We start from the raw sequence: 60,948 nt of genomic DNA, 5'->3' as shown, positions 1-60,948 counted from the left end.
ACATGGAGGCATCATCACTCTGGAATTGCCAAGTTAATTTGATTGCTAGGTCTCATTTTAATGTTTTTTTGTTACAGTTTATGAGTACTACCCCTTTAAGAAGGGGGCACATATACTATAAATAATATAAACAATATTTGATTTGAAACCTGTCATCATTGAAGGGATGGAGGAGGTGGACAGCTGTTGCCATGGTGACCGGCAGCTTCCCCCCCCGGGGCGCAGGCGCGGCATGAGTCGGAGTCACGTGGGTGAGAGTCGGTCACATGTTGTGAGCGGGACCTCGCCCGCGGGGGCCTCTTCGCTGATTGGACGATGGACGGGCCGGAGCGGCGCCTCGGACCGGGATTGGGTGTCCACCCGGGCGCGGGGCCGACGGGCGCGGAGCTGCTGCAGGGACAGGCCCGAGCGCTTAGGGCCGAGCTCCGCAAGCTGAGGTACCGGGGGCGAGGCAAGGCAGGGGAGCGGAGCGGAGCCTCGAGGCAGCGGCCGTCGCACAGGCCATCATCACCCGCCCTCAATCTGAGCGCCAACCACAAGGGCTGCTGCTCATTCCCAGCCGAGCGGAAAGACTTGCCTCTCTATAGCGCCTTTCACAACTCCGTGCCGCCACCGAAGCGCATCGCAGACAATGTCGCACCTCTTTCTGAAGTGTACTCACTGCAGGGAAAACACAGAAGCCGATTTGCGCACAGCAAGATCCCACAATCAGCAAGGCAGTCATGATGGTCAGCTCACCTGTTATAGTGGGCACCATGATGGAGGGATGAAAATTGGTCCCAGGACACAGACACACACACCCGGGAGAGAAGCACTCCTGCTCTTCTTCAAAATCCTCCTTAGGCAGTCCCTCAGGATGGAGGATGACTTGCTTCCACTCAGGCCCAGTGGTCTCTGAGATGGCTGATAAGTCCAATTCAGGATGTGCAGACTCTGCCCCATGTGGGGCAGGTGCTGCTCGAACCGTGGGGTAGACGGGTTATTGGAGGTTTGTGTGATCCCTCTGACACCTCAACTTAACCTCTGCACATTCACGATGAAGAGTCTCGATGCCTTCCTGAATTAACCTCCGTTTTGGTCAGTCACAAGCCATGAGACCCTGATTCTCATGAGTCAGTGGGGATGTTTGACCTCTTCAGGGATGCTTTGAGGACATCCCTAAAGTGATTTCGCTTTCCACCTGGGAGTCTCCTGCTGTCTCTTCAAAATAGTGGCCATGGGATCTTTGACATGTACACGAGAAGGCAGACTGCCTTACATCTCATCTGAAAGATGTTATCTTCCTCAGTATTGCTCCTCTGACATTGTGTTTGAATCTCTATAGACTAGGACTAGAACTCTACCTCTGACATAGAGGCAAGAGAGTGCTATCCACTGAACCACTGTGGAATGAAAATTGTAGGTTTGAATATGTACATGAGTGCACAGTTTACAAGATAGGGTCTATTAATCACCTGACTGAGAAATCCACGTAATTTTTCTTAGATTTGCGTATTGGTACAGCACAGACTAATCAGCCTGTCAAATCTGTGCTGAGCTCTGAAGAAGAGTCATATGGACTCAAAACGTTAATTCTGTTTCTCTCTTCACGGATGCTGCCAGACCTGCTGAATTTTTACAGCATTTTCTGTTTTTAAATCTGTGCTGGTGTTTGTTTCCATGTTAGTTAATCTAACGGTTCTAACCCCACTCTGCTCCCCATACTTTCAATAGTCAACTAACATCTTTCAGATGTCACTAAGGTGAGGCCCCATTTGCTGCCTTGGTTGGATTTAAAGGCTGTCATGAAGCTATTTTGAGGAAGAACAGGGGAGTTCTGCCTGGCGTCCTGGCCAATATTTATCCCTCAACCAATAGATTATCTGGTCTTTATCACATTGATGTTTTTGGGAACTCTGTACAAATTGCTGCTGTGTTTCCAACATTTAAAAGTGATCACACATCAAATCTACTTACATTGCTGCATAGTGCTAAGTTAGTGAAAGGTGTTATGTAAATGCAAGATTTTCTTCTTTAAGTCACGCTCAGCCCCCTATGCTTTCTTTTGAAAACATCATCATCTTAAAATGAATGGGTAATACACTGTAACCTCTCCAGAAATCTATTGCCCAGAAACACAAATTATCTGGAAGTTTTTGATCAGACCCAAGCAACTCATGGCATCATTTTGGTACAGTACTTTTGGGAGTGGAAAATGGAAGATACAGTATTTGAATAAGAAACATTTTTATAAGTGCTTTATAATGTTTGATCACTGTTCTATGCTTCAGGTAAATATTTATAGCCACAGTGACTTCTGGTGCACACACTTATGGTTAAGCATTCTAATGTCATTTTATAATCCAGAAAATTCTGAAATCCAGAAATGACTTAGTCCCAAGCATTCTTGACTAGAGAGATTACAGTGTATTTACTATTTTGTCTAGTGAAATGTAAGGGCCTCAAACCAAATCTTTGCTTAGGATCCAAACTGCTCCTGCACGAAGATACCGTTTGTGGAACTTGCTGTTTGCAAATTATCTGCCATGTTTCCTACATAACAAAAGTAATTCAGTGTCTGTAAGATGCCGTGTGATGGCCTGAAGTTTTCAAAGGTGCTTTAGAAATGCAAGTGCTTACTTCATTCCCTTTTAAAAGTACTTGCAGGTGGTGCTCTGGTGGTTCTGTGCAAATTTATTTGTTCTAACCTCTGTGAATTACATTAGCTTTTAGCCCCTCAGGGACCTATCAATTGAAAACTTTCACCATTGTGTTTAAATCCCCTTGTTGCCTTTCCTCTACCTGTCTCTGTAACAAACTCCAGTCTTCCAATCCTCCAAGAGCTGTGTTCCTCCATCTCTAGGGTCTGGTCTGTCATCCACTGTCTTAACCATTGGTGGCATGCCTTCAGCTGCTTAGGCCCTATGCTCTGGCATTACCTCCCTGAAACCTTTCAACCTCTCTCTCCTATCTTTTGAACCCACCTCTTTAATCAAGATTTTGATTACCCTTTTTAATATTTTTTTATAGGCTCAGTTTCTGCTTTTGTCTGATGACTCCATTTTTTTTCCATGTTAAAGGTGCAATACAAATACAAGATTTTATAAAACATTTGGTAGTATTCTAGCAGTATGTCAGATAACCAAGATGAGCATTTGAATATGTAGAAGGGTTAGTACATAGGCACATCCTGAGAAATTTTTAAAGCTATGTAGGTACATTTATTGATGGGGCAAGTATTATTTAGCATAGTCCTCCAAAGTGCATTGAAAAATACATTGTCACAAGAATACCATTTTACTATTGCTCTGCTTGGCTCTAGAGAGTACCCAGATAGTCTTTCTCTGGGAGGATGGGTACTTCCCAATTGATTCAAAGTAGTGGGCCACAGGAACTCTGAAATGTTTGTATCTCTGTCTTTTTTTTTAAAAGAGGGAGGATGAGTAAAGCATTGCTGATCTGTAACTTTGAATGTACAATATTAGGCAGCAAGTCAACAAAGCTGTCCATGTACATAAGAAATCTATTGAGGACCTGCACACCCTTCTGAATGGTTTGAAAAAGGAGCCCTCCCAGGATTACAAACCTATCAGAAATCGAGATGATCAAGTATCCCAATCTTTGGGGAAAGGTATGAAATTCTAGTTGTTCAATTTATTGCAGGTTCTACCTTGGGCCTGCGATGAACTGCTTTTACAAGATATTTCCTTGTGCTTTTTGAACCCTGTGGTCCAGAAACTGACTAAATAGAAATTGTCATTCATGTAGATCGAGTCATTTTGATTGCTAAAGTAATGACTCCATATTATGATGTTTAGAGCTGTGAGTTCCATGTTGGGTATCAGCACAAATTGCTGGGCTGAGTAGGGAAACTGTGGTGTTATGAATTGGCATGGAGCCTCTTGATCTCAGAACCAAGATCTGAAGCCAGTTTGCCTGATCTGCCTCTATTCCATGTATAGATCTGAGAGGGTAGAGTTAGGAAATAAAAATTGGGAGAGGACGTTAATCTAGGTTCTCCTGAGTGTGTGTCCAAAGGACAAATTCGACACTGAGTGATAGTTAATTTAAAATTTATTTTAGAAAGACCACAAGAATAGTTGGTATAGAAAGCAGAACACACCAAAAATATGAAGTATTCTTTTGAGACTGTGGTGAAAGCACTTTGTTAGTGCTGTGTAGGGACAGTTTTACTGAGCATATTATTGGACCAGAGCTGTCCTAGAAGCAGTGAAGCAGAAAAATGGAAATGTTCCATTTAGAGAAACTTCACTTGCCAATTGCATGTACAGTGTGCCTTAGCAATTCATCAACAGTAATTATACTTGTTAAAAGCGTACTGACAGTGATAAATTATAGGTATCTGATAATACAGTCAAATTTCCTGTGTTTACTGATTGTAACAGTATATGGTTTATTATATACAAGTCTGCTTAATAATATAACTTAATATTTCAAGCCTATTTCTGTATTTAACATCTTTCACATCCTGCCCTTGGCCTGCTGATTGTACGTAATATAGTTTGACTGTGATTTCTTATTTGTATTGAATGAAATGAAATTTAAGAATTACATGTGTATGTTTTAAAAGGAAACATTCAAACCGTACCCATCGGATACATCGAATCCTGCTTCACTGCCAAAAATGGCACACCCCGGCAACCAACTATTTGTAGCTTATCCCGTGCACGACTTAAAATTAGCAAGGTCATTTTTAACAACGCGGAACATTCGCTCATAGGCTTGGATCAGTTTTCACATGTCTGGTAGGTTGATTTCAATTCTGGAAGGTAAATGTTTCTGACCCCTATTATTTAACTTTTGTGACTAATATAGTTTGAGGTTCAGTGCTGCATAATTTATTTCTTTCTATAATTCAATTCTAAAGTAGTTCTAACTTGAATTAAAATTAAATTTACAATTTCTGTTCAAAAACATCTGTCGTCATTTCTAAACCATAAAGCACCAGATTTACTGAATTCATCTTGAGAACTTATGGTGGGATTTGAACACTCAGATGAATTAGGAGCAGGAGTAGGCCATTCAGCCCCTCGAGCCTTCTTCGCCATTTTATAAGATACGGTTGACCTGATTGTGGCCTCAGTTCCACTTTCCTGACTACCTCCTATACCTTTGAGCCCCTTGTTAGTCAAGAACCTACCCAATTCTACCCAAACTGATTCCACATCTTGAACTTGAGAACTGAAATCCTCTCTCTCTATTGTACTAATGCCATCCTTAATTAAGAGTTACCTCTCCACCTTTTCCCAGCTTCCTGTCCTTCTGAAATGTCACATATCCTTGAATACTCAGGTTCCAGCCTTTGCTGTCTTGTAGCCATGTCTCTGTAATAGCTATCAGATCATGCATACTTATTTCTATTTGAGCTGACAATTCGTCCATTTTGTTACAAATGCTACATGTGTTCAGATACAGAGCCTTTAATTCTGTCTTTTTATTATTTTTTGCAAACTCTAGCCTTATCTGCAGGCACACTGCTCAGTTTGTACACTCTGTCCCTTCCTGCCATGCTCTGATTATCATTGCTCTTATTGCTACCTTGCTGTCTTGTTTTGTCCTTTCCCTTTAATTTACCACATCTTCCCTTACTTGATCCCTCACCCCCACCCCAAAATTTAGTTTAAAGCCCTCTCTCTGTACCGCCCTAGTTATACGATTCACCAGAACACTGGTCCCAGAACGGTTCAGGTAAAGGCAGTGAAATAGTGGTATTGTTGCTGATTAGTATTCTAGAGACCAGGGTAATGCTCTGGGGACCAGGGTTCAAATCCCACCACGGCAGCTGGTGAATTTGAATTCAATAAAAATATGGAATTAAAAGTCTGCTGACGACCATGAAAACATCGCCGATTGTTGTAAAAACCCATCTAGTTCACTAATGTCCTTTAGGGAAGGAAATCTGTCGTCCTTACCTGGTGTGGCCCACATGTGACTCCAGACCCACAGCAATGTGGTTGACTCTTAAATACCCTCTGGACAAAGGCGATTAGGGATGGGCAATAAATGCTGGCTTAGCCACATCCCATGAACAAATAATAAAAAATAAAAACCATTTCAAAGGTATGGCTCCCCCTTTCCCCGATACTGGTGACAGTGCCGCATGAATCAAAACCCATTTCTCCCACACCAGTCTTTGAGCCATGCGTTCAACTCTTTAATCTTAATTGTCCTATGCCAATTTTCTCGTTGCTCACACACACACACACACACACTCTCTCTCTCTCTCTGTCACTGTCACTCACTCTTTCTCTCTGTCTCTCTCACTCTTGCACACTCTCTCTTTCTCTCTCATCGGATCACCCCCTCAGCCTTCTTTTTTTTAAGAGAAAAGTGCACCAGCTTGTTCAGTTTTCCCTCATAAGTATATCCTCTCAAGTTCTGGTATCATGCTTGTGAATCATTTTTGCACCTTCTGTAATGTCTCTATATATTTTTTTGTAATATGGAGACCAGAAAGCTCTACACAGCAGTACAGGTGTGATTTTAACTACAGTTCTACGCAAGCTTAGCATAACTTCTCTGCTTTTAATTGTATTCCTCTAGAAATGAACCCCAGTGCTTAGTTTGCTATTTTAATGGCCTTATTAACCTGCCTTGCTACTTTTCCTGATTTGTGTATCAGTACCCCCTAGGGCTAAATGAGCAATGTTGGAAGAAATAAACTAATCACTCTTTATTTTCTTCTCTGTGCATAAGTTGGCTTTGTTTTTACCCTAGCTTTGCTAGGAGTGTTGCCTGCTGTCAAGACTTACATGCAGCTAGGCTAATCAGCAATGAGCAGTAATAATCTTTGATTTTAGTTTTTTTAAAAAAGATTGATAAAATTGCTGCAATGATTAGAAAGCATGAAAAAAAAATTAGAATAAACTAAAACTAGTATAAATTTAGTGCTCCTGCACTCCCAGTGGAGGACCATGCTTAAAGAAGACCTCAGTGTTGTTATAGCATTATCTCTGATAAGCATTCCCTTTTAGTCGGACTCCCTGCTAGGAGTACTGAATTTATCCTTGGACAATAGAAAATCAAGTTAATTTTGTGAGGTTGTTTTGGCATGAAACCTAGCAATGAGTCAGCAAACCATTGTACTGTGGTGCTATTTCTGATTCTCACTCCCAACTTGTACAATTTCCCACTGGCAGCAAAGTAAAACCGTCCCTTGTATCTCTACTGGAATAAACTTTTATCTAAAGTGATATCAGTTATAGGGAACATACATTTTTATCTTGTATGTTCAAAGTATTGGGCAAGACCTGCGTTATAGGGTCAGAAACGTGTCTCTTTTGTGGCACAAGATTGATGTGCTGAGCTAAAATCTAAAGTGTATTATTTTAATGTGGCTTCAGCTTCTTGTGGAGAAGTTCAAAACATTTCCTCCACAACTGCAAAACTTTTCTGAAACCAGAGCCATGGATGTTGGCTACAGAACTTCCAGGCGATCTGTCTGTAAGCTTGTGATTTGATTCTTTTTTTCAAGTTCAGTGTTAATGGTTACAATTTCTGGTTGTAATAACTACTCTGAGATGCCCAACTTTGAAGCAAACTAGAATGCAGAGTTCGTACTTTTCCCATAGCTTGCTGCAACCATCATGCATAACTCATTGTGTTTCGTAGTTCTCCAAGGGCAGTATAATCTAGTTCCTTATTTTTCTTAAAACTTCTCTACTCTGCAAACCAAGGCAATCTTATTCTTTAGCCTTGTGCTTGTACGTCAATTTTATTAAAGCTATCAAATTTCTAAATATTAAAAATATAACATTTGATTTATGCAGGATTATCTTTGTTTTTCACAAGAATGGACATCAGAGCTATAAAGCTAAAGTCAAGCCACCTCGACTAAATGGATTAAAAACTGGAGTATTTTCTACAAGAAGCCCTCATCGACCCAATGCAATAGGTTTAACACTGGCAAAGCTGGATAGGATTGAAGGTATGCTGCTTCAGAAATGTCCTGTAGGGCTAACATGGCAACTTTGATCCAGAAAAAGTAGAGGTCCTTGTAGGAATCCAGGAATTCTCCCGTATGAAGTTGGTATTAATTAAAACAAAAGAGATGGCATTGCAACTTCATAGTTTCTGGGGTGGAACTCTGCCCAATAGGAGCATGTATCTAGTAAATCCATTTACAGTGTTCACTCTTGAAAAGGGATGGGCAGAAAATCACGAGGACTGAAAGCCTAATCTGTCTTTCAATAGGTTAAGCTCTGCACTGGAACTGTGAATTGAAAACTTACCCCTAAAACAATAAAGGAACCTGAGAAGTAATTCTGTAATTCTTGTGTCTACATGGTCAATGACCATAATGGTGCATGTACAGTCTTTGTTTTATCTTTTCATTGAGAAAAGGATGCTGTATCTCCAATAACTGATATATTTGTGGTTCTCTTGCAAAAACTACCTGGTACTTGGGCTGCATAGAAAACAGTGGGGAGTTGGTTGTAAAGATATGATGTGGTTTAAAAGTCCCAATGGTGTTAAGACACAAGCGATTTTATGAGAATCGTCTGATCTCCAGGGTTAAATTATACAATAGTAGCATTGCATTGTTAACATAAGGTATGTCCCACAGTGCTTCAAAAATGGAAGTAGGCAGGAAACCGCACCGTAAACCATAGTAGGCACAGTTAATGGGAGTAAACAAATGTTTGGTTGGAAAGCTGGATTTTAAGATAGACAAGAGAAGGTTGAGAGGAGATTTGATAAAGGTGATCAAAATCATGAGGTGTCTAGACAGAGTAGATAAAGCAAAACTGTTCCTATTGGCGGAAGAGTTGGGAGCAAGAAGACTCAATTTAAAGAGATTGGCAAAAGAACCAAAGGCGACATGAGGAAAAACGTTTTGGTCGTGAATGGTGGAGGCAGATTCAGTTGTGGCTTTTGAAAGGGAATTAGGTTAGGCATAAGAATTGGATAAGGAAACAATTTGCAGGACTACGGTGATGGGTGGGACTAGCTTGCTCTCTTGCAGGGAGATGGCATGGGCTCGATGTGGCAAATGGTGTCCTGTGACACACCATTCTATAACCTTAAAATGCTTTTAAAGGAGATGAGAGAACTGGAAGAATTTAGAGAGGGAGTTCCAGAGCTTGAAGCCAAGGCTCCTCCAAGCAGTATGAAGAAGCAAGGGCTTCCTCATAAGACCACAGAACAGGGACCAAGCAAGAAGAGTCATACGGACTCAAAACGTTAACTCTGCCTTTCTCTCCACAGATGCTTTTAGACCTGCTGAGCTTTTCCAGCTTTTTCTGTTTTTGTTTCAGGTACAAGACTGGATTAGGTTGCGAGATTGTATTGGTTGTTTGAATATTCATTTTGATTTTAATACATTGGGGGAGACTGGAATGTGGATCAGCAAAGGCAAGAATCAATGGGGGAGTGGAGAGAGCTGCATTTTTGAATAGTTGAAGTTGGTGGAGGATGGGACACCAGAAAGGAAGGGCATTGCAATAATCAAGTCTGGCAGGTTTCGGCATTGGAGTGGCCAAGGTTATGTCATGTAGTTAAAAACGGGTGTTCTTGGTGAAAGATGGAATGTAGGAATGGAATGTGTTTAAAGCTCAGCTTGGGGTCAGGCAATTTGCCATGATTTTGCATAACCGAGTTCACCCTTGAAGCTTGTTTCTAATCTTTAAATATTTATGTTATAATTGTATTTGTCAGCAATAGGTAACCAATAGATTCAATCTTTGAATTTTAGGATAGTTGATAATACACAGCGTTGAATGTTTTTGTCTGTAATTTATTTTCCTAATTTTTTTAAGGTGACACTCTTTATTTCTCGGGAATTGACATGATACAAGGAACGCCAGTACTGGACATTAAGCCATACATTCCCGATTATGACACACCTAAAGCTGACCCACCAAGAAATGACAGTCCATCACATCAAGAGATTCTTGTGCCAGATGAGCAGTATGAAGGTATAACTATCCCTGTCAGTCGGGCAGTAACTATGGAGAGTGGGGATAAGGAACCAGCCCATGTCAAGGTGGCTCCAGAGACAGCAGGGCATTGTTTTACTGAGCGGGTGCAATATGCTCCCAGAGATGCCACACACCCATTCAGAAAGACGGATGCTGATGTTCTCGAGGGAGAAGACCAGTCCCCCATACAAGTAGGAGGTACAATTTTACCCGACATTATGGACGAAACCGCAGACAAAGAGGAGTTTTGCGCTCATGACCTAAAAATCGAGAAGGTTCACGAACCTGCTGGAAAAGAGGGTGTTTCTGATGAAAGCATACTCTTAGCTGTGGAGAAAATCAAACGTCAGCTGTTTTACAGTGATATTATAAACCAAGTAACTGATGAAGACAAAGTTGTTTGCTTGGAGTCTGAGCAGTCAGGTGCTGCCACCCTCTGTCAGAATAAATGGCCAAAGAACCTTGATGCTATTAGTGTACCTGGAAACCTGTCATCTAACAGTACTATTGCAACTTGGGTAAAACAATCACTTGTAACTTCCTTACAGGTTCGATTCACTCCTCATGCAGAATTGGATCTGAAACAGTTTCAGGCTCCAAGTGGCACAGGTATGAATGGTATTACAGTGCTTGTATTAATAATAAAACCAGCAGCAGATCTTTGCATTCAAATGGAGCACCTACTGAATTGTAAAACTAAAGTATCGTAGTAGCAGTACAGAAGGAGGTTATTCGGCCCTTTGTGTCTATGTTGACTCTTTGGTAGACTTATCCAATTCGTCCCATTTCCCCCCCCCTGCTCTTTCACCATAGCCCTGTAATTGTTTTCCCTTCAAGTGTTTATCCAATTCCTTTTTGAGAGTTACCATTGAGTCTGTTCCCTTTCAGGCAGATCATAACAAGCCAAATTGCTGCATTTTAAAAAAAATATAGCTTCCTAATGCTGCCTCTGGTTCTTTTGCCAATTAGCATATACCTGTGTCCTTTGATTACCAATCCTCCTACCACTATAAACAGTTTCTCCTTATTTACTCTATCAAACCATTCCTGATTTTGAACACCTCTGTTAAATCTCCCCTTAACCTTCTCTGTTCTAAAGAGAACAATCCCAGCTTCTCCTGTTTCTACGCATAACTGAATTTCCTCATTCCTGGAACCATTCTAGTAAATCTACTCTGCCTCCTGTCCAAGTTCTTGACATTCTTCTTAAAGTGTGGTGCCCAGGATTGAACAGAACACTACACTGAGGCCTAACCAGAGTTTTATAAAGATTTGGCATAACTTCCTTGCTGTTGTACTCCATGACTTGTCTATTTATAAAGCCAATGATGCTGTATGCTTTATTAACTGTGTCCTTTAACACTAATTGCTTTCAAGTTATTTTGCAAATTTTGTGAAGCTTTAACAAAATCAGAATTCTGATTATTTTTAAATGGTCTTGGCGACCTTGATCTAGCGGCTTGGTTGCATTTATTGAACGTTCAACCTACATTTTATAGTAGCTGTTATTATAACTTTAGAATTTAATTTTCTTTTTTGACAGATTTAAGAGCTAAAGTTTAATCAACTCTGCCTGTTTACAGATCCAGGTAAAATCTCACTGAAATATTTCCAGTCAGTTGAGGAAGCCAAGTCTGCCATTGTGGCTGTGCTATCAGCGGATCCAAGGTCCATATATCGTAGAAAACAGTGCCAGGACGTGCTGTTTTACTTCACTTTGGACACTGCCCACATCACCTCCTGGTTTGGGGATGACTTTGCTGAAATCTTGAGGATAAAACCAGTGAAAGAGAAGGCTTAGATTGGAACTGTCAGAATAGAAATTCCTGATAAGGTTTAGAAGATCGATAATTTGCTTTTTGTGACCCTGTGCCTTCATTTATAATGGAAACTACCTATGCAAACTTATCACGCTGTAATTACCTTCTTCACTAGTAGTGGTGTTGCAGTGATATGACAAATTTAAATAGGCAGTTCCTACTCTAAATGCAGACATGCATGTCTATAATGGAAAAATAAAGTCTGTGACTTGAAAATGAAAACTGAATTATGTCTGTTCATTTTGTCTTGTCCAATTATTGCCTGTCCTCTAACCATTCTTCATCTGAAGATTGTAATTAACCTTGAGTACCCATATGTACCATAGTGATTTTAATCTTTATTCGTTTTTGATCTCGGACATTTCTAGCTCTGTAAATCTTCATCAGTAAATTTAATTCCATGCCCATTACAACAAAATTGTTTGTCTCTTCATATGTACTATGAATTATGCTTACTGCATTTTAGTTTAAAAGTCCTATGAGTAAAGTTTCTGTTGGGGCTCCCCCACCCCGGCATTGCTATTTACCCATTTTCTAGGATTTCTATGACAAATTCTTGTCCCCAATCCCTTGGATTTTGTCATGAGTTTCTTTCTGACCAATTAGGGATGGGTAATAAAAATGCTGGCCTATCCAGCGATGCCCACGTCCTGTAAAAGAATTTTTAATAATGATCTGCTAGACAAGCCCAAAACGTATAGCATCGAAGAGCTACTCAAGGATGGACGTTGGTACGAAGTGATCCTTGTAAGTCAACAAAGCTTACAGGTCCTAAGTACAACCCCAATTTTTGATGCACTCACTAGCACACCCAAACATAGCAGGATGTGGAAGGTGTGGCCTTCTGCATGCGTCAAAGAATCGCCCAGCTTTTCATCAATTGTGCAGGCATGTGTTAGGAAGAGCCATTAGCAGCGGCAGTGCGCGGTAGAGCAAAGGCTAATGCAGCTACAAAGAACTATGTTAGTGATGGGAATGATTGCTGCTGAGTTCTCAAATCAGAGTAATGGTTTTCTGGAAAGGGAAGAATTGGCTGTCTAACTTTTGCTCAGTATCTAGGGCTGGATTTTAAGTCCACACCCCCTCCCCCACCCCTAAGCTGTTTACCCCCTCTTCCCTCCAATAAAATGGTAGGTGGGTGGGTACCAAAATCAGCAGCCTGCCTGCCATTATTATATAAATAAATAATGGTCAATTGAGCTTGTTACCAAGCCAATTGACTGGAATATGTCCATGCCATAATATGGTTGGTTAGGCAGGTGTGAGCCACAAGTCTTTTTTTGAGCACAAATTGCTTCTGAAGTGTATTTGCTTATTATTAAATCAAATGTGGCAGCCTATCTGCACAGCATGCTTCCCACAAAGAGCAATGAGATCAATGAATCTGTTCATGTTTTATTGGTGATGGTAGGAGGCTGGCCAGATAGGGCTTCACTGATCTTCAAACAGTGCCATTTTATGATATCTAAACAGGGAGGCAGGGCATTGGTTTAATATCTCATCTGAAAGATGGCACCGCTCTCAATAGTACATTGAAGTTACGGTTTTATGTGGTCAGCCCTGGGATTGAAGCTTGATCCGAAAACCATTCGGGAGTCAAGAGTGAAGCTGTACAAGGCTGCTGCAAGGCCAAAGCTGCTTCTGCACAAAGTTAACCTCTCCTGTCAGCTGCAGTTCACTGGGGAGCACTCCTGCCTCTAGAATCAAAAGGTTGTATGGTTAAGTCCCGCTTCAAAGACTTGAGCATGACATCCAGTTTGACACTCCTGGTGCTGCTCTTTGGCATGCTGCTACATCAGGAAATGCCACACCCACAGAAAGGCTAATATGGCTTTGCAGAAGCAGGACTTCGAGATGTACAGACCTGACCATGGCCACTTAATATCTTTCTTTAAAAGCCTGTTGTTTAAGGCCCACCAGATATTCAGAAGCTTCTTGGTCTCAGGGTAAAGCTTCGACAGCAATAATGTCTACTCCAGGACAGGGAGGCAATGGGACTGGTCCTGCACACACGACTTTGGGTCCAGGGACTGTGACATCGCAACAGTCACAAAGCCATCATGGCCATTCCCTAAACTCAGGGGGAAGGGAGAAACCTTCAGATTGGAGGTCAGCAGGATTCCAGACGGACTCGGTCAGTGGGATGAAGCACTCAGAACAGATTTACCAGTGAGCAGAGGGATGGTGCCACCAACACACCCAAAGTATCTGTGGAAGGCTGAGTCCGGCCTGCATAAGCATATCCCCGTCTCTCGGACATCAGTTAAAGGAGCTTGTACCAATTTCTTCAGATTCGGAACAGGCCGGGCTTACTGTTCGACAGCCAGGAAGGTGGTCACTTTCAGGGAAAGGAGGGCAGTGGACAGTGAGATCAGGAGTAAGCTAGATGTTTTGCTACTGAGAAGGAGGATGACCAGGAAATTGTCCTACCAGCCTTAGCTCAGCACTGCATATGAAAACAACCAGTGGCGCAGAATCAGCGTAGCGAGGTTTGCTTTCATCAGAGTGAGATGGAGATCCTGGAAAATCCATTACAGTCAGGGTAACAACATCACTGAAGGACCCAAACCAGCCTTTAAGAAGTGCTGACTAATTAAAGGGCTATTTGCCTCCCCATTTTTATAGACTCTGCTCTACAACCCTCTGAGATCTCTGCACTCCTGTAGTTCCAGCCTCTTTCTTGCCCCATTTTCAGCACTCTAGTAATGGTGGCCATGCCTTCAGCTGCCTGGATCCTAAGCTCTGGAATTCCCTCCCTAAATAACTCCGCCTCTCTATCCTGCGTTAAGATGCTCCTTAAAAAAAAAGCTCCTTGGCCAAGCTGTCGGTGCCTATTCAAATATAAGACCCTAAGACATATGAGCAGAAGTAGGCCATTCAGCCCATCAAGTCTGCTCTGTCATTCAATGAGATCATGGCTGAGCTGATAATTGTCAACTCCACTTTCCTGCCTTTTCCCCATAATCCTTGATTCCCTTACTGCTTAAAAACCTGTCCATCTCAGCCTTGAATATACTTAACGACCCAACTTCTACAGCCCTCTGTGGTAAATAATTCCACAGATTAACTACCCTCTGAGAAAAGAAATTCCTCCTCATCTCTGTTTTAAATAGGTGACTCCTTACTCTGAGATTATGCCCCGCTGGTCCTAGACTCTCCCACAAGGGGAAACAACCTCTCAGCATCTACCATGTCAAGTCCCCGAAAAATCTTATATGTTTCAATAAAGTCACCTCTCATTCTTCTAAACTCCAATGAGTTTAGGCCCAATCTACTCAATCTCTCCATATAAAAAAACCCCTTCATACCCGGAATCAATCTAGTGAACCTTCTCTGGACTGCCTCTAATGCCATTATATCTTTCCTTAGATAAAGGGACCAAAACTGTTCACAGTATTCTAGGTGTGGCCTAACTAGTGCCTTGTATAGTTTTAGCAAGACTTCCCTATTTTTATACTCCATTCCCTTTGAAATAAAGGCCAACATTCCATTTGCCTTCCCTATAACCTGTTGAACTTGTATGTTAGCTTTTTTGGATTCATGCACAAGGACCCCAAATCCCTCTGTGCTGCAGCCTTCTGCAGTCTTTCTCCATTTAAATAATATTCAGCTCTTTTATTCTTCTTGCCAAAGTGCATAACCTCACATTTTCCCACATTATTCTATTTGCCACTTTTTTACCCACTCACTTAACCTGTCTATATCCCTCTGTCGACTCTGTCATCCTCACCACTTGCCTTCCCACCTATTTTTGTATCATCTACAAAGTTGGTGATAGTACATTCACTTCCCTCATCCAAGTCATTAATATATATTGTAAATAATTGTGGCCCCAGCACTGATCCCTGTGGCATTCCGCTAATTACAGGTTGCCATCCCGAAAATGCCCCCCTTATCCCAACTCTCTGTTTTCTATTAGTTAGCCAATCCTCTATCCATGCTAATATACTACCCCCAACACCATGGGCTCTTATCTTATTAAGTAGCCTTACATGTGGTACCTTATTGAACGCCTTTTGGAAATCCAAATATATTACACCTACTGGTTTCCTTTTATCTACCCTGCTTTTTACCTTACCTTCTCAAATAATTCTAATAAATTTGTCAGGCATGATTTCCCCTTCATGAAGCCATGCTGACTCTGCTTGATTGGATTAGTAATTCTAAATGCTCTGCTATAACATCCTTTATAATAGACTTTAACATTTCCCCAATGACAGATGTTAAGCTAACTGGCCTATAGTTATCTGTTTTTGTCCCCCTCCCTTTTTGAATAAGGGTATTACATTGGCAGTTTTCCAATCCTCTGGGACTTTTCCAAAATCTAAGGATTCTTAGAAGATTATTACCAGTGCATCCACTATCTCTGTAGCTACTTCCTTTAATATCCTAGGATGCAACCCATCAGGTTCGGGTGACTTATTGGCCTTTGGCCCCATTAGTTTCCCTAGTACTTTTGCTCTGGTGATAGTTATTGTCTTAATTTCCTCCCCTTCTTTTGCCCCTTGATTATTTAGTATTGGAATGCTGTTAGTGTCTTCTACCGTGAAGACTGTGCAAAGTATTTATCCAACTCAACTACCATTTCCTGGTTCCCCATTATTAGTTCCCCAGCCTCATTCTGTAAGGGGCCTATGTTCACTTTGGTCTCTCTTCCTTTTTATATATTTAAAGAAGCTCTTACTGTCCATTTTTATATTACTCGCTAGTTTACCCTCAACGTTTATTTTCTCCCTCTTCATTTTTTTGGTCATCTTTTGTTGGTTTTTAAAACTTTCCCTATCCTCTGGCTTACTTTTAATCTTTGCTACACTGTATGTCTTTTCTTCTAATTTGATACTATCCTTAACTTCCTTGGTTAACCATGGTTCGTTTATCCCCTTCCTTGAATCCTTCTTCCTCACTGGGATATATCTTTGTTGTGAGTCATGAACTATTTTCTTAAACATCTGCCATTGTTCATCAACTGTTTTTTCTGATAAAATCCTATCGCAGTCCACTCCAAACAACTCGAACCTCATTCCTTTGTAATTACCCTTATTTAAGTTTAACACAGTTGTTTCTGACCCAAGTTTCTCACTCTTAAACTGAATGCTAAATTCTACCATATTATGGTCACTGTTTCCTAGGGTATGGAGATCATTTATTAAACCTGCCTCATTACACATTACCAGATACAAAATAGCCTGATCCCTGGTTGGATCCACAACATATTGTCCTAAGAAACTGTCCCGAATACACTCTATGAACTCTTGCTTGTGGATACCTCTGCCAATTTGATTTTCCCAATCTACGTGAAGATTAAAGTCACCTATGATTAATGTACTGCCTTTTTTACATGCCCTCATTATCTCCTGATTAATTCTCTGTCCTGCAGTATAGCTACTGTTTGGTGGCCTATAGACTATTCCCACCAGTGCCTTCCTCCCCTTGTTATTTCTTACCTCCACCCCGATGGCTTATATATCTTCTGATCCAAGATCCCTTCTTGTGATTGTACTTATTACATCTCGTACTAACAAAGCTACCCCACCACCCTTTCCTTCCTGCCTGTCCTTTTGAAAAGTCACATACCCCTGAGTATTTAGTTCCCAGCTTTGATCTCCTTTTAAACACATCTCCTTAATTAGATCATGGCTGATCAACTCCAACTACCCACCTTGGTTCTATAACCCTCAATACCCTTTGTCATAAAATCTATCAATCTCAGTTTTGAAATTTTCAATTGACTTCCAGCCTCGGCAGTTTTTTTCTGGGGGAGGAAGTTTGAGATTGTGACTACCCTTTGTGTGAAGAAATGCTTCCCTCATCTTACCTCTGAATCATATTATTAACTTGTGAATTTTTGGTCAGAGCATACCTATGTCAGTAAATGTTCTATGTGTACAAAAATGTTATATACACTGTGTGAAGTTTATCTATTAGTACATGAGGTACTGGTACACTGGAAGAAAATGTAGTTTCCTCTCTGTCTGTGCTGAGGGTCCACTGTCTAACCCATGAACTTCAGTTACAGATTATTTCTTGCAGCTTGTTTATACCTTCTTGCTTTTCAGAACAATGTGTAAGTTTTTGTTTTCCTCTGTTAGCCCCCATATTCTACAGTTAAGTCAAATGATTATGCATTCAGAACACAAGAATGTGTGTTGCTGCTATTGGGATCTTGCTGTGTTGTGCATTGGCATAATTCACTGACATAACAACAGTGAATACAATTTAAAGGTAATTCCCTTAAGGTGAAGTATTTGGGATGCCCTGAAGGTGAGATGGACACAAGTGCATTTTTTTATTTCTTTCAAAAGTTGGGGGTGTAAAAGGCCAGTGGGTCAATGGAATCCCATTCCTTTTGGAAACAAACCATGACAGTCTTGTAGGGTGAAAAATCAACCAATTTATTTTAGGTCAATGAAATAGTGTAAACTTTCATCCTCTTCTAACAAATCCATAAGAATTACACTGGATTTCCCCAGTGTCATCAACAACAAAGTATTTTTAAATGGGTACAATTAATAAGAAAAACATAAATTAATATTTCCTTTTAACAAATCAAAAGGGAAGATAAAACAAAATTATACTATTAATAGGGACATCTTTCAAATATTTCAGTCATTGTAGTGTTGAAGTTACCAGAATTCAAGAGTTGATTTTTATTGAGGTCAAACTTCCCTTCCAGAAAAACCATTAGATTTGCACTGTGACTCCCACAGATCTTAATACATTGGTTGTAGGACTAGGATAATAGGTTTTAAAAAGTGTGATGCATTCACCTTAAATTCATTGGTCTACAATTTTAGCAATGGTTACCCTATTTAAAACACATAGGTTGAACAAACTGACTAACACCTTCTTTAATGTTCTTCAGTATCAACCTTTCTTTGATAACATTCCTGTGAAGTGCTATCGTTAAAGGTGCTATATTATTGCTAGTGGAAGTTATTAGTATGGGGGAAGGGAAGAATTTCAAACAAATATGTTATACCCCATTATGTAGCTGTGGCTCAGTTGGTAGCACTCTTGCCTCTGGGTTCAATTCCCATTCCAGGGCTTGAGTGTGGTACTGAAGGAACACTGTCAGAGGTGAGGTGTTAAACCTAGGTCCTACTTGTTCAGGTGGATGTAGAAAAATCCCATGGTGCTATTTTGAAGACGAGCAGGGGAGTTATCCCTGGTGTCCTGGTCAATATCTATGCAGAAGCAAAGGTCTGATTTTATTCCCCCTCCAAGCTTCTTCTGCTCCAGCCAACACTTTGTTCCTCTGTTCCATTCCCCTTGCCCACCAACCTACTATTTTTAGTGGACAGTTTTTGAGTTCAAGGCTGCCCACAAGGAAGCAAGGGCATGTTGATGGGAGAAAAAGTTAACCCAAGCTCCAAAGTACAAATGAAGCAACTCTGTTAAAGCTGTGTGCCAATATTAGTAGTAAAGTCATTTTTGCTTGTGTTATGGGGAGGAGAAAAGCTTCGAGTTTGAATTGTGCCACTTCCTTTCTCTTCCTGGAAAGTAAGAGGAGGCAATTCTTCCCAATTAAACGGGTTCCCATCTGCCCTCCCAGGTGGACATAAAAAGGTCCTATAGCCACTATTTGGAAGAAGAGCAGTGGAGATCTCCCTGGTGGCCCTTTCAATGTATATCCAGCAACCAGCATCACTACAGATTACCTGGTCATTTATCACATTGCTGTTTGTGGCATCTTCCTGTGCACAAATTGTCTGCCGTGTTTCCTATATTATGACAATGACTGCACTTCAAAGGAACTTTGTTGGCTGTAAAGCACTTTGCATGTCCTGAGCTTAAGAAAGGCGCGATAGAAATGCAAGTTCTTTCTTTTTGCTTGGGATTCAACATTGAATACTGGCAAGCTATTCAGAGCCAAGCTGACCGGGCTCTCTTCTGGCATCCAAATATGCAAGGGGTGAAGAAGAGTCATACGGACTCGAAACGTTAACACTGTCTTTCTCTCCACAGATGCTGTCAGACCTGCTAAGTTTTTCCAGCAATTTGTGTTTACAATTCCCATTCCAGGGTGGAAATCGCCCTCGCTGCTGGAGGGACATTTCAATGCCTGTCCACAATGTGGTGGATTGACGTCAGATTATAAACGCCAGTAAATGTTCTTAGACTGTCCGTATAGCGTGAAAAAGAAATCTTTAGAACCCAATCCTGATAAACTTTACAAGAAAAAAATCTTCAATACTCGATTAAAACCACAATAACCCGGATTTATTGAAAATGCAGATTTCTCGTGTGACAGGAAGTGCCCCGTAACCCATTAACGTCTGTAAACCACTTTTTAAAAAATCACTGCAAGTTAAAATCTTAATTCTGCGTTTAACTAAGTACACAAACTAATAATAAGAACTGGAAATCGCCCCGTGAACATTGTTTGCTATCGGAAGAACCTCGCTTTATGAACAGCTTTTTCACCCCTTTTCCATTTTACTAATGTAGCCCTGGTGTATCAACATGGTTATTGTTGCTTTTCGTTCTAGAGCTTTGACCATTTCTACTGTTTAACCAGTGGAAAGAAAATTAAAATATCATTATGAAACAAATTTGGGTATAGTTTTTTTTTAAATTACAAATAAAAGTAGGCAGGGCGTTGTGCAACAGTAATATTTCATTGCAGTTCAGTTAAGCTAATATTCCTGAAGTGATCACACTCTTGTCATTCAAACTGTATATTTCCGTCAGTTTGAGGTCTCTTTTTGCGATGCCTCGAGTCACTCCATGTGTAATTTTCAGTCACAAAATGTTAAAACAGAAACATTCACCTGAGAGAAATATTCCGAATATTAACATTTCAGTAACCTGGTATTCAATAGGAACAAACCTTTGGCTAAACGAGTTTTGACACACCACCTGTACATCCCAGTATTTTTTTCAAAATATAGATAAATATTCCATCATAATATTCCCTCCCTAACAGCACTGTGGGTGTACCTACACCACAGGGACTGCAGCGGTTCAAGAAGGCAGCTCACCACCACCTTCTCAAGGGGCAATTAGGGATGGGCAACAAATGCTGGCCCAGCCAGTTACACTCACATCCCGTGAAAGAATGAAAAAAAAAATAAGTAAGCCTTGTTTCAATCAATAAAGTGAACCCTGATACCGATTCCACTCAGGATAAGACATGATATGCAGCCTGTTTTAGAGAGGGATGTATAGGATGGAATACACACTCTGCAGTATGTTACGTGCAGAAAAAACAGACAATCTGTCAACTTTTATGTCTACTCCCTCTCAACAATCATTCTGTCAGTAACAGAAAATGATAAATACTGAAGAGGTGAAATATCGCCACATTTCAATATATTCCACGTGATTAACATAATCGGCATCGGAGGAAAACTCTACTGGTTGGAGTTATCCCTCACAAAAAAGGATGGTTGTGGTTGGCCAATCATCTGCCCCAAGACAGGAGTTCCTCAGGGTAGTGTCCTCGCCCGAACACCTTCAGCTGCTTCATCAATGACCTTCCTTCCATCATGAGGTCAGAAGTGGAGATGTTCGTTGATGATTGCAGGGTGTTCAGCACCATTCGCGACTGAAGCAGTCCATGTCCAAATGCAGCAAGACCTGGACAACATTCAGGTTTGGGTTGATAAGTGGCAAGTAACATTTATGCCACTTAAATGCCAGGCAATGATCATCTTTAACAAGAAAGAATCCAATTAGCTCCCCTTAACACTCACTGGCATTACCATTGTCACATTCTCCACCATGAATATCCTGGGGTCACCATTGACCAGAAAGTTAACTGGACCAGCCATATAAATGCAACATGAGCAGGTCAGAGGCTGGGAATTTTGTGCTGAGTAACTCTCCTCTTGACTCCCCAAAGCCTGTCCACCATCTACAAGGCACAAGTCAGGGGTGTGATGGAATACTGTCCACTTGCCTGGATGAGTGCAGCTCCCACAACATTCAAGAAACTCAACACCATTCAGGACAAAGCTTCCTGCTCCCATTCACCATCTTAAACATTCATTCCCTCCACCACTGACACACAGTGGCAGCAGTGTGTACTGCCTACATTCTACAATATGCACTGCAGCAGCTTGACAAGGTTCCTTCAACAGCACCTTCCAAACCCTGACCTCTACCACCTAGAAAAACAAGGGCAGCAGCCACATGGGAGCATCATCACCTGCATGTTCCCCTCCAAGCCACACACCATCCTGACTTGAAACTGTTACTCGGTCAAAATTCTGGAGCTGCTTCCCTAAAAGAACCCTGGGAACATTCTACCCACACAGACTCCAGTTGTTCAAGAAGGTGGACTAAAGGCTGGGGTGTGGGACTAAACATGACTGCTCTTTCAGAGGAGGAGGAGAAGGTTTAAAGGAGGAAATTCCAGATCAGGGGTTTGGGGGTGCATGTGCATAGATCTTTAGAAGATGGCAAGACATATTACAAGCGTGGTCAGCAAAGCACATGAGACCGTGGGATTCATAAATAGAGGTATTGAGTACAAAAGCTGAACCTTTATAAGGCTCTGGTTAGGCCACAACCAGTTCTGGTCACCACGTTTTAGGAAGGATGTGAAGGTCCTTGAGATGGTGCAGAGGGAGATTTAGCAGAATGGTTTCTGGGTTGAGGTATTTCAGCTACAAGGCAAGGTTGGAGAAACTGGGGGCGTTCTTACTGGAGCAATGGAGATTAAGGGGAGATTTGATTGAGGTGTAGAGATAGAGATGATGACAGGTTTAGATAAGGTACGCTAAAGAAAAAAATTGTTCACATTAGTCTGATGGTTCAAGCGCTAGGGGACACAGATTTAAGGTCTTGGGCAAGAGATGCAGAGGGAATGTGAGGAAGAACTTTTTTACACAGCGAGTGGTACTGACCTGGAACTTGCTGCCCACGAGGGTGGTGGAAGTGGAGATGATCAATGATTCCAAAATGAAATTGGATGGGCACTTGAGAGAAGCAAATTAAGGACTAAAGGGATAGATTGGGGGAATGGGGTGAACTGGATTGCTCTGCAGAGAGCTGGCATGGACTCAATGGGCTGAACGCCCCCCTTCCATACTGTAATGATTCTATGGCTCGAAGGCAGCTCACCGCCATCTTTTCAAGGGCGATTCCTGATGGATAATTAATGCTGGCCTTGCCATTGATGCCCACATCGAGTGAATGCATAACAAAATCTTTAGGGCATAGTTCCAATCTAACTTGCTTTTATGATTGCGTAAAAAGGAATCTAACCTCAGGTATTTGACGTGTTCCTACCTTGTGACCTACTCCATGCTCCGTGCTCCCTGTACTACCTACAGAAGGTGTGTTATTCTGAGCGTTACTCAGCGTATTCTCCCTCTGAGGTAGCTCTTGCTGAACACAAAGTGGCTGCCACGTTTCCTAATTGTAACAATTCAACTTCACGAAGTTCTTCATTGGCTGTAAAGCAGAACTGTTTTAAATGAGAATCTTCCTTTCCCGCTCAGTATCCTGCAGACTGTATACTACAGGATGCACAATCCTGCTTATGCGTCACCCTGTACAAGAAGAAACTGTTGGCCATGCGCTAACGCGCGATAAACGCAATGCACACCTTCTTATGTTACGCGTTTTATGTATCATTCATAACGTTTTGCAAGATCCAACTTACATCTCAACTGCCCTAACCAAACGTCATGAATCTAAAGATGAAGGAGTTTTTCTTGACGCCAGCCAGCCGATGACAGTCACACCGCGATCAAACTCCGGGAGATTCAGTACTTCAGATGAAACCGAATTGACAAGACTTGCAATCAGTGCACTGTAAAATCCTCACCAGCCCTCAGACAGTCCCAGAAAGCTAGCACCCTGCCCCCGAATCGTTGCATTTACACAGTTCCCAGAAGTTCATTGAAATCCGGTTTTATTTGCTCGAGCAAAGTTAAAAGATGTCCCCTCCAAATAGTGATCGATTTAATCTCGTTTGATCAACTCCGTGGGAAGCAAGGCGGTTGATCGGACCTTTTTGCAAATGCAGTGATATGTAAATTAACACATCCCAATGTGGGGAAATCGGGTTTCTTACACAAACTTTTCTAAACATAACTAAACACTAAATCGCAAAACTGACCATCGATGGGAGAAAAACTCTATAAACCTATAAGCAATCTAGGATATTGCAAAGTCTGCAGCATGCAGGGGATTCGATATGAAATCTGGTTGGATGGAAGATGCTCTGATGTTGAAGAGTTGGTGACAGCAGCTTGATATCAATTTTTTAAAAGCAAAATACTGCGGATGCTGGAAATCTGAAATAAATCTAAAGCTTTGAAGAAGACTCATATCGAACTCGAAACGTTAACTCTGTTTCTCTCTCCACAGATGCTGTCAGACCTGCTGAGTGTTTGCAGCATTCTCTGTTTTTATATCAATGTTTTACATCGTTTTCTTCTGCTCTTCCGTGTCCATCTGAACGAGTGTGTTGTCCAATGTCCGCAAGCTGGTCAGATGTTGAGTGTGGAAACCTTTGAGCATCTCAAGGGTTAAAAGCCAATGCACCTTGAGGTCAGAGCCTGAGTGAAGGCGATAAATGTACAGGAGAACGGGGTCACCACTCCAACCTGCGCAATGACTTTAAGACTCACGGAAATGTTGCCCCGGCTGATGATGAGGCAATAACAGAAACCGTACAATCCTCAGTCCCGGTGGGAAGGCTGAACAGTTTTCTTTAGAAAAATAAATCTTAAACTGTAAAAATATTACAAGTATTTAAGCTGGACTGGAACGCACACATCAACGTCAATGTATAGCATGCAGATATTTGGCACAAGGGTTGAGGATAAGATGCCAAATTGCTTTAATTGCAACGACTGTGCAGTTTAACTCTGTTCATGTCGGAACTCACCAGGAAGGACCTGTCGGTGTTTAAGTGGAATAAACAATCCCGTCCATATTGCCACAGTAAGCTGTGTGCCGGATGTGTGCGCTTGTACAGCTGCTCTGGCCGTTGCTGCTACACTGTCGTACAGGTGGGAACTGGGCTGGAGAGATTCTCCCAAAGGGCTCCATTGACTCGTTGCATATGGAGGAGGTAGGGATGGACAAGCGGCTGGCGGCGCCATACATTTGGCCGTTGGCTAAGCAGCAAGTGGACTGGCTGATGGGGAGACGCGGACTGGATCCCGTGTAGGTATAGGGCACAGCGTTAGGGGGCCTGGAATAGAGTGCTCCATTGCAGGCTTGAGTCTGGTAAGCGGTGCCTCCAAAGGTGGTATAAACTGGGGTGATCTCTGAAGGAAAAGTGCTGGGAGGAAGCTGGGTCATATCTGTCCCTGGAGCCAGCTCCCCGTTCAGATTACAGAAACCAAACATCCTGGACTGGCCATTGCTGAACGCCGAGGGCGATGGCGAGTAATGGAGAGGCGCACTGGGAGCAAGTTGGTGAGGGTAGTTGGGATTGATGTTCATATTGGCATAGATGGGTCTTGTGTGAGATTTGCTTACTTGCATTGGAGCGAAGACGCCGGGTTCGTGCAGGTAGGTCGGGAAGGTTGTAACATCTGACCTCTTGAACCTCTTCCTCCTTCTCAAGAAGCTGCCGCTCTCGAACATGTCATCAGCGGCTGGGTCGAGTGCCCAGTAGTTGCCCTTGCCCGGCCGCCCTGGCTCTCGGGGGATCTTGATGAAGCAGTCGTTGAGGGTGAGGTTGTGCCTGATGGAGTTCTGCCATTTCTTGGGGTTCTCGCGGTAGAAGGGGAACCGTTCTGTGATGAACCTGTAGATCCCGCCCAAGGTCAGCTTTCTGTCCAGGGAGTTGGCGATTGCCATAGCGATGAGCGCAATGTAGCTGTAGGGAGGCTTGCCCCTCTGGACGGGACGCTTGCGCCTCCTTCCCCGGGGGAGCTCCCCAGGGCGACAAGGCGCCGAGTTGGCAGTGCAAGCGGCTGACTCCTGCTCTACTTTCACCATTGGCTGGCTCCGATTGACCACACAGCAGGCTGCCGAGGGTGACTGCTGATTCTCGGCTGTCATTCCTGCAACATCACATTGAAACCGGAGAGCGGGTAAAGCAACGCAGGCACCTCAAGCACCTACCTTCCTTCGCACACAGCTGCCGTGCTAATGCGATCCACTCTTAATTCCAGTCAGCAGTCACTCCCCCTGCTAGTCATTTAGATTAGCACACCCATTCTCATATGCCGAGTCCAGAAATGGGATGTGGAGTTTACAGCACAGAGTGTTTAAAATCAATCTTACGCCTTAAAGAAGGAACATTTCCTGTTCACAATCTCCAAATGCCCCACAGCACTTTATAACTAACATGTGCTTAGGACTGGTCGGATTTGCAATGTGGTCTAAATTGTTCTGCGCTGTCCGTCCAAATAAGGTATTTTAGCAGGTACAGAATTCCCTAGATATAACAAGGGGTGGGGGGGAGCATTTGGAGGGGATTGGGGGTTGGGACTGATTGGATAACTCTATTATCAAAGAGCCAAAATAGAAACGATGGGCCGTATGGCCTCCTACTGTGCCATACAATTGGATCATGGAAATGGAAACATAATTATCGCTCCTAAATGTGTCTGGGGTGAATTTCGGATTTAGTTTTAAACCGCTTATAATTAATAAATTTAATAATAAAGACTTATGGTAAACGGGGACAGTCCATTCGTTCGATTTGAATAGGGGTTGTTTTAAAACGAGTTAAAACTCCCCCTTGAAACAGTCGCATCTCCTGGTAGTCACAACATTGAAATGCTCCCCACTGATAAACATTCGATGCATAATATTATTTAACCAAATGTGCAGCTCACAAACATTGGCGAATTTAAAAGCAGCTTTTTCATATTTAACATCTATCACAGTCACTGCAACAGCTATGATCGTAACTGCAACGTTTCGAGTTGGTCGAATTTGAAAGATTTGAGTTAAATAAATATGACCAGGAATCTGCGCGAGACTTATTCATCTCTTTTGCCCCTTTCCAGATGCTACTTCCTCCCGCCTTGTTTCATTTTCATTTCCAAGAAAACCTGTGTATTTTTATTCATTTCAGTACTTCGGCGGCAAAGTGATAGTAATCACGAATAAATACATATAGATATTCATGATTAATATTACCTTGCCGCGAAAGTACTGAAATATATATTTTATATATATATATATTTTTTTTCACCATTAACAAACTCGTAAACTAACTCGATCAATAGCGGCCCCTCAAAGGTACAGGGCTCATAACACATCCAGGGTCAATGAGGCTGATTATAACAACATTTAAACCAAGCTGGCTTTTCTAATAATGAACCGGAGGGATACTGTACTTAAAAAAAAATAAACTAGCTAAAAAAGATTCACCAAGCAAGCGGGCTGGTTTACAGATCTTAGGTCTGGGAAGTTCCTAGAAGATCCCAGAATGAGCATTTGTTGCGTCTCGAACTGGGGTCACCAGAAAACGTGGACATTGATAGAACCATTCTAAACTGAGCCGTGTTAAAATGGAGGCCGGGAAAGGCCACGATGAACGGCCGAGCGACTTCGAAAAAGACCTTACACAGGTGAGCCACAACTTGGGGAAGGTAAGGAACGAATCATTCTCGGACGGTAACGAAAACTGATATTACATATATATATATATATATAAAATAACCTACGGCCTCATTTCATAAAGCTCTCGAAATTTTCAAATTTACTCTGTAAATAGGAGAGGGAAGAATTGGGATTTTTTCCCCGCTGTAACGCAGTTTGCTTGGTCATTCTAAGCCGCAGTCTGTAAGGTTGAAAATCTCTTTCGGACTTCGGCAGGTGATCTTCGCCAACAACTCCCCCCACCCCCATCCCCACTCTCTGTTTCACCGCCTTAACCTGCTTTCTCTGCAAATACACTTAATCCCTCGACCTGCTTATCCAGTCGGGGGAAGGCAGATTGTTGGACAAGAAGACAGAGAGAAAAAAAACCTGCCTGATCTTAACTTAATCTTCAGATTTTTCAACGCGCGATGCGGTTACGAACCGTCCAACCAACTGTTCCATTATTCTGGGTAGGTCAAAGCTTTCATAAACCACTGAGTGAAATTGAATTCACGCGAAAAATCTTTGTTAAAAATCTTTTATACCAAAAGAGAACACACACACACACACACACGTAGTCATCTCAGCAACACGCTCGCTTTAAACGTGTAACACTAGCCTAGGACCTTTACTTTATTCAATGGCAACAATAATATCAATTTGCATTTATGAAACCCACCAATTAATCTAAGAAAACGAGCCGAAGCGCTTTAGGATGGATGTAGTTAAGGGATCCCTGAGCCATAAAGAGGGAGGTTAGAGAGAACCATCCCCAAAGCTTGGTGGTGAAGGTAAGATTCCAGAAGGCTTTTGTTTAAGCGGTTGGACCACATTTGATCGAGTGTGACCTCAAGGAGCCCTAGCAAAACTGGAGTCAATGGGAATCAGGGGGTAAACTCTCTGCTGGTTGGAGTCATACCTAGCACAAAGGAAGAAGGTTGTGGTTGTTGGAGATCAATCATCTCAGCTCCAGGACATCACTGCAGGAGTTCCTCAGGGTAGTGTCATCGGCCCAACCAGAAGTGAGATGTTCACTGATGATTGCACAATGTTCAGCACCATTTGCAACTCCTCAGATACTGAAGCAGTTCATGTCCAAATGCAGCAAGACCTGGACAATATCCAGGCTTGGGCTGACAAGTGGCAAGTAACATTCGCACAACACAAGCGACAGGCAATGACCATCTCCAACAAAAGAGAATCTAACCATTGCCCCTTGACATTCAATGGCATTACCATCACTGAGTCCCCCACTATCAACATCGTGAGGATTACCATTGAGCAGAAACTGAACTAGACTAGTCATATAAATACTGTGGCTACAAGAGCAAGTCAGAGGCTGGGAATCCTGTGGTGAGTAACTTGCCTCCTGACTCTCCAAAGCCTGCCCACCATCTACAAGGCACAAATCAGGAGGGTGATGGAATACTCTCCACTTGCCCTTATGACTGCAGCTCTAACAACAGTCAAGAAGCCACCATACAGAACAAAGCAGTACACTTGATTGGCACCCCATCCACAAACATTAATTCCCTCCACCACTGACGTACAGTAGCAGCAGTGTGTACCATCTACAAGATGCACAGCAGGAATTCACCAAGGATCCTTAGACAGCACCTTCCAATCCCATGACCACTGCCATCTAGAAGGACAAGGGCAGCAGGTAGATGGGAACACCACCACCTGGAAGTTCCCCTCCAAGCTGCTCACCATCCTGACTTGGAAATATATCGCCGTTCCTTCACTGTCGCTGGGTCAAAATCCTGGAACTCGCTCCCTAACAGCACTGTGGGTGTACCTACACCACATGGACTGCAGCGGTTCAAGAAGGCGGCTTACCACCACCTTCTTGAGGGCAACTAGGGATGGACAATAAATGTTGGCCTAGCCAGCGAAGCCCGCATCCCGTGAATGAATAAAAAAGAATGAGCGGAGAGACCAGGGGTTTGTGGAGAATGAAAGTTCCGGCGCTAGTGGTGCGGAAGGGATGGATATTCAGAAGTAGAGGTCAGGTCTGCAGAAAGACATTGGACTGTAAGATTGTTGGGATGGAGTGGATCCGCCAAGGACTGAGCTGCAGGACAGAGCCCTGCTTTAAAAAAAACACAGATTTCACTGGCAGCAACAAGGAAACCGTTCCCTTCCAATTATAACAAGACTGAAAAGTTAGTTAAACTGAGTAACAAATTTAAATTGCAACAGAATTTCTCGCAGATGTAAACACATTTCTGACAGCAGCTCAATGCTATTATTTAAACCAAAGTAAAGCAAAAATACGCTTATATTTCTTTATGCGTTTATTATTTTCTTCACATCATCATCTCAAAACTTTTAAACCACAAATGTTACGCACTTTTCGGAATTCATTAAACAACATACAGTCCATACAGAGATAAACTCTCTCCCCCCGCCCCCCACCTTAAACCAGCTTATATTTCACCCCTCTGCTAACTATACTTCAGTTCTGTTGAAGGGTCATGTTGGACTCGAAACGTCAACTCTTATCTTCTCCACCGATGCTGCCAGACCTGCTGAGTTTTTCCAGGTAATTCTGTTTTTGTTTTACAGTCCATACAGGTTGCGCACTGAATGTTTTATGTATATTTTTGAGAGTTTACATCCACAATAGCGCGTTTAGTTACCATGCAGAGATAGGATAATGGAGAAAATTAACTTAGAACGGAAAATTGAAGAGTATTGTCATTATTATCAGAATGTTTTACCTGTTTATATGCGTTATGGACATTCACACTTCGTAGCAGCTAATGTTAAAATTAAACTTGCTTAAATACCGGTAATAAGATAAAATAATATAAATCAAAACACGCTTTTTGCAGTTTCTCTAAAACCTAACTGCCCATTCCCATCTGATAGATGCCGATCTACCTGTTCTGTATTTTCATCATGTCCGATTGTTTGCATGGTGAATTTTCACATTATAATGGATTCGTTCTAAATGATCGTTAAGGTGTGATATTAAGGGCTTCGTTTGGAAGTAAGATTAACGGCCGAACGTGACTTTCCGTAGCCGCTCAAACATCAGACACTTCAGTGATTAAACTGGACTGAACCTTTATTCAAACCCTCCACGCTCTGAGAAAGAACGACTTCAAGCATTTTCTTGTGTCTGTTTTCACTCATGTGGACATTGGTCTTCCTTATCATTGGATGCCGAGGTGGATAATTTCTAGTTGGTTATATTAGATGTGAATTCGCAGGAGTTACGCTAACATCTCAACACAAATGGTTACAATTCCGCTTTTCGTCTGCAGCCATGTCTGGGATTCACCCTCACTTTATATTTCTGCATTTTGTTTCACACTTGAGGATTAATGTCAATTTAGTTAAGAGCACAGCTCGCAGTGTAAATGTATGTAAATAGATCACTTGGACAGATTTTCATTGACGCTTTTGTCTGTTTGAGAATAAACATGACCATCCCCGTCCCACTTATGCGTCGCTTTCAAACTCACACAAACAAAACAATAATACAACGAATTATCTTATTTGGAAAACAACTTTATCTGCCAGTTTAAAGCGTCCCATTGGCACAATCAAGTGATAACCGCCTGGAACCTGCAAGGACAAAGACTCGAATATACTTCCGAAATTAACTGCACACGTCATGTGTTTCACTGTCGATTTCGCTGCCCTCGCATTCAACATCGAAAATATCACTAACTTGAATCGATAATTTAATTAACACCATTCAGACGAAACCACTGATAAAGGTGTACACGTCTCTGCACCAGAACCTACTCAATTCAGCATTGGTTCGATCTGGAGACTTTGTGGACACAGCAGCTTCCAGTCTGAAATCAATAACTGCAGTTGGGGTTTAACCGATTCTGAGGTGGGGCGGGGAGAGGGGGAAACAACCAAGTCCCAGACTCCTGAACCCGCCTTGCGACAGGTGTCTGTCCGGACTTTAAACTGGCCTGTTCAGGGAAGAGAGACCTGTGCGATTCCCAAAAGTGTGGATTTAAGTACTTAGAGCGGAGACGTGTTAGCCACTGCTCTCTTGGCATTTAAATTAAGGTCTGGTGGGTTTGCTAGCTGTCCATGGCTTTAGAGGGTATTTTGCAAGCTTGGTTTACACTGGATTAATGTTTCAATGTCATGCTCAGCTGAATCAGTTCCGAAGAGCCATAACAGGCTCAAAACGTTAACTCTGTTTCTCTCTCCGCAGATGCTGCCAAACCTGCTGAGTTCTTCCTGCATTTTTCTGTTTTTATTTCGGATCTCCAGCATCTGCAGTATTTTGCTTTTGGGTTAGCAACGAACCACAAAAACCACAACATAAAAAGAAACACCAAATCAGCAGGTGACCCGACCCGTTTCTTTCTGGGGTCCCAAGGGAAGGTGAAGTTGTTTAGCACCAGCGCTGAACTTGCCCCATTGTAACGAGGATCAGAAACAGCATGAAATTAGAACGGAAAACGGAGGGATATTGTAATTATTCATCAGAATCTTTTAACCAACATTAAATTTACTTTCTAAACAATGCAGTTCTCCAAAAGAACAATTTATATACGTATATATATATATATATTAGAGTTGAAGCTTATTTTATTCCTGCTTCTATTCGGGAACTCAACACGTTCTTCCTTAAAACAGTTCAGACGAAAACGCTTCTTGTTTATGGGGGAGTTGGGACTTTCATTCACATAACGGCTCTTAAGGGATGTGTTTGAATGAAAAATGTTTGAGCTACCCACTGTTGTATTTTTTCCTGACCATGGTCATGAACATAGTGCAGCCAGAGACACAGGACAGACTGTACCCAAAGCCCATATCCGATAGTTCCAGCGTTATGTACTATTGCAAGCTTTTATAAATCCTCATATTTCATTCGGTTTGGTGGTTGTAATTCAGCAAAAAAAAAACTGAAAGTGAATGCAAATGAGCACGATTATCACAAATGAACTCTCTTTCATTCAACGATAAGAACCCTTTTTGCAAAATTCTAATCCAAATTCAAATCATAAAACGAAATTAACCGCCAAAATCAAAGGCACAAAAACAGAGAATAATGCAGAGTGGGTCAGGCAGCATGTGTGGAGAGAACACAATCTTTCAGTTACGTGACCTTTCGTCAATTCTAACCTGACCTACCGCCGATCTGCTGAGTATTTCCAGCATTTTCTGTGTTTACTTCAGATTTCCAGCCTCTGCAGTATTTTGCTTTCGGATGAGCATTCAACCACCATAATTATGCAACCAAACAGCCAGACTCGAGAATAATTTTCGGAAATAAAGTTCCATTTGATTCTTTAACTCTTTGGTGAATGAATTTGCCATTCTCCGCTTTCAAAATGTGCAGACCCTTAAACTAACACCAGGGGGAAAAAAAACATTTCTACACTCAACGCATCTTTCTTCGTCTTCCTCACGGTACACGGGAGAGGCTGTTACATCTTTGTGCCTTTTTGCCCTCTACTCTAAATACTGTTGTCTGTTCAGGTAACTCTCATGGATGAACCGTTATCTTACAGTACTTTCACTTTTCCTGATATTTATGTAAGATTGGAAGTGTGTTGAAGATGTCAAACAGAGCCCTTTCTTTTACATTGCATTGGTTACTGGTTCTATTCTAAACTTCCACTAGATCCCATTTGAGTTCAGGATGTGACAGAATAACACTACACCCAATTTCAATTAATATCATTCCTTCTTTCCTAAAAATGTATGCCATAGCACTCAAGTGCAACTAAAAAAATCTAACTTAAAAAAAGCTCTGCTTAAATAAACTATCTGAAACTCAGAGCTTTCCCTCAAACTCAATAATAATGTTGTTCTTCCAGAAAATGTTATTTATTTTGTTTCTGCACTGTCTTTAGATACAAATATATGAAAGTAGTACAAAGATACTTAAGCTTAAAGCACATGGACTTCAATGGGCTGAATGGTCTCTATCTATGCCATAGTGATTCTAGTGACTCTATAATTCCAACATTTCATTTGTCACAAGCACGTGGAGGCCCCAAAAACAATGAGAGACTGACAAGCAAGTTGAAGACTGGAGGATGCAGGGAAGACAGGGTCCACAGTTTTGCAATTCCACGAAAGATGAGCTGAAGTTCAGGACTCATTTCAACAGAGTAGCACTCCAAGGAGCATGGGAGCATGGAACGTGTAAAGTAACTTCTTTGCAGCTTGGAAGAAACAAGATTGGGAAGTTTAGAGGAGCACTGAAGCAGTATTATTAAAATAAAGACATCTCCAACAAGAGAGAATCTAACCATTGCCCCTTGATGTTCAATGGCATTACCAGCACTGAATCCTTCACTATCAACATCCTGGGGGTTACCATTGACCAGAAACTGAACTGGACTAGCCATATAAATACTGTGGCTACAAGAGCAGGTCAGAGGCTAGGAATTCTCGGCAAGTAACTCACCTCCTGACTCCCCAAAGCCTGTCCACCATCTACATGCACAAGTCAGGAGTGTGATGGAATACTCTCCACTTGCCTGGATGAGTGCAGCTCCCACAACACTCAAGAAGCTTAACACCATCCAGGACAAAGTAACTCACTTAACTGGCACCCCATTCACAAACATTCACTCCCCCCACCACTGACGCACAGTAGCAGCAGTGTGTACCATCTACAAGATGCACTGCAGGAATTCACCAAGGCTCCTTAGACAGCACCTTCCAACCCCACGATGACTACCATCTAGAAGGACAAGGGCAGCAGATAGATGGGAACACCACCACCTGGAAGTTCCCCTCCAAGCCACACACCATCCTGACTTGGAAAATATCGCCGTTCCTTCACTGTTGCTGGGTCAAAATCCTGGAACTCCTTCCCTAGCAGCACTGTGGGTGTACCTACACCACATGGACTGCAGTGATTCAAGAAGACAGCTCACCACCACCTTCTCAAGGGCAATTAGGGATGGGCAATAAATGCTGCCCACATCCTGCGAATGAATAAAAAAAAATGGCTGCATGTGAGGTGGAGGTAGGGGAAGGAAGGGTTGCAGACTAGAAGTGAACAGTGATTCACTTCTAGAGGGAAGGCCAATTCTTGTATCTTATCCAGAAGTGTACGAGAGATTTTGGGATAATCCTTCTAAGATATAGCAACAATATCCTTGTCCTAGGCAGACTTTCTATGTAAAACTAGAACAATCTATATTTGCAGGATTGGCAAACAGCGGGGAATGAATTACAAGGCTTCAATCTAATACTGCGAGTCAAATGTAATTAAACATTGATTGAGGTTCACTTTTGTGGTTTAAGATCTGAATCTGTTCTCGACCACACTATTAGGATAGTGCCTTATAATCATTCCCAGCTACCCATCGTTCACCCTTATTTATTTCAGGACAGGGACGGCTGCCAAAAATGTATCAATGGTGAAGTAACAATCACATGGTAGGTACTTATAATTGTTTGCACCAAGTGCTTGATGGTAATAACATTTTATACATTGAATCAAAACCAGCCATTATATCATAATTGACTGAGCCGTAAATCTCCTCAATTATTAGGAGCAAAGTAAAATCAACATGACAATTTTCTGCGCGTCAGTTTGGAGACTGATTTTACCTGTCTGTAGAGAGCAACCGCCGTGTATGTCTCGCCTTCTGCTTTCAGTCAGGGTGTCCGTTATGCTGGATTCTGTCTAACTGGTGATCTAGTTGTTTATACTGCATAAGTCGGCCCGGAGTCTCTGGTCATTTGCGCTTTCCTTTTCAGCGCAGCTTTGTTCGAAATTGCTGAAGCCATCTCAGAAGATCGCGGAATTTTAAGGGCAAATTACTTTCAGTGTAAATCGAGCCTCCTTAATCTTTTTGCTCGCGTCATACCATACACAGGTAGTGCTAGGAAGCTGGCTCTGTTCATTAAAATATCCACATCCCTCATGGAATTAATCATCAGGACAAGTTTCCACTAAATGCCCCCGTTTACAGTCCTTCGAGAAAGGTCTGAAAATTAACATTTCCACAGGACACTGATGGGCAAGTCTAAAAAGCTTTTTAAATAGTTTTTTACATTTACGTCAATATAACTAATAAAGATGTGTATAGTTTTAAAATTTATTTTTTAACAATTTTAAACCAGGTTGCTCACGTGGTGGATAGACACTGTGATTTTCAAGCCTTTTTGTGTGATAAACCTGTTTTCAACTGTATGATCGAACCAAGTTACCACTTTTAAATATACCTAGGGCTATTTTTAGAGTTTTTTAAAAAAAACTAAAATAGCTGTTCTAAAATGTTTCCCGATTGCGCTGCTTCATGGCCGAATTTGCATTTGATGCAAGTGCGCACATGTGCAACTTATGACGTAATTTGGCCCCGGTCGCCGATTGCACCAAAGCGGAAACTCTATCCCTTTGTTTATATATGATATAAAAAATAATCAAATAAAGGCTTGGTACTAGGATTTTTAAAAGTGTCAGAACAGTAGTATTTCTATTTTCCAAGTCGGGTTTGTTTTAAATAAAGAAAGAAGACAATGGCATAAACAGGCTGTGACATGTACTCACAAAACTAACACATTATATGACCAAAACTGTATTAAAGTACACATTCTACTGTTATTTCATCACTGCTTAGATAGCAATTGCATCAATTGTGTTTCCTTCGATATATGAATAAAATCAGGAAGCTATTATTCTAAACACCATCCTTCCAAAACAAAATTGCACACACACGCACATAACAGATAAAAGCAAAATACTGCGGATGCTGGAAATCTGAAACAAAAATAAAAATAGCTGGAAAAACTCAGCAGGTCTGACAGCATCTGCGGAGTGGAACGCAGTTAACGTTTCGAGTCCGTATGACTCTTCTGTGTTCCAGCTATTTTTTATTTTTGTTTTACACGCACACACACTTTAGGGTGTGAAATTTCATTTCCCACTAATAACCATCTGATTATTATAGAACACCAACAACTTGCATTGGCGCTTCGTTGAAGCAACTACCACACAAAATCTGACACTGGGTCACGTGAGGAGGTATGAGGACAAGTGTCCAAAAGCTGGTCCAAGAGGTAGTTTTTAATGAACTTAAAGGAAAGGGCGAAGCAGAGAGGCTGTAACAGTGCGTGATTACAGAGAATGGCTCTATCCTTTTCTTCTGTTAAACCCAGTTCCAGAACAGCCCACATTTTCATGGTCCTTTGAAGCTGCCAGTTCACTAAACATTGAGGCATTTAACAACGGAGTGCAGTTCACCAAGTGAAAGCCATGTATCACTTTTTGGTTGTACTGTCTTAATATAAGGATACCTTCATCATTACGGTGGAAGAACGACAAAAGACGACCGATTCTGTTCCAACTATACCTTGAAAGAAATTTCTATCTTTATAAACAAAAAAACATGAAATGATATATACACCTGTAGAGAGTCATCAGAAGTCGTTATGATGTAATTTAGGGGTCTCAGGTTCTGCAGCAAGGCTCGATGGACAAGCTGTGACTTCTAGGATTGGACTGTGTTAATGATCGGTCTCAAAGGGACGATAAACACTGTCATTTACAGAATCTCCACTGTAACCAACTGTTTTTGAATATCCTGCTGCACGACAAATCATCCTCTATGGGAACAAGAAAATTAATAGGTTGAAGCTGTGCCAAAATCTTAGAACACTGGAAAAGTTAAAACTTAGTTCACACGGCTAGATTACGGTAAACGCATTCACCATTAAATGGATAATTTATTCCCGCAGATTGAAGAGAAAGGCTTTTTAACCAAGGTGCTGAAAACCAACCCATTTTTACATTTCACCATTTCATTATACTTCAGATGTCATGTTGGTGTAAAACAACCACCAATCACCCAGCTTCACCGAGGAATGATGACACGCAGTCCCTATGCAGTTGGCGCAATTGGTAAAGCAGTTTGCACAACATCCTTGATCTCCTGCACTTTTCTCTCATTCGGTTTTTTACTTTTTTCTCAGATCTTTTAGATTTAGCTCTTTTCGCTACATAAGATGTCTTCATTTTCCTTTTCCAGCTTCATTCTACTTTCGTGTTAATCTGATTTTCTCTCCTTTACCTTTCTTATTCTTTCTCTATCCTTATTCCCGATTCATTGTCAGGGCTTGTTGGTGTTGAGCTAGAGCAGGGTAAGCTATTTGGAGTAAGGCTGTTGTGGTTTCCGTAACTCAAATAAAAAACCTATTAGACTGACAGTTCAGACGGGCCCTGCTCTGTTCTGCTCCGCTCCCGACTTTAAAACAGAGCAGCATTTATTTTAGTCACTTGTTCATCCTTTGAGGTGAAGATGACCATTTTCATCATCTGGGGTGTTTGCTAGGGTTCCGGTGGGTAAATAGGTGACTGCTAAGGCTGATCTGCGCCCGGAAGGTTCTGCTCAAATAGGACAGGATACCACAGACGATTGAGTTTTGGACGAGTTGCTGGTTCGGGATTTGGTCTCCTTGTGTTTTCTCTGTACCTCTGGTATGCGTTTGCTTTGGAAGGAGGCCACACAGTTTGTTGGTTGTGCCAAGTGCAGTGATGCGCTAATAAGAGCGAGCTTCTCCCAGGACTTGATGTCGATATCAAAACTTCTAAGTGAAGCCTTCAGAGTGGCCTTTTAGCGCTTCCTTTGGCCATCGTGAGAATGCACCCCAGACCCAAGCTCACCATTAAAAATTTGCTTCGATGTACTCTGGTAGTTTGAAAAATATGTTTTCCAGGATGTCCAATTTTTCATTAGCTTTGGCCCTTGGATGAGTCCAAACTAATTTAGTAAGTGAGGTTTTTGATCCACGGGTGAAAAAGTTTAAAGTGTAGTTTCAGCTTTAAGAAGTTGCTGAAATTCAAGGTGGTGCCGCTGTTTGTTTGAAGACAAAAGGTTTTCCTGTGCTTTCTAGTTTTGGCGGGCTCCCTCAGCAACGGTGGTCATGTTCAGCCTTGAAAAAAATTTAAACAATGGCTGCTTGGGTGGACTGGCTGCAGACTTCTCAGTTTCAGCGCAATGCTTTGGGGTTAGGACAGTGTTGAATCCTGGCCTTTAGAGCTGATTCTTTAGTCATGATTCTTACAAATTAATTAATTAATTCCCCCCCCCCCCCCCCCCACTTTTCGGAGGGAGCTCGAATGCCATGTGTTCAGGTGCTGACTCAGGCATCTAATTCTTCTGTAGGACTTTTTACACTGCAATTTCTAACCACTGAACTATTTAAAGTTTTCTCAGGACTTGCTGTATCCTGGGTTTTAAAAAAATTAGCTCACCCCTACTAGGTCTGCTGACTCTGCACTCTGGAAATTGAAACTGGACTTCCAAGAGATCCTGTGGAGTCTTCTGCTGCAGCGAAGAATTTTAAATTTTTGCCTTCAGCTTCCAAGCCTTTCTTTGGAGATTTTTCCCTGGCAATTTTCCTCTGTGTGTCTGCTTCCTGAGCTTTTCTTCAGGTCAGATTGCTACTTCGAATCTTTCTTTAGCCTTGGAGGACTTTAGTTTTTCTCTGCATTCCTGCAAGGCTTTGAGTTTTCTCATTCACTGTCAACATGTTGTAGGGTGTTGGATACCATTTCGTAATGTTATGGCAGGTGGATGGTAAATTCCAAGCTGTCCAAATCCCAGAGAAAAACTTGAAGCAGCTACCACAACTATTTGCAATTTGTACTTATTTTGAGATGTGGGCTTTGAATTTAGTAAACAGAAGGCTACCAAGTCTTATAGGTTTCTTACAAAACTAAATTAAACATTAATTAATAGAATAAATTATTTTAAGCACATACATAGATCTACAAATTACTACTATGATAACTTCTAAATCCCCTAATTAATCTAAACCCCAATTACACCTCCATTAAGGCAACAGTAAGACACATAGATCTTAAAAGATCCAGGCAAAATAACACACAATACCCTGAACAAGTCGAATTCAAAATGAGTTTTTCTCAGCTTCAGTTCTTTGTAGCCAGCAGCTTGAGGCTTAGATAGTGGAGGCCTTTCACACTTGTGCGAGATCTTAGAATGCCTGCTCTTACAAACAACCTTCACTCCTTTATACATATTTTCCCCTTTGAATGCAAATTCCAATTGTTTCACTATGTCTTTGGACTTTACCTCTTTAATAATAAAAAATCTATAGCAGTACCAATTTTACCAGTAATCGCTGGGGAAAGTAAACAGACTATTTCTTACCTTCCCCTGGCTAGGTGTAATATTTCACTCTCTTTTGAATTCAAGCTGGTCTGGTTTATTTAAAAATGCAAGTGTTCCCTTCCTACCTTACAGTCTAAAACTTCCCCCATGTTTAGCTATTTAACTTTTCAAACCTAGCTTAACTTCTGATGCATCAAAGCCTTCAGGCCAGTTGCCTTTAATTCAATTAAGTCCCACATACACATGCACACATAGATGCAGACCCACTATTACTCAACAATAAATTCCAATAACATTATGAAAATTATTATATCTTCCTGACAGTAGGTTTTAATGAAATCCTCATAGCCTTAAGTAGGTTTAATGTATGTATTTATTAACTACAAGAGCAATGTACATATATAGAGTAAAGGGTTCAAGCTGGGAGCTGTCTCCATGCTTGCTTGTACACACATCTCTGTCCAATACTAGACTGACCCCTATGTCATGTGTTCTCTTACATCACTGTGTTGGCAGTACTGTACTCAGTCCCATGATAACCCTGTATGTGTCAGGCATGTATACTACAGCAGACCCAATAACCGAGGAGCTTTGGACCTCACCATTCTTGTGCAGGTGATTAATTCTGCATATCACACCTTTCTCTCCCCCACTGCATCCCTCCACCCCCATCCCACAACACCCCACATGCCCTAAATAAGTGTGCATTAATTCATGGACTGTTATTCTGCCAGCAAACACCCTGTAAGAAGTTATTACCATTACGCAGTAAATTCGATATGTATATTTTCATTGGTTAGGCTCAGTTTACACCACTATGGTAACACAATCCACAAAACCATTTTTAGATCAGATTCCTGAACTTGTCAGTGAAACCTCAATGACTTACAACCCAATTGTCAAACAACCATTGACATTCATGCCCTACAGCCAACAATTACTGACAAACAAGCTGTGAGGTCTGTTGTCTGAGGCTTCTTGACAACCAGACATTTGAGCAACATAAACACTTGCCATTCTGTGTACAGACATTTGCTGCATGTTCTCTTTCTCTTTATGTCTGGGATTGCCAGGGTAATGTTGTTGGCTGCCTTTACCCTTCTAACATTATATGAAAGCATCTTGCAAAGTGAATATTCTTGCCTTTATTAATCATAATTTACGATTCAAATTTTATTATTTTTATCCAACAACAATCTATTATTTTTGCGTTATCAGGGATTAGTTTAACAAATTAGAGAATGTACAGTGCCCTTGAAGTTATAGACTTAGTACATAATATATACATAATTCATTGGGCCTAAAGGGTAAAATTATGAGGACAGGTTGCAGAGATGAGTTTTTTTATCCCATTGTATTTAGAAGATTAAGGGGTAATCTAATTAAGGTGTTTAAGATGATTAAAGGATTTGAGCAGGCAGATGGAGAGAAACTATTTCCTTTGGCGGGGGGAGACCAGAACAAGGGAGCAGAGCCTTAAAATGAGAGCCAGGCTTTCATCATCAGGAGTGGTGTCAGGAAGCACTTCTTCACACAAAGGGGAGCGGAACATTCTCCCCAAAAAGCTGTTGAGGCTGTAGGTAAATTCAAAGTTTCAGGATGAGATTGATAGATCTTAGTTTCGGTAAGAGTATTAAGGGGTATTGAGGCAGATCAGGTACATGGAGTTCAGATACAGAACAGCTGCCATCTAATTGAATAGTAGAACAGGCTCAAGGGACTGAATGGCCTCCTTCTGTTTCTATATTCCTAAGTTTCCAAAGAACTAAAGCCTGGATTTTTTTCAATTTGCTCTACTTTAATGACACGTAAATCCTCTGCATAACAAAACACCGTTAAAGAGTGTAAGACGGTATACTTTCATAAGAAGTGATCAGGATGGACTATTCATGACACAGCAGCTGGTCAAAATTTTCTGGTCACTTAGGAAATAACTGACCCCACTTTCGTTATTAATTTTTGGATGTTCTTAGCTGGGCTTCTGGCTTGATCCTGTTGTCATGAAGGTAGGATTGTCACGGTTGAATATTTCATCTTTAGCCTGGCATACAGTGTTGTTGCATGACCCATTTCAATGCTTTATATCAGTGTTAGTATAATGGAAAGACCTTTCTCCAATCAGGGTGTCACACACCATCTTTGACCCACCATAGTGAGAAGCTCCATTTCTTTGTGTGAAATGGTGGTTGTCACTAGACTGGTTCCTGGGATGAGGGAATTATCCTAAGAGGAGAAATTGAGTAGGCTAGGTCTATATCCCCTGGAGTTTAGAAGAATGAGAGGTGATCTAATTGAAACATATACAATCCTTAAGGAGCTTGACTGGGTAGATGCTGACAGACTGTACATGCTGGTGAACATAGAACACAGGGTCACAGTCTCAGAATAAGGGGACAGTCATTTAGGACTAAGATGAGGAGAAATCTCTTCACTCAACGGGTTGTTATTCTTTAGAATTCTCTATCCCAGTGAGCTGTGGATGCTCAGTCATTGCACATATCGAAGACAAAGAGTTCTGGACTTTGGGTACTAAGGGAATTAAGGGATATGGGGATAGTGGGAGAAGGGGCAGCCGAGGTAGAAGATAAGGCATGATCTTATTGAATGGCAGAGCAGGTTCAAAGGGCCAAATGGACTACACCAGCTCCTAGTTTCTATGTTCTCAGGGTTATCATGGGGTATGCCATGCTGTTGAGCTGTTTTCTCTCAAACTGATGGCTACTGTAGCAGCAGCTCTCAGAGTTGCTGTGGGTTGGGTCGGGGTTGAGGGGAGGGGGCATATTCCATACCTGGTCTACCATCATGAGATGCTCCTTCATCCTCCCCTCCTGCACCATTGCTGCCTGCCAATCCGGCACCAGCTCAAAAACAGGTATCTGATCATCCACCCCTCCTGGATAAAAGAGATTGCTCGTTGCCCATTCATAACAAAACTCCTTTAGAGAAATAATCTGAGAAAATCAGACAAAATGTTTTTTAAAAATCACAAAAAGCACTTTGACTGTGGGCCTTAAGGAATTAGCAAGTGAATAATATAAGTTGATAAAAGCATTAAAGGATGGAATCGTCTCCTGTCAATCAAAATGATCTCAGGATATGAATAGATCCAATGATCTTAACTGGGATTTTTTCATAAGATGTGCAAACAATATTTATAATTACTTGGAAATAGCCCTATCATCGGGCACTTAAATGTCTCCCTTTCTGTGCATGACAACCGACCAAACATTATTCTTGTGACATGCAAACAAAAAACCTTTGGTGAATAAGTGTGCTATCGGGGAATAATCACCGGATACAAACAGGAAAGGATGAGCTAGTCCATCGAGCCTGCATAGCACACAATGATGGCTGCAACGTCCTGGCTAAATACTGTTATGATTTGGTAGGTGGTAGTTGTCAGGCTGACCAAATCCCAAAAGGAAACTTGGTTAAGCTATCATGGCGATTTGCAATTTATATTTTTATTATGAGAAGGTATATGTACTGAAGTCAGAAGTAGGCATTCCACCACCACTTTTGAAGATTTTGAATATTAAATTAAAACATTTATCAACAAAAGAAAAGAAAAAACTTAAACACACAAGATTATAGTTACCCAGTTACATTTAGTCTTACAAAATTTCCCGAAAGATTTCTACTTAGCTAGACTCACAGATGAGCTTCCTTTTCCAGGTAACAGTCCGAAAGACTCTCAATCTATGAAAAATCCAGTAATATTACCGCAAGGCACCTACTGTTGCTAGAGGGGTGGTATTTCACAGGTGTCCCTCTCCCTCTCACTCGACAATAGAAATCCAAAGTTTGTAACAAAACCTTGCTGTTCTGAAACAAACAAACACTTTTCTGGGGTAGCTAGAGGCTGCTTACTTCACAAGTCTGTTCTTGCGCAGTACACTCTTCATCTTCAGTACGTCACATGGGTGCAACGGGCAGGCGGGTAGGAGACGTTTATATAAACCTCATCCATGGGTGGGATAAGAGGGGTGAGTGGGGTCGTGAATGTTTTCTTTCAGGTATTTAAGTGTGAGCAGGAAAAAACTCATACCAGCTGCTTGGACAGCCTTCAGGTCAGGACTCTACAGAAAAGATCATTTTTGGGGCCTAAAGCCTTCTCTTAGCCTGGGAATAGGAGTTGTGCTCACTACTGGAGGCACTCCCTCTGAGGAGGAAGGGAGGGCCAGAAGGGGGAGGAGGCCAGGAGTCCATATTCAGTCTCAAGGGAAGCCACCTTTGGGAGGAGAGGCGCAGGCACAAAGGGCGCAGGACCAACAGGAAGTCCAAGACGGAAGGGGCTGCAGAAGACGCAGTTATACTGCTGCCAGGGTTTACAGGCGGCAAAGTAGCTACCTCGATATGTCTGAGGTCCAGTACTGAAGGAGGCTCCATCTTTCAAGGGAGACAGTCACCTCCACTTGTCAGAAGGTAGGTCCTGAGTTCTCAGCAAACTGTGTGGGTGGACACCCCATGCCAGTGGCTCTAAAGGTCACAGCTGCCCTCAATTTCTATGCCTCCGGCTCCTTCCCAGGGGTTGGTGGGTGATCTCAGCGGTGTTTCCCAATCAGCTGTCCACACTTGTGTCAAGCAGGTGACAGACGCTCTGTTCAGGCATGTATTGACTTTCATCCACTACCGCTGGGACGAGGCCAGACAAACAGAGCGAGCCAGAGGCTTCGCAGCCATTGCTGGCTTCCCCCGCGTCCAGGGTGCTATAGACTGCACACATGTGGCCATCAAGGCGTCAGCTGGTGAGCCCTTCCTTTGTCAACAGGAAGGGCTTCCACTCCATGAATGTGCAGATAGTGTGTGACCACAGGATGCAGATTCTCCAAGTCTGTGCAAGGTACCCAGGCAGCTACCATGATGCCTACATCCTCAGACACTCCCAGGTGCCGAGGCTCTTCAGTGCTCCAGCCCGGCTGGATGGATGGCTGCTGGGTGACAAGGGCTATCCCCTTAGAAGGTGGCTCATGATGCCTCTCCACCATCCAAGAACAGAAGCTGAGCAGCGGTACAATATGAGCCACGGCACCACAAGGGCTGTGGTGGAGAGAACCATCGGTCTTCTCAAGATGCACTTCTGATGTCTGGACTGCTCAGGGGGTGCACTCCAATAACCCTCATATTGTGTGCCGCTGATAGTGGTTGCATGCTGCGCTCTCCACAATTTGGTGCTGGAAAGGGGCGACGCAGTGGACGAGGAAGACATAGATGCACTTGCTCCAGATGCACACGATGAGTCCGGCAGTGAGTCTGAGGATGAGTACGCACAGGAGAACGCTGGGGGGGTAGACGCTGACCTGGGCATACTCCAGGGAGGCAGAGACATCCGGAAGGCTTTAATCCAAAGAACCTTCAGCTAACCCACCACAGATGGACCTTCAACACACGCCAGGGCTGCAGGCTCCATACTCGATACCTGAGTGCTAAACCTGCCTGGATAGGAACATTAACTAAGGCCCTTGTCAATAAAGCTCAATATCAAACAACTCACTCATAATATCATGGGTTCCCGTCCACTTGCAGAAATAAGGAATCACCCTGAGGCATGGCAACATGTCAGAATTTATTGAGGGAACAAATGTAACTTCATAAATCAAAAAAAAAGGTGTTGGACATCACACCAAGCCTTCAATAAACTATTATGGGCCAACATAAAAGCACCAGTGAGAAACCCGTGGTGTGCTTAAGGTGCCTTAAATTTATGCGTACGGGTGCTACGTCTAGGTGCTGTCCCCTCGCTGGCACTGGCATCTGAGACAGCCTGCTCACTGTGCTGTCCTGTTTGCCTCGATGACCTTGGCGGGCGTCCTCTGGCTCATGGAGCCTCTGCTGGCCCTGCCTGGGAGGGAGTGGCCAGTTCCACAGCTGGCATCTCCCCAGTCACCGCAGCGTCATCGGATGCCACAGTCACTGGCAGAGGGGCGGAGGAGCTGCTGCCCTCACCCTGAGCGCCCTGAGAGGTGCCCGCAGAGATGACAGACAGCTGCTGCGCCGACGTGAGGTCGCTTCGGACCTCCCTGCTCACCATAGATGGATGGGCACTGAGCTGGGATACTTGGTGCCCAAACCATCTCCCACATGGGCAATGACCAGCTGAGGTCAATGCCGCTGTGAGGGCTTGCAGGTCCGAGCGCAACCCTAGGAGGCCCCAATTGGTCGCCACTCTCTCCGTGGAGGAAGCAGGGTGCTCGGCTATGAGGCTCAATGCATTGGTGATGCTCCACGTGGACTCCTCCAGAATGGGCACCATGCCACGCACAGCCTTATGTATCTCCGCCAGATCCTCCCGCATACCCTGCTGCACTTCCAGCATTTGCTGCCTCACAGGCGACTCCAGAGGCACATTATCAGCCACCATGTACCTAGTCCCCAGCAGTCCTCCGACTGCCAGTGCCCTGGGCACTCTCTGTCTCTGCCCGCACCTCAAGTGAGTGTGAAGTGCCCTCACCGCCGTGCCCTGGGACACTAGCCAAATATCTAATTCCCACCCTCGTGCTAGTATCTGCGCTGGTGCCTGCCTGGCAGGGATGGTGTGACGCTGGTGAGTGGATTTCCTCTGGGCCCTCAGGGGTGAGAGGTGGCCCCTCTGCCTCCTCCTCCCGGCCCTGCTCCGGTGATGCTGAAAGGAAGAACAAGGACATTTGATTAGTTACAGTGCAGACAATGTCAGTTTGCATGCAGGTCCCCCGGATCATTATGCGCTCATCCTTCCATAATCAATGGTCAACCCATGTTGCAAACTTCAAACACTGAGCATTCAGCAGTGCTGTGGCTTCTGGGACACACATGGTGACCTGAGTGCTCGCCAAACATACCTCCCCGTGGTACCCCAGCCTCACTGCCAGCAGTGGACCTGGGGGCATGGCGCCTCTCTGGATCTATGGTCTGCTGCTCAAAAGGTGCCAGGATCGCCAACTGGGCCTGGCCTCTGCCAGTCCACATTTGCTCTGTGGAATTGTGCGCAGTCTTCTCCTATAAAGGGCAGAAGAGCATTGATTAGTCCAGCCTGCACCCGAATTCCCATCGCATCCCTGCCAGCCTAGCCAGAGTGGGACATTGCAAGGACTCCAGCTCTTCGTCACCCAGCAGCTGCCACACACTCGCACCAAGAAGCCAGGGCTGACCCCACCCCCATTGCCCAAATGCTGCCTCCATCACATGTGGCACCACAAGGTGTAACTTTGCTAAGCAAGGAGACACAAGCATGTGGAGCATAAAGACCAGCAGATGGATTGGTGCCCCGCCACCTGGAAACTCCCCTCCCAGCATGTTAGCACCCTGACTTTGACAGGCTTCGCAGTTCCAGCTCTCTGCCTAGGTGCAGACCCTTGACTTTCACCCCCATTCCATACTCTGGGTGTCAGTGTCACACATGCTGTGGGTGCAGAGCCCATCCTAGCTCAACCCTCTCAGGGTGAACTGAGCATGGGCAATATCTGCTGGCCCACCCAGCGAGGGACACATGCTGTGAAGGATTCAATGCCATTAATGTACTCAGAGTTGCCGGCGGTGGGGGGAGGGTGGTGGGGGGCTGGGGAGGAAGGGTGACGGCTGCATTAAGTGACCTCAGCCAACATGGTACTCACCCTCTCCGAGCGCAGGAGGTTACTGAATCTTTTGCGGCACTGGACCCATGTGCGCCGCACCGCATCATGGGAGCTCACACTCTCGGCCACCTCCTCCCACACACGTTTGGTCAGGTGGGGAGGCCTCCACCTCCCATCCCTCAGAATCAGGACCCCCCGCCGCGCTTCCCCCTCCTCCAGGAGGGTAGCTAGGCACTCATCGGTAAAACGAGGGGTACACTGCTCCACTGCCCTACCCTCCAGCCTGGCCTGTCTCGATGCCCTACCCTCCAGCCTGGCCTGTCTTGATGGCCTACCCTCGGGGCTTGCATCAGGCACATTGCCCCTCTGATGTGCTCTTCTCCCAGCCATTGTGAGCAGCCTTTCCGAGGCTGCCAGATCTTCATTTAAACAGGCCACCAGGTTGCCAGTGGACCCGATGGTCTGTGCATGCCCACTCCCACTATCCACGGGAGTTGAGAAATACATTGGGTGGGCCTTAGTTGGCCTGCCCGTGTAAAATGGCGGCGCGGACCTGATCGTGGGCGGCAATCGGGTCTGAGTCCACTCCGGCACAGCCCGCCCAACATGGGGAACGTTCTCCCCATTGTTCTTAACTTTCTTTGAAAGTTACCTTTCCCAGAATCTAAAATTCTTTCATGTTGCCTTTATGGCTACTACTTTCAGGAAAAATAAATTTAATAACTTTGCTTTATTCATTCATGATCTCTGCCAGTTGTAAAACTTCCTGTTATTTCTCTTTGCAATTCAACAGCTAAAATTCAACTCCTCACTTATCTCCTAGAGCAAATTCCTATTCACGCTGTATTTACTTGTATCCCATCTTAGCTTGTCCATCTGCACTTCAAAACAAAGTTTTTATACTTAACCCTTTGATAATTTAAACCTTGACTCTGACTGTCTTCAGTTTAATTAAGTTGGTCTCACACACACACACACAAACATACACACGGCCCCCCACAAGCCTGCTTCACTGTCTCCCTCAGTAATAATGGAAAAAATGATATTTTCTTTACAATACTTGCACCCACCACCTCCTGCCTCTCCCACCCCCACATCCTGAAGGCATGTAATCCCCTGGGAGAGGCAATGTCTGCAGAGAAAAGCCTAGGGTGAGCCGGGGAAAAAATTCCTCTGGAAAGTTTGTCCCCAGCCCTCCCTGTCCCAAGCAATTGACACCAATTTAGGAGATCAGACAGACAAAAGTGCTACTTCTAAAACCTACTTACCCTCTACACAATGCCAAAGTAGTATTTTATTCAGATGTGAGTCTCAGCAAGCTCTCCAACACTGGAGACCATCACAATCCAGTTGGATGACCTCCTTCACGGGGATCTACTCAGAAGGGTGGTGCTGGAGGTGGGGATCACTGCAGAGGAATCAGCAAGTGGTCAGTTGGGATGCTGAGGTCAACTGTTGTGCTATTCAACGACCAGACTGAAAGTAGCTCACTTAATCTAGGTTGAAGCTGTGAACTCTCTGAGCTGCCTGCCTCAGAGACTCTTGGGTTGTATTTTCACTGGGGGTTGGGGGTGGGTTGGGACTGTTACCTCATTTTCTGCTATAACTTTACTAGAAGATTAGCCAGAGGGACACTAGTGCATATGACATAAGCCATGAATTACAGAGATTCTCCAGGGATTTCTGTCAATCTTCTCCCAAAGTAAAAGCAGTCAATTGGGAGAATCCTTTGGCGAAATTCCAGGACTATGAGTTCACCTTTGAACCACTGGGAGAGCCCTTGTTAGACAAATATTCAATGGAAACAGTTGGGAAGGAGGCTGCACTTTAAGTGGTTTGGTAACATCAGACCAGACAAGTCTTTGGCCAGATTTTGCAGTTGTTATGTAACAATAATAACTTGTATTCATATGGCAACTTTAAAATAATAAAACATTGCAAGGTGATTTAATTGGAGTGATTATCAAACAAAATTTGAAACTGAGCCATATAAGATGGCAATAGGGCAGATAGCCAAAAGCTTGGTCAATGAGGTAAGTTTTAAGGAGTGCCTTAAAGGAGGGAAGGGAGGTGAAGAGGAAGTGGGATTTAGGGAGAGTATTCCGGAGCTTAGGGCCTTGGCAGCTGAAGACATAGATACCAGCAGTGGAGGGGTTAATGTTAGGAATGCTCAAGAGGCCAGAATTATATGAGGACAGATATCTCGGAGGATTGTGGTGCAGGAGGGGTTATCAGAAATAGGCAGTGGTGAGGTCATGGAGGGAATTTGAAAATTTAAAAACTGGGCTGTTGACCAGGAGTCAATGTTGGTCAGCGAACACGTAGGCGATAGGGGAATGGGATTTAGTGCAAGTAAGAAAGCAGGCCGCAGAGCTTTGGGTAGTCTCAAGCTTACGGAGGGTAGAATATGGAAGGCCAGCCAGGAATGCATTGAAATAGTCAAGTCTAGAGGTAACAAAGGTATTAATGAGGTTTCATCAGCAGATGAGCTTAGACAGGGTGAAGTCAGGTGATGTTATGGAGATGGAAATAGGTGGTCTTAATGATGTCATGCATGTGTGTTTGGAACTCATCTAAGGGACAGATATGACATCCAGCTTGTGAACAGCCTGGTTTAGTCTCAGGCAGTTGCCTAGGGAGAGGGATGGAGTCAATAGCTAAGGAAAGGAGTTTGTACCAGGACTAAAGACAGTGGCTTCTGTGAGGAGCTAAGACCTCATGGTGTATAATTTTATAAAACATATGTAGATATGCTCATTGCTATTTCTGAAATGTTAAAACTGAGTAAAGATCCTAAAAATGGCTAAAGCTATGTCTAGCTGTGACCCCTGAACAAAAGGAGCCACCTGGCAGTTTTGGGAAAACTCATACCTCGTTATCTCTGAGAAGCCACTAACAGCCCCTCTGTGAATTGTACAGCCCAACTGCAAAGAGAGATATGCAAAGGCCATCTGCATTTAATCACCCAGGCTGGCCAGAAGGAGGTGGATCATCTGCTAAAACGAAGGCCCCGCAACCTTCATTTCAATTCCTAATGGCTGAGGCAATTAACAGTCTTTGGAACACAGATAGTGGATACACATTATTTGTCAAAGGCTGGGTGGAGAGGTAGGTAGTTATGTGAACAAGTAATATTGGAACAAGTAGTATTGCCTTGCCGAATTGCAGAGTCTCAGCCTGCTGTTCACCATCTAACTGGCAGCCTCACAGAAAAGGAGCTCTCTTCCAGGCTGAACACCTGGCCCCATCTACATTGCTTCTGCTGGGAATTCTGTACCATCACCTATAAGACTGATTCATCTCTGCATGCCTATATCATCATATGAAGTCAACACCACTAGAAAAGTGAATTATTCAGTATCAATTTTCATCCTGCCAACCTCCATGAAGAAATACCTCATTTGTCTTTTATTCTGGATTCTGGAACCCACACGAAACAATATTTCTTTTCTCTGTGGCACCTGCATTGTAAATTTTTCTTTTCTCTATCCTTCTCTTTACTGTCCTTTAATACCCTATGATGCAACCCATCAGGCCAATAAGTCCCCTGGACCTGATCGGTTACACCCTAGGATATTAAAAGAAGTTTTTTTTTCATTCATTGGATGTGGGTGTCACTGGCTAGGCCAGCATTTATTGCCCATCCCTAATTGCCCTTGTTCAGAGGGCATTTAAGAGTCAACCACATTGCTGTGGGTCTGGAGTCACATGTAGGCCAGACCAGGTAAGGACGGCAGATTTCCTTCCCTAAAGGACATTAGTGAACCAGATTGGTTCTTGCAACAATCGATGGTAGTTTATGGTCATCTTTAGACTTTTAATTCCAGATTTTTATTGAATTCCAGATTTTTATTGAATTAAAATTCTACCATCTGCTGTGGCAGGATTTGAACCTAGGTCCCCAGGGCATTACCTTGGGTCTCTGGATTACTAGTCTAGTGACAATATCACTATATCATCACCTTCCTTGGATAGCTATAGAGATAGTGGATGCACTGGTAGTAATCTTCCAAGAATCCTTAGATTCTGGAAAATCCCAAGAAAATTGGAAAACTGCTAATGTAACACCCTTATTCAAAAAGGGAGAGACAAAGAACAGGTAACTATAGGCCAGTTAGCTTAACATCTGTCATTGGGAAAATGTTAGACTCTATTATAAAGAATGTAATAGCAGAGCATTTAGAAATACGTAATATGATCAAGCAGAGTCAGCATGGCTTCATGAAAGGGAAAATCATGCCTAACAAATTTATTAGAATTCTTTGAGGAGGTAAGAAGCAGGATAGATAAAGGGGAACCAGTAGATGTAATATGTTTGGATTTTCAAAAGGTGCTCGATAAAGTACTGCACATAAGGCTACTTAATGAGATAAAAGCCCATGGAGTTGGGGGTAGCATATTAGCATGGATAGAGGATTGGCTAACTAATTGAAGACAGAGAGTTGGGATAAGAGGGGCTAAAGCAGTGGTGCGGGAAAGAGGGGTTCCATTTCGTGGGACATGGCATCAGTATTGGAACAGGAGGGATCTGTACCGTTGGGACGGTCTCACCTGAACCGATCTGGGACCAATGTTCTCGCGAACAGGGTAAATAGGGTGGTCAACAGGACCTTAAACTAGAAAGTTGGGGGAGGGGGGAGGGTAAAACTCCAAGAAGTATGACGAATGGGAAACAAAGCAGCAGGTTAGCGTGTGTGGGGGAGTGTGATTCAACTGCATGGAAAATTATGAAAAAACTGAAAAGAAAGGAGAGCCCAGGAGAGGCTATTAAAGTCTCCAGAACACAAAATAGGACAGAGTGTTTGGAAAGGGCTAGGAATCTAACTTCAAGCACATCAGATAAAGGGATGACAATGAGAAAGGGGACAGGAAATACAGGACTGAAGGTGTTGTATCTGAATGCACGCAGTATACGAAATAAGGTAAATGAGCTTGTGCCGCAGATTGAAATTGGCAGGTATGTTGTGGTGGACATCACAGAGACATGGCTGCAAGGGGATCAGGACTGGGAGCTAAATAGCCAAGGATATACATCCTATCGAAAAGATAGGCAGGTTGGCAGAGGGGGTGGGGTTGCTTTGTTAATAAGAAATGAAATTAAATCGATAGCAAGAAACGACGTAGGGTCAGATGATGTAGAATCTGTGTGGGTAGAGTTGAGGAACCGCAAAGGTAAAAAACCCATAATGGGAGTTATGTACAGGCCTCCGAACAGTAGTCAGGATGTGGGGCACAAGATACACCAGGAGATAGAAAAGGCATGTAAGAAAGGCAAGGTTACAGTGATCAACTGTAATACCGTTACATGGTATTGTGATCATGGGGGATTTCAATAAGCAGGTAGACTGGGAAAATCAGGTTGGATCCCAAGAAAAGGAATTTGTGGAATGTCTACGAGATGGCTTTTTGGAGCAGCTTGTGGTGGAGCCCACTAGGGAACAGGCAATTCTAGATTTAGTGATGTGTAATGAGGCAGATTTGATAAGGGAGCTTAAGGTGAAGGAACTCTTAGGAGGAAGTGACCATAATATGATAGAATTTACCCTGCAGTTTGAGAGGAAAAAGCTGGAATCAGCTGTAACGGTATTACAGTTGAATAAAGGCAACTACAGAGGCATGAGGGAGGAGCTGGCCAGAATTGACTGGGAGATGAGCCTAGCAGGAAAGACAGTGGAACAGCAATAGCAGGAGTTTCTGGGAGTAATTTGGGAGACACAGCAAAAATTCATCCCTAGGAAGAAGAAGCATACTAAAGGGAGGACGAGGCAACCATGGCTGACAAGGGAAGTCAGGGACAGCATAAAAGCTAAGAGAAAGCATACAATGCAGCGAAGAGCAGTGGGAAACCAGGGGGTTGGGAAGCCTACAAAGACCAACAGAGGAAAACTAAAAAAGAAATAAGGAGGGAAAAGATTAAATATGAGGGTAAACTAGTCAGTAATATAAAAGAAGATTGCAAGAGTTTTTTTAGATATATAAAGGGTAGGAGAGAGGCAAAAGTGGACATTGGGCTGCTGGAAAATGACACTGGAGAAGTAGTAGTGGGGAAGAAAGAAATGGCGGAGGAACTGAATAGATACTTTGCATCAGTCTTCACGGTGGGAGATACGAGTAACATCCCCAAAGTTCAAGAGAGTTGGGGGGCAGAGGTGAGTATGATGGCCATTACCAAGGAGAAGGTGCTAGGAAAACTGAAAGGTCTGAAGGTGGATAAATCACCTGGACCAGAGGGATTACAACCCAGAGTTCTGAAGGAGATAGCTGAAGAGATAGTGGAGGCGTTAGTGGTGATCTTTCAGGAATCACTAGAATCAGGGAGGGTCCCAGAGGACTGGAAAATCGCTAATGTAACCCCCCTGTTTAAGAAGGGAGTGAGGCAAAAGATGGGAAATTACAGGCCGATTAGCCTGACCTTGGTCATTGGTAAGATTTTAAAGTCCATTATTAAGGATGAGATTTCAGAATACTTGAAGGTGCATGGTAAAATAGGGCAAAGTCAGCATGGTTTCATCAAGGGGAGGTCATGCCTGACAAATCTGTTAGAATTCTTTGAGGCGGTAACGAGTAGGTTAGACAAAGGAGAGCCAATGGATGTTATTTACTTGGACTTCCAGAAGGCCTTTGACAAGGTGCCGCACAGGAGGCTGCTCAGTAAGATAAGAGCCCATGGTGTTAGAGGCAAGGTACTAGCATGGATAGAAGATTGGCTGTCTGGCAGGAGGCAGAGAGTGGGGATAAGGGGGTCCTCCTCAGGATGGTGGCCGGTGACTAGTGGAGTTCCGCAGGGGTCAGTGTTGGGACCACAACTTTTCACTTTATACATTAATGATCTAGATGAAGGAACTGAGGGAATCCTGGCCAAGTTTGCAGATGATACAAAGATAGGTGGAGGGACAGGTAGTATTGAGGAGGCGGGGAGGCTGCAGAAGGATTTGGACAGGTTAGGAGAATGGGCAAAGAAGTGGCAGATGGAATACAACGTGGGGAAGTGTGAGGTCATGCACTTTGGTAGGAAGAATAGAGGCATAGACTATTTTCTAAATGGGGAGAGAATTCAGAAATCTGGAGTGCAAAGAGACTTGGAAGTCCTAGTCCAGGATTCTCTTAAGGTTAACTTGCAGGTTGAGCCGGTAGTTAGGAAGGCAAATGCAATGTTGGCATTTATTTCGAGAGGACTAGAATATAAAAGCAGGGATGTGCTGCTGAGGCTTTATAAGGCTCTGGTCAGACCACATTTAGAATATTGTGAGCAATTTTGGGCCCCGTATCTCAGGAAGGATGTTCTGGCCCTGGAGAGGGTCCAGAGGAGGTTCACGAGAACGATCCCAGGAATGAAAGGCTTAACATATGAGGAACGTTTGAGAACTCTGGGTCTATACTTGATGGAGTTTAGAAGGATGAGGGGGGATCTGATTGAAACTTACAGAATACTGAAAGGCCTGGATAGAGTGGACGTGGAGAAGGTATTTCCATTAGTAGGAGAGACTAGGACCCAAGGGCACAGCCTCAGAGTAAAGGGAAGACCTTTTAGAACAGAGATGAGGAGAAACTTCTTTAGCCAGAGAGTGGTGAATCTATGGAATTCATTGCCACAGAAGGCTGTGGAGTCCAGGTCATTGAGTGTATTTAAGACCGAGATAGATAGGTTCTTGATTGGTAAGGGGATCAAAGGTTATGGGGAGAAGGCGGGAGAATGGGGTTGAGAAACTTATCAGCCATGGTTGAATGGCGGAGCAGACTCGATGGGCTGAATGGCTTAATTTCTGCTCCTATGTCTTATGGTCTTATGGTCTTATTTTCAGGATGGCAACCAGTAACCAGTGGAGTGCCACAGGGATCAGTGCTGGGGCCACAATTATTTACAATATATATTAATGACTTGGATGAGGGAAGTGAATGTACTATCACCAAGTTTGCGAATGATACAAAAGTAGGTGGGAAGGCAAGTGGTGAGGATGACACAGAGTCTACAGAGGGATATAGACAGGTTGAGTGAGTGCAAGGGGGGGGTTGGGAATCAAGGTGGGTGTGAGGACTGCAGGGCCGGGATCATGGGAGTTTCTCTGTGTCTACCCTATCAAATTCATGTTATTTGCTTATGTTAATTAGCTCACACCTAAACTTCTAGACTCTAGCCAACAAAAGCCAAATTTATGTAACCTGTCCTCATGATTTAACCCTTTAAGCTCTGGTATTATTCTGATCGATCTGTACTGCACCCCACTTTTCAGCAATTCTATTTTAACCTATCCCATGCTTGGTGTCCTCTGTGTCCTTTTCCTCTTTATTGTGGCTTCTCTTCCTGTTCCCACACCATTACCTCTGGTTGCATTTGGCACCCTTCTATTTCTCAGCTACACGGTGTCCCACGGCAACATCATGTGAAAACACAATGTCCGTTTTCACTTTGTTGCTGACAAGGCCCAGCCCTACCACACTACCATCTCTCTCAACTCCTCCACAACTTCCAAATGGTCAGACTACCTGCCCAAATCCAGTACTGGATGACCAGAAATTTTCACCAAATAAACATTGGGAAGACAGTAGCCATTGTTTTTGGTGCCATCACAACTCCCATCCTGAGCCACCGACTCCATCACTCTCCCTGGCTACTGTCTGAGGCTGAACCAGACTATTAATAACATTGATGTTGTTTTCGATCCTGAGATGAACTTCTGATCACATATCCTCATCAACGCTGAGGACAGAATCATCCCAGATTTGCACAAAATGTGGTAGCGGGCGGGACAAAAGCCGTTTTACCCGTCGGCCGAAGTGGTGGGTTTTTGCGCCATATTGTCCCATTCCTGCCTCATTAATTATGCAGCCACAGGAACACACTGTCACGCTGGCTGGCAGCCTCCGATTTGCTCGCCACGCCGTTACCTCACTGTTTCCTCATGCCGGGCGCCATATTTAAACTGCAACCACATGCACACTTCTCAAAGCCTGCAGCCCAGGACTGCTCCGGTGAAGACATGGCCCCAAAAGCCAAGAAGAGTACAGCTCCTGATTCAGTGATGGATCCCGGGGATGCCTTTTGGATGCTGTGGAGGCCTCCTGTGATGTCCTCTACCCTCGCTCTGGCTGCAGGAGGCCCATCAGCCTCACCACTCTGGCTTGGCAGGCGGTGGCAGAGGTGGTCAGTGCCAATACTGCGCACAAGAGGTCAACCATGCAGTGCAGAAAACGGATGAATGATCTCATCCATGCTGCCAGGGTAAGGCAACCATCTCATCACTCTAAACTCTCCCACTCACAAGCCCATCGCACGTTCACTGGCATTTCACTCACTGCCAGCTCAAGGGACATCACCACTCACACCCTCACACATACCCTCACATCCCCATCTGGCCTCATCTCCTCTGGAGACTTCCTCCTCAACCCTCACCATCTTGAGGCCACCTTCACAGATCAACATGTGCCGCCACACACCCTGGGATACCCCCCTTCCCCAGCACAGCCCTCACCCTGCAGCCTCTTCCTTTGCCTGAGGGCACTTCTCCTCCTTCCCCAAGCAAACCCGAGTCCTGCAGCCATTGAACAGCCACCTCCGCCTTACGGCTGGTCTGGTAGGTAGAGACCTGCCCGTGAGCCCCCCTAAAAGTGATGTGTTGCTGCCTGTGAAGCCTGGCGCTGATGACTGCAACTGCTGCCCGAAGCAAGGTAGGCAAACAAACCTCGAAGTCCCGAGTGAAGTGCAGCTCACCAGGTGCACGTTGTTTATGTACAGTCGTGAAACGTGTCGGTGTGGCCTGGGTGATCCAGCGTGGGGGGGATGATTCCGGCGAGCAGGGCTTCTAATGAGATGCTAAAGTATTGAAATTAGATTCCTGACATGTGGTGGTGGGAAATGCGGCCAGCCATGAGTGAAGCGGACAATCGCAAACTGGTTTCATGACGACGAGAAACTGACTTTTGGCCTTTTCGCCATATTGCCCTCTCCCCCCACTCCGCACCGCCCCACCCCACCCGCCGTGACGGCCGATGCCAACGGGGCCGGAAATTTCCAGCCTAAGACTGCAATTTCCACGTCAGTAACATTGCCTGAATCTGTCCTTCCTCAGCTCATCCGCTACTGAAACTCTCATCCCTGCCTTTGTTACCTCGAGGTTTAGCCATTGCAGCACACTGCTGGCTGGCCTCCCATGTTCTCCATAAACTTGATTTCACTAAGATACTGCTGTCCTGACTCGCATCAAGTCCCGTTTATCTATCAGCCCTGTGCTCACTGACCAACCCTGGTTCCTGGTTAAGCAATGTCTCGACTTTAAAATTCTCATTCTTGTTTGCAAATTCATCCATGGCCTCACGCCTCCCTATCCCCGTAACCTCGCTCGTCCACAGAACCCTCTGAGACATCTGCACTCCTCTAATTATGGCCTCTTGAGAATCCCCGATTTTAATTGTTCCATTGCTGGCGGTTGTGCTTCAATTGTTTAGGCCCCAGCTCTGGAATTCCCTGACTAAATCGCTCCGCCTCTTTACCTCGCTTTTTACCTTTAAGACATTCCCTTTGACCAAGCACTGGCCACCTGCCTTAATATCTCCTTACATTGCACCCTGTCAAATTTTGTTTTATAACATTCCTGAGAAGCCGTTTGAGATGTTTCATTACATTAAAGACGCTATATAAATAAGAGTTGCTGTTATTATAAAGTGCTTTGAGAAACGCTTAAGCATTTAAGGAGTTGCGTTTAAATGGATTCCCACAACAGAAGGAAATGCCAAAATAAGTAACCTGATCTGCAATAAGCCTCAGTGCCCCTGATGAAGAATCTGCTGAACTTATTGCTGCCGTTCACGCCAGGAAGCTACTTATGAGGACTTGTCAGCTGTGAAATATTTCAGAATAACCAGTGCAAGAAGATAAGTGAAACCTGATAAATTAATAAAGAATAAAAGCAAAATACTGCGGATGCTGGAAACCTGAAACAAAAACAAAAATAGCTGGAAAAACTCAGCAGGCCTGACAGCAACTGCGGAAAGGAACACAGTTAATGTTTCGAGTCCGTATGACTCTTCATCAGAATTAATAAAGAAAATTGCATTGTAACAGATCATGTCCATAATACACCTACGATAGCCTACATTCAAACTGTGCGATTGTAGAACCTGCTGAGAAAAATTCCTACCATTTAATTTGATCAAATCCCAATTCATTGGAAAATATAAAGCTGACTGAAATATTTGAAACGTAAGTGTTCAGCTGTCGAACATGAATTAAAATAAAATTGGTACACAGTTTAATGATTAACATCATTTGTATTTTCTGAGTTCCCTGATGTTTACTTTTCTAGAATTACCTGGCATTTCCAGCACAAGAATACACCACTCACAGCCTGTGAAAAATTGTCAGTCACCATTTATAAAAAACACTTAATTGCATATTTAACATATTTCAAGATAAGCTTGAGTTATCATGTAATGGCTTTTAATAAACATTATCGCATAATATCATCACTTCACTTAGTGGTTGACTGTTGAGAATGCTCCATCTTTTCCCTGTCTATTTCCCACTAATTCCTCCCTCCCCCACCCAAACTCTTTGCCTTTGTCTCCCATAGCTGATGTTTTGTTTCACCCTGGCATATGTCAATTATGGGTCAGTACCTGGCATTCCGTCCTCTGAGTTCCTAGGTTGTGGGTTTAAGTCTCACTCCAGAGACTTCCGCATAAAATCGAAGACGTTGAAGGAGCTCTGCACCGTCAAAGATATTTGCCTTTTGGATGAGATATTTATCTGGGGCCCTCTGCCAGGGGCCAAAAAGTATCCAAGGGTCAAAAGGGAGCTCCTCCCAATATCCAGGGGCCAAATCTATCCCTCAGCCAACATCACAATAAACACATTATCTGGTTGTTATTACAATGCTGTTTGTAGGAGCTTGCTGTGTGCACATTGGCTGCTTGCTTCCTACATTACAACAGTGACTACATTTTCATGGCTGTAAAATGATTTGGGATGTCCTAAGATGTGAAAGGCACGTTATTACATTCCTTTTCTAAGATAGTTATCTCGCCCAGAAATGAAAGCTAAGACATGCCCAGAGTGCTGTATCTTGCACACAGGGGAAATCAGTCTACATACTTGTCCCACCTGTCTTCATCTCAGCATATCAGCTACTGTTCCTTTCTCCTTCATGTGCATGTCTGTCATCTACAGAGGGGCGGGAGGAGGCTCATGTGGAGCATAAACACCAGCATGGAGCAGAGAGGCTGGGAGGCCTCTTCCTTTGTGGTAAAATTCTCTGTAATTCTATGTAAATGTATCACACAATACAATAACGTTAAAACAACACGTGCTCAAAGTAGCATCACCACATCAACCTAGTGTAGGTTGGTAGCGTTTATATGCTTTCTAGTTGTGGAAGTACAAAATGCAATACTGACATTCTGCATTAGTTAACGGAGTGAAGATCAAAATTGTGATAACATGCTTTAAGCAGTTGACATTTCCTAGAACAATGAGTGCAGAGGTAAAAACAAAAAACTACTGCGGATGCTGGAAATGCAGAGGTAATGCTGACAGACTTCCCCGTAGCGTGTATCATTCCGTGCCGACTTGCTGTTGCTGCAGTAATTGTGGCAAACTGTAGCAATTTGGGGACTTTGAACTACCAGATCCCACCAACACCCCCCACCCCCGCACCTATTCCTTGCATGAAAAAAACAGGCTGCTATCCATTGAAAATCAGGATGTCAATTAATGCAATTTATTGGGTGAGCTTTAAACAGGTGGAAGTTTGTATAAATATGCAAATAATCCTCCCATACCAGTTGCACAAGTTGCTATTTTCAGATATAAATGGGCGGTGTATTTGCCTTGTTCACTATTGTCTATTTGCAATAGGGGGTGAGCAAGCTAACAAGGAAGAGCTGTTTTGAAGTGTAGTCACTATTGGAATGTGAGACCTCCATAATCCTTGTCTCCCTTGTTGATCAAAAATCTGTCTAACTCAGCCTTGAATATGAGCCAGCCTCTGCTGTGTTCTGGGGAAGAGCATTCTAAAGACCAACCACCCTCAGAGAGAAAAAAATTCACTTCATCTCAGCCTTAAATGGATGACCCCTCATTTTTAAACTGTGCCCCCTAGTTCTAAACTCCCCTATGAGGGAAAATGTCCTTCCAGCATCCACCCTGTTAAGCCTCCCAGAATCTTATATGTTTGAATAAGATCACCTCTCATTCTTCTAAACTCCAATGAGTATAGGCCCAATCTACTCAGCCTTTCCTCATAAGACAACCCTTTCATCCCTCCCCACTTTGGCCTCTCCACCAACACCCTCACCACCACCAAACCCCAACCCCCCTAGCCTCACTTAGCCTTCCCACCTTGAGCAAATCAGATTGGCCGGCAGCTCTCTGAGGCGGGGCTTCCTCCCGACTGAGGGGCAACAGGGAAACTCCGCCGTTCTAAAAGGTCTGGCCTACATCTACTGGTTCCCCTTTATCCGCCCTGCTTGTTACAACCTCAAAGAACTCTAATAAATGTGAAATTCTATCATGTTGTGGTTGCAATTGCTAGAGGATCCTTTACAGTGAGGTCATTAATTAATCCTCTCTCATTAAACATTATCAAGTCTGAAATAGCCTGTTCTCTGGTTGGTTCCAGAATGTATTACTCAAAGAAACTGTCCCGAATACACTCCATGAACACATTCTGCAGGCTACCTCTGCCATTTGATTCATTCAATCAACAAGAAGATTAAAATTACCCGCAAATATTGCGGTGTCTTTCTTACAAGAGATGGGAGATCTACCTACTAGTCATGGCTGACACCTCTTATCTGACATTTTATGCTATTCATTAGACATGTGACATTAAACACCAGGGTTTGTATTTCAGGCTTTATCATCAGGTTTGTCACTTCTGGCCTGCCTGATGTTTTTTTTATTTACAACTGATCAAATAGGTGCTCTTTGTTACACGAAAAGGGGTGAGGCACAAATCATTATCTGTGGATTTACTCAGTCAGTGAACAATTAATAAGTTGCTATTAGGCAGCTGTGGCAAGTAAACTTGGGGAATTTCAGACCGTCATACACAGTGAATTACAAATAAAGTTG

General features: G+C 43.3%; 2 protein-coding genes across 3 annotated transcripts; one reads left to right on the top strand and one right to left on the bottom strand.

The window, feature by feature from the left end:
* Window positions 1-255: 255 nt before the first annotated feature.
* On the top strand, window positions 256-11,962 carry trmo (tRNA methyltransferase O). Of its 2 annotated transcripts, none has more exons than XM_078534987.1 (6): window positions 256-437; window positions 3,465-3,610; window positions 4,571-4,745; window positions 7,770-7,927; window positions 9,759-10,529; window positions 11,504-11,962. In XM_078534987.1, the coding sequence occupies exons 1-6, from the start codon at window positions 316-318 to the stop codon at window positions 11,719-11,721; spliced, it is 1,590 nt and encodes a 529-aa protein (XP_078391113.1). In that variant the 5' UTR covers window positions 256-315; the 3' UTR covers window positions 11,722-11,962. The 2 variants fall into 2 exon arrangements, with proteins under 2 accessions (XP_078391113.1, XP_078391114.1); XM_078534988.1 differs by lacking the exon at window positions 256-437 and adding an exon at window positions 616-633.
* Window positions 11,963-19,938: 7,976 nt separating this feature from the next.
* Window positions 19,939-25,772, bottom strand: foxe1 (forkhead box E1). Its single transcript, XM_078534983.1, has one exon. The coding sequence runs from the start codon at window positions 25,709-25,711 to the stop codon at window positions 24,605-24,607; it is 1,107 nt and encodes a 368-aa protein (XP_078391109.1). The 5' UTR covers window positions 25,712-25,772; the 3' UTR covers window positions 19,939-24,604.
* Between the last annotated feature and the right edge of the window lie 35,176 nt (window positions 25,773-60,948).

This window comes from Cetorhinus maximus, unplaced genomic scaffold (assembly GCF_964194155.1).
Source record: "Cetorhinus maximus unplaced genomic scaffold, sCetMax3.hap1.1 HAP1_SCAFFOLD_184, whole genome shotgun sequence".
NCBI lineage: Eukaryota > Metazoa > Chordata > Chondrichthyes > Lamniformes > Cetorhinidae > Cetorhinus > Cetorhinus maximus.
This window is presented reverse-complemented; position numbering and strand designations above follow the sequence as displayed.

What these genes read in the sequence shown, in the direction of transcription:
- trmo (XM_078534987.1), top strand. Translation starts at nt 316, where the DNA reads ATGGACGGGCCGGAGCGGCGCCTCGGACCGGGATTGGGTGTCCACCCG. An exon ending in GCCGAGCTCCGCAAGCTGAG is followed by an intron (nt 438 to 3,464) that starts GTACCGGGGGCG and finishes GTACAATATTAG; the next exon opens with GCAGCAAGTCAACAAAGCTG. An exon ending in GATCAGTTTTCACATGTCTG is followed by an intron (nt 4,746 to 7,769) that starts GTAGGTTGATTT and finishes TGATTTATGCAG; the next exon opens with GATTATCTTTGTTTTTCACA.
- foxe1 (XM_078534983.1), bottom strand. Translation starts at nt 25,711, where the DNA reads ATGACAGCCGAGAATCAGCAGTCACCCTCGGCAGCCTGCTGTGTGGTC.